The following is a 72,089-nucleotide window of genomic DNA, read 5'->3' as shown; positions in this document are numbered from 1 at the left end:
AATGTTGTGTGATATGTTTCCTTTCCAGGTAATGTTGTGTGATATGTTTCCTTTCCAGGTAATGTTGTGTGATATGTTTCCTTCCCAGGTAATGTTGTGTGATATGTTTCCTTCCCAGGTAATGTTGTGTGATATGTTTCCTTCCCAGGTAATGTTTTGTGGTATGTGTCCTTCCTATCTAATGTTGTGTGATATGTTTCCTTTCCAGGTAATGTTGAGTGATATGTTTCCTTCCCAGGTAATGTTGTGTGATATGTTTCCTTTCCAGGTAATGTTGTGTGATATGTGTCCATCCCATGTAATGTTGTGTGATATGTTTCCTTTCCAGGTAATGTTGTGTGATAAGTTTCCTTTCCTGGTAATGTTGTGTGTTATGTTTCCTTTCCATTTAATGTTGTGTGATATGTTTCCATCCCAGGTAATGTTGTGTGATATGTTTCCTTTCCATTTAATGTTTTGTGATATGTTTCCTTTCCAGGTAATGTTGTGTGATATGTTTCCTTTCCATTAATGTCGTGTGATATGTTTCCTTTCCTGGTAATGTTGTGTGATATGTTTCCTTTCCATTTAATGTTGTGTGATATGTTTCCTTTCCATTTAATGTTGTGTGATATGTTTCCTTTCCATTTAATGTTGTGTGATATGTTTCGTTTCCATTTAATGTTGTGTGATATGTTTCCTTCCCAGGTAATGTCATGTGATATGTTTCCTTTCCATTTAATGTTGTGTTATATGTTTCCTCCCCAGGTAATGTTGTGTCATATGTTTCCTTTCTAGGTAATGCTGTGTGATATGTTTCCTTTCCAGGTAACGTTGTGTGATGTTTCCTTTACAGGTAATATTGTGTGATATGTTTCCTTTCCAGGTAATATTGTGTGATATATTTCCTTTCCAGGTAATATTGTGTGATATGTTTCCTTTCCAGGTAATATTGTGTAATATATTTCCTTTCCAGGTAATATTGTGTGATATGTTTCCTTTCCAGGTAATATTGTGTAATATGTTTCCTTTCCAGGTAATATTGTGTGATATGTTTCCTTTCCAGGTAATGTTGTGTGATATATTTCCTTTCCAGGTAATGTTGTGTGATATGTTTCCTTTCCAGGTAATGTTGTGTTATATGTTTCCTTTCCAGGTAATGTTGTGTGATATGATTCCTTTCCAGGTAATGTTGTGTGATATGTTTCCTTTCCAGGTAATGTTGTGTGATATGATTCCTTTCCAGGTAATATTGTGTGATATGTTTCCTTTCCAGGTAATATTGTGTAATATGTTTCCTTTCCAGGTAATGTTGTGTTATATGTTTCCTTTCCATTTAATGTTTTGTGATATATTTCCTTTCCAGGTAATGTTGTGTGATATGTTTCCTTCCCAGGTAATGTTGAGTGATATGTTTTTCCTTTCCAGGTAATGTTGTTTGATATGTTTCCTTTCCAGGTAATGTTGTGTGATATGTTTCCTTCCCAGGTAATGATGAGTGATATGTTTTTCCTTTCCAGGTAATGTTGTGTAATATGTTTGATTCCCAGGTAATCTTGTGTGATATGTTTCCTTTCCAGGTAATGTTACTTTCCTTTCCATTTAATGTTGTGTAATATGTTTCCTTTCCATTTAATGTTGTGTGATATGTTTCCTTTCCAGGTAATGTTGTGTGATATGTTTCCTTTCCATTTAATGTCGTGTGATATGTTTCCTCCCCAGGTAATGTTGTGTGACATGTTTCCTTTCCATTTAATGTTGTTTGGTATGTTTCCTTTCCAGGTAATGATGTGTGATATGTTTCCTTTCCAGGTAATGTTGTGTTATATGTTTCCTCCCCAGGTAATGTTGTGTGATAGGTTTCCTTTCCAGGTAATGTTGTGTGATATGTTTCCTTTCCAGGTAATGTTGTGTTATATGATTCCTTCCCAGGTATATATATATATATATATATATATATATATATATATATATATATATATATATATATATATATATATATATATATATATATATATATATATAAATAAATATATATATATATATATATATATATATATATTATGAAATTATCCCATATGGGTAGGCCCTTCTGGTGATTGGAATGACGAGATCTAATCAGTATTGTAGAGTACTTCGGTGAAAGCTCGCTTCCATTACCAACAGAGTAAGTTGTCAATAGCATTGTTAATTAACTTCAATAAGCTCGCTATCATTACCAACAAAATGATGAAGTGTAAATGATATTGCTACTTAACTTGAATAGGTTCGCTACAATTATACACCAACAGAATGTGAATAAACTTAATCATAATTTAACATTGTATTGCGTAACCCTAACAACTATGAAACTCACTTAATAGTAATATATTAAAAACAGTGGATCGAAGCTGAAGGCAACACACTAGCTTAGTTATAAGACCTCCAAGCCTCTCTGCAGTACATGAAACCTTATGATTCCCTAGCACAGAGCTTGAGAGTGTCACCTTCCTACACCTTCGCCTTCCAACAGGGTGAGATCAGTGCAGTCCAGCCTTTCACTAGAATGGTTATACCACCTCCAAGACACTCTACAGCACATGACACTTTCTGATTCACTAGCCCTAAGCCAGAGAGTGCCACCTACATACAGGGTCAGATCAGTGCAGTCCAGCCTTTCACTAGCATGTTTATACCACCTCCAAGACACTCTACAGCACATGACACCTGACTCACTAGCCCTAAGCCAGAGAGTGCCACCTACATACAGGGTCAGATCAGTGCAGTCCAGATTACACTAGCATAGTTATAACACATCCGAGCCTCTCTGAAGCACATTACATCATCTGATCCCCTACCACTGAGCCAGCGAGTGCCACATTCCTACACCATCACCTTTCTAAAGTGTCAGATTAGTGCAGTCCAGCCTATCACTAGTATAGTTATAACACCTCCAAGCCTCTCTGCAGCACATGACACCTTTTGATTCCCTATCACAGAGCTTGAGAGTGCCACCTTCCAACGCCTTAACCTCCCTGCAGGGTCATATTAGTGCAGTCCAGCCTTTCAGTAGCATAGGAATAACGCCTCCATGCCTCTCTGCAGTACATGACACCTTCTGATTCCCTAGCACGGAGCCAGTGAGTGCCTCCTTCCTACAGGGTTAGATTAGTGCAGTCCAGCCTTTCACTAGCATAGTTATAACACCTCCAAGCCTCTCTGCAGCACAAAACATCTTCTGACTCCCTAACACTGAGCCAGAGAGTGCCACCCTCCTACAGTTGCACATTCCAACAGGGTCAAATTAGTGCAGTCCAGCCTTTCACTAGCATAGTTATAACACCTCCAAGCCTCTCTGCAGCACAGGACACCTTCTGAGTCCCTAGCACTAAGCCAGAGAGTGCCACCTTCCTATAGGGTCAGATTAGTGCATTCCAACCGTTCACTAGCATAGTTATAACACCTCAGAGCCTCTATGCAGCACATGACAACTGCTGACTCCTTTGCACTGAGCCAGAGAGTGCCACCTTCCTATAAGGACAGATTAGTGCAGTCCAGCTTTTCACTAGCAGAGTTATAACGCCTCCAAGCCTCTCTGCAGCACATGCCACCTTCTGAATCCCTAGCACTGAGCCTTAGAGTGCCACCTTCCTATTGGGTCAGATTAGTGCAGTTCAGCCTTTCACTAGCATAGTTATAACACCTCCAAGCCTCTCTGCAGCACATGACACCTTCTGATTCCCTAGCACTGAGCCAGAGAGTGCCACCTTCCTACATCTGCAACCTCCTACAGGGCCAGATTAGTGCAGTCCAACCTTTCACTAGCATAGTTATAACACCTCCAAGGCTCTCTGAAGCACATGACACCTTTTGATTCCCTAGCACTGAGCCTTACAGTGCCACCTTCCTATAGGGTCAGATTACTGCAGTTCAGCCTTCCACTAGCATAGTTATAACACCTCCAAGTTACTCTATAGCACATGACATCTTCTGATTTCCCTGCACTGAGCCAGAGACTGAAACCTTCCTATAGCTACACCTTTCTACAGGGTCAGAGTAGTGCAGTCCAGGTTTTCACTAGCATAGTTATAACACCTCCAAGCCTTTATGCAGCACATGGCACCTTCTGATTCCCTATCACTGAGCTTGAGAGTTACACCTTCATACACCTTCACCTTCCTACGGGGTCAGATTAGTGCAGTCCAGCCTTTCACTACCATAATTATAACATCTGCAAACCTCTCTGCAGCAAATGAAACCTTCTGATTCCCTATTACTGATACAGTGAGTGCCACCTTCCTACACCTTCACCTTCCAACAGGGTCAGATTAGTCCAGTCCAGGCTATTAGTACCATTGTTAAAACTCTTCCAAGCCTCTCTGCAGCACATGACACCTTCTGATTCCCTAGCACATAGCTTGAGAGTGCCACCTTCTTACACCTTCCCCTTCCAAAAGGGTCAGATTAGTTTAGTTCAACCTTTCACTAGCATACTTATAACACATCCAAGCCTCTAGGCAGTACATGACACCTTCTGATTCCCTAGCACTGAGACAGAGTATGCCACCTTTCTATAGAGTCAGATTACTGCAGTCCAGCCTTTCACCAGCATAGGTATAACACCTCCAAACCTCTTTGCTGCAAATGACACCTTCTGATTCCCTAGCACTGAGCTTGAGAGTGCCAACTTCCTACACTTTCACCTTCCTACAGGGACAAATTAGTGCAGTCCAGCCTTTCACTAGCATAGTTGTAACACCTCCAAGCTCCTCTGCAGCACAAGACACCTTCTGATTTCCCAGCACAGATGCAGAGTGCCACCTTCTAACACCTTCACCTTCTTTAAGGGTCAGATTAGTTCAGTCTAGCCTTTCACTAACATAGTTATTACACCTCCAGGCCTTTCTGCAGCACATGGCACCTCCTGATTCCCTAGCCTTGACCTTGAGAGTGGTGCCCTCCTGCAGGATCAGATTTGTGCAGTCTAGCATTTTACTAGCATAGTTGTAACACCTCCAAGCTCCTCTGCAGCACAAGACACCTTCTGATTTCCTGGCACAGATGCAGAGTGCCACCTTCCAACACCTTCACCTTCTTTAAGGGTCAGATTAGTTCAGTCTAGCCTTTCACTAACATAGTTACTACACCTCCAAGCCTTTCTGCAGCACATGACACCTCTTGATTCCCTAGCCTTGACCTTGAGAGTGGTGCCCTCCTGCAGGATCAGATTTGTGCAGTCCAGCATTTTACTAGCATAGTTATAACACCTCTAAGCTTCTCTGAAGCACATGAAACCTTCTGATTCCTTAGAATTGAGCCAGAGAGTGCCACCTTCCCCTACGCACCTTCCTACAGGGTCTGATTAGTGCAGTCCAGCCTTTCACTAGCATAGTTATAACACCTCCAAGCATCTCTGCAGAACATGACACCTTCTGATTTTCTAGGACTGAGCCGGTGAGTGCCACCTTCCTACACCTTCACCTCCCTACATAATCATGTTACTGGAGTCCAGCATTTCACTAGCATAGTTATAACATCCCCAAGCCTCTCTGCAGCACACGGCACCTTCTGATTCCCTAGCACTGACCTTGAGAGTGCCATCTTCCTACACCTTCTCCTTCCTACAGGGTCAGATTAGTACGGTCCTGCCTTTCACTAGCATCGTTATAACACCTCCAAGCCCCTCTGCAGCACATGGCACCTTCTGATTCCTTAGCACTGAGCCAGCCACCCCTTACAGGGACAAAATAGTGCAGTCCAGCATTTCACTAGCATAGTTATAACACCTCCAAGCCTCTCTGCAGCACATGACACCTTCTGATTCCCTAGCACTGACCTTGAGAGTGCCATCTTCCTACACCTTCTCCTTCCTAAGGGGTCAGATTAGTGCAGTCCAGCGTTTCACTAGCATAGTTATAAAACTTCCAAGCTACTCTGTAGCACATGACACCTTCTGATTCCCTAGCACTGAGATTGACCTTTCTACACCTGCACCTTCCTACAGGGTCAGATTAGTGCAGTCCATCCTTTCACTAATATAGTTCTAACACTTCCAAGCCGCTCTGCAGCACATGACACCTTCTGATTCCCTAGCACTGAACCAAAGAGTGCCACCTTCCTACAGGGACAAAATAGTGCAGTCCAGCCTTTCACTAGCCTAGTTTAAACACCTTTCAAGCCTCTCTGTAGCACATGACACCTTCTGATTCCTTAGCACGTACAGAGCCAGATAGTGCCAACTTACTAGACCTTCACCTTCCTACAACCTCAGAAAAGTGCAGTCCAGCCTTTCACTAGCATAGTTATATCACCTCCAAGCCTCCCTGCCGCACATGACACATTCTAATTTCCTAGCACAGTGCTTGGCAGTGCCACCTTCCTACATCTTCACTTTCGTACAGGGTCAGATTAGTACAGTCCAGCCTCTCAGCAGCATAATTATAACACCTCCAAGTCTCTCTGCAGCACATGACACATTCTGAGTCCCTAGCACTAAGCCAGAGAGTCCCACCTTCCTACACCTTCACCTTCGTCAGATTAGTGCAGTCCAGCCTTTCACTAGCATAGCTGTAACACCTCCAAGCCTCTCTGCAGCATATACGACCTTTTGATTCCCTTTGAGCCAAAGAGTGCCACCTTCCACCTTCCTAGATAGCCAGATTAGTGCAGTCCAGTCGTTCACTATCATAGTTATAACACCTCTAAGCCTCTCTGCAGCACATGACACCTTCAGATTCCCTATCACTGAGCTTGAGAGTGCCACTTTTCTACAGGGTTAGATTAGTGCAGTCCAGCATTTCACTAGCATAGATATAACACCTCCAAGCCTCTCTGCAGCACATGGCACCTTCTGATTCCCTAGCACTGAGCCAGAGACTGCCACTTTCCTACACCTTCACCTTTTTACAGGGTCAGAATAGTGCAGTCTAGCCAATCACTAGCATAGTTATAACACCTCCAAGCCTCATTGCAGCACATGGCACCTTCTTTTTCCTGAGCATTGAGCCAGAGAGTGCCACATTCCTACAGGTCAGATTAGTGCTGTCCAGCCTTTCACTAGCATAGGTATAACACATACAAGCCTCTCTGCAGCACATGACACCTTCTGATTCCCTATGAATGAGCCAGATAGTGCCACCTTTCTACAGTGTCAGATTACTGCAGTCCAGCTGTTGTATAGTCATTACACCTCAGCGGCACCGAAGCACTGAGCAGCTCTTCGGATCAGCAATCCGAGGATACATGTACTGCCAAGGCCCGAGGATCGGACATTCCCTGTCTGGCCTCTTTATAGAATACATCGCAACCCCCGCTCCTTCGTGTGTGTCATTCACTCCTCAACACGTGGCGACGAGGATGGGATTCTGAAGGAATCAAGTGAAATCCCGAGGACGAGAATGAGAGCAATAATTGGAGCGGTGGAGCAGTACTCAGGGGGAGAAGATTTCGAGGCCTATACAGAAAGGTTCGAAGAGTTCCTGGAGGTCAGTAATATCACCGAGGAGAATCGGAAACGGGCGTTGTTCCTGACTGTCTGCGGCCCGACGGTGTATCAATTACTGAGGAACCTGTGCGCCCTGGGGAAACCCTCTGAGAGGACACTGAAGGAATTGATTCGTCTCGCTACTCAGCACTATGCGCCCAAAGTTTCAGTGGTGGTGGAAAGGTTCAAATTCAACTCTGAAAATCAAAGGGAAACCCTGACAATCAGCAATTCAGCAATTACGTGGCAGAACTGAAGAGGAAAGCTTCCAACTGCAGCTTTGGGGCAAACTTAACAGAGCAGCTTCGAGAAAGATTCGTCGGTGGAGTGTCGAGCGAACGGATCCGGCGGAGGCTGTTACGAGAGGGCGACGACTTAACTTGGGACAAAGCGTGCAAACTGGCATTATCGATGGAGGCAGCAACCACGGAGGCGAAGGTGCTGGGAGGGGAGCACAAAGAAGCCCAGGTGAACAGAGTGGAGCCGCCGCGAACGAAGCCCGGGGACCAGAAAGAACCAACGAGCAGGTGGGACAAGGCCAGGCTGCAAAACAAGTACTTGCCTCGTGAGGGGGCACGTAGTAGTGTAGCTTGTAATCGGTGTGGCAGTAGTTACCACAAGGCAACGGAGTGCCCATTTAAGGATAGGGAATGCTTCAGGTGCAGTCGTAAAGGCCACACCAGGCGAATGTAATGTGTCCACGGCGAGGCAGAGTAAATAGCGTGGAGGATGAGGAGCAAGAGATTAGTGATGAGGAAGAGAGGGTGGAGGTGTTTGGTATTTTACAGCTGCCTGGACAACAGCGGAGAACCCGGAAAACCCCACCACTGACTGTAGACGTGAGCGTGCAGGGCACAGAGATACGCACGGAGGTGGACACGGGAGCGAGCAGCACGGTCATCAGCGAGGAGGAGCGGAACAGGCTACGCAGCAAACCAAGACTTGAAGCCTCCAACAGGCGGTTAGTCACATACACAGGTGAGGCACTTCAGGTACGAGGAGTAGCCATGCTGGAGGTCAAGTTTAAAAATCAAGTAGAAACTCTGCCGTTAAAGGTAGTGAAAGGAACAGGGCCCTCGCTCCTGGGTCGTGACTGGCTACTGGTGATTCAGATGTACTGGAAGGAGATGGTAGGCAAACTTGGAGTTGCGGAGAAGAATGGGGATAAACTTACCCAATCCTACACAAGCACAGTGAGGTCTTTTCACAGCCTTTAGGGCACATGCCGATCAAAGCACACCTGCGTCTCAAGAAAGAAGCACGACCGGTGCGGAAGAAAGCGCGACCAGGGCCACACGCCCTTTACCCACTCGTGGACCAGGAGCTGGAGAGGTGGACTAAGGAAGGTATTACCGAGCCCGTGGAGACTGACAACAGCAGTGGCTAGGCGACACTGTTGGTGGTAGTGCCCAAAGCAGATGGCAAAGTAAGGCTGGCGGCTGACTACAGAGTGACGGTAAATCCCCAGTTGGATATAGTTAAGCACCCCTTACCCTCCCCGGAAGAGTTGTTTACAAGGATAAAAGGGAAGAGGTTTGCAAAGCTAGATTTGAGAGATGCTTATCTACAGATGGAGTTAAGTGAGGAATCAAAAGACCTAACAACTGTAGCTACGCATAGAGGATTGTTGAGGATGAAGAGATTGCCCTTTGGTTTAGCTTTCTGTGGGGACATTTTCCAGGCGGCGATGGACAGAATATTAGAAGGAATCCCCTCCTGTGTGGCATACTTAGACGACTTGCTGGTGATGGGCACGAAAACAGAAGACCTTATTGAAACTTTGGACAAAGTGCTGGGGAGACTGAAAGAGAATGAGATTCGGCTCAAAAGGTCAAAGTGTGAATTCAATTTGCAGGAGGTGCACGGAGCTGAAACCCATACCCGAGAAGACCGAAGCAATAAGGAGGATGCCGAACCCGAGTGCTGTACCGACACTCCGGAGCGTATTGGGAGCGGTGGGTACTAGTCCCGGCTGTTGCCACACCTCGCCACTACGTTGTCGCCATTGTATGAGCTACTCAAGAAGGGAGTTAAGTGGCGATGGACCAAGGAATGTGAAGAGACGATGGCAAGGGTAAGACAGACGTTGGCCAGCAACCCAGTATTGGTGATATACGGTCCACAACTACCGGTCAAACTGGTAACAGACGCGAGCGAAGTAGGAGTCGGGGCGGCGCTAATGCAAGTCTTTCCAGGAGACATAGAAAGGCCGGTGGCGTATGCGTCAAGAATACTGACACAAACAGAGCAGAAATATCCCATCGTAGAAAAGGAAGCGGTGGCAGTTTCTTACGGTATTAGGAAATTTCATCAGTATTGCTATGAGAGGAAGTTTACCCTTGTCAGTTATAACAAAGCACTTTCCAGAATATTGAACCCCAGCAGAGATGCCGCCGTTGGGGCAGCGCAGATGCAGCGATACGCCCTTCAACTAGCGGCCTACAGCTACGATGTGGAGGTAAGACCTCTGCCGACATGAGGGTCGCCGACACCTTGTCCAGACTACCGCTCCCGGGCATCGTCGACAAAGGAGCAGAAAGAATAGAAAGGGAAGCCATGACAAGTAACGTGCTATAATGGACGAGGGGCCCTCAGTGACAGCAAGAGAAGTGTCAGCGGCAACGCGGCCTGACAGAGTCCTGGGAAAGGTGCTGGCGGCAGTAAGGTCAGACGGATTGCCGGAGGAGGCAACAGCAGAGGTAAGCAGTTACAAGTCTCGGATGGAGGAACTCTCGACAGAGGGGGATTGCTTAATGTGGGGAGGCAGAGTGGTGATACCGGCGTCCCTGCAAGACAAGATGAAAAAGGATCTGCATGTGGGGCACTCAGGATGCGTGAGGATGAAGCAGCTGGCTCGACGATATGTGTGGCGGCCGGGTCTCGACAAGGAGCTGGAGGAAATGGCGAGAGCGTGTCCAGGATGTGCGGAGAAGCGGGCAGCACCACTACAGTCAGCGGTCCACCCATGGGAGAGAACATGAGGCAGAGGCTCCATGCAGATTTTGCGGGGCCAATTATGGGAACAACGCTTCTCATAGTAGTGGATAGCTACTCAAAGTGGATAGAGGCAGTACCAATGAAATCCACGACGACGGCTCGAACTCTTCATGAACTGAGTGTACTGTTTAGCAGGCTTGGCCTACCCCTACAGCTATGCACAGGCAATGGCCCGCAGTTTACGTCGGAAGAGATGGCATCTTTCGTTAAGCGGAATGGAATCCGGCACATCAGAGTGGCGCCATACCACCCGGCGAGTAACGGACTGGCGGAGAGAGCGGTGAGCACTGTGAAGGAAGGAATAAAGGCAATGATGGGGGGCTGCAAGTCGGGGGAAAGGAGCCTGTTTAAATTTCTGTTAAACTATCGTTCTGCTCCACACAGCATAACACCGGCGGAAATGCTGATGGGCAGGAATATACGCTCAAAACTAGACCTACTTCTGCCCGACGAAGAGACCGCGATGGAGAGCAGGCAAGACCAACAGATGACGGGGAAAAGGGTAAGAACATTCTGAAAAAATGACATAGTTTGGGCAAGAAGCTATGTGGGACCGAAATGGCGGAGAGGGAGAATAATAGCCAAGACGGGACCACTGTCCTACGAAGCAGATGTTGGAGGAAATACCTTGTGGTCCCGCCACGCGGATCAAATAATTTTGGTAAGCAGTGACAGGCCTGCCCAGGACAAAATTAACGGAGAATCCCCATTGTGAGCAGGTGACGACCAAGTGCCCCAGAGAGGTAACAAGCAGGCCACGGACATAGACACCCCAGCCGCCCAAGGGGAGACGGCTGAGCGGCGAGGGGACGATGGGGACACGGAGGCACGCAGCGGGGCAGCGGCGGATATACAGCATCCCCAACTAGTAGACAGAAGACCATCCAGACAACCACGACCGGGAACAGAGGGGAGAGCGTCAACCAAACCGGGAGAGGCGGCAGCAGAACCGCCGACAGGGGCAGGACAAACGCGCCGGCCGGTGGGATCAACAGGACATACACCCGGGGAAAAACAATTTCTGCCGAGACGAGGCGACGATCGGCACGACAAAGGAAGCCGCCTGGCAGATATCAAGCAACTATGTAAATGGTGACGGCAGTAAAGGGGAGTTTTGGTGACGGGAGATGGTGGTGGATATTTGGGGGATAACATAAAACTTTAGTAGGAGGGTGAGGTGTTGTAGAGCCATTACCCTTCAGCGGCCCCGAAGCACTGAGCAGCGCTTCGGAACAGCAATCCGAGGATACATGTACTGCCAAGGCTCGAGGATCGGACATTCCCTGCCTGGCCTCTTTATAGAATGCATCGCAATCCCCGCTCCCTCGTGTGTGCCATTCACTCCTCAACACCAGCATCTCACTAACATAGTTATAACACCTCCAAGCCTCTCTGCTGCATATGACACCTGATTCCCTAACACTGAGCTTGAGAGTGCCACCTTCCTATCCCTTTAACTTTCTACAAGGTCAGAATAGTGCAGTCCTGCCTTTCACTAGCATAGTTATAACACCTCTTAGCCTCTCTGCAGTACACGACACCTTATGATTCCCTAGCACTGAGCCAGAGAGTACCACTTTCTTACAGGTTAGATTATTGCAGTCCAGCCTTCCACTATCATATTTATAACACCTCTAAGCCTCTCTGCAGCACATGACACCTTATGATTCCCTAACACTAAGCCAGAGAGTGCCACCTTCCTAAACCTTCACCTTCCTACAGGGTCAGACTGGTTCAGTCCAGCCTCTCACTGGCATTGTTATAACACCGCCAAGCCTTTCTGCAGCACATGAAACCTTCTGATTCCCTAGCACTGAGCTTGAGAGTGCCATCTTCTTACACCTACTCCTTCCTAAGGTGTCAGATTAATGCAATCCAGCCTTTCACTAGCATAGTTATAACATCTCCAAGCTTCTCTGAAGCACATGACACCTTCTAATTCCCTTGCACTGACCTTGAGAGAGCCACCTTCCTACACCTTCACCTTCCTACAGGGTCAGATTAGTGTAGTCCAGCCTTTCACTAGCAAAGTTGTAACACCTCCAAGACTCTCTGCAGCACATGATACCTTCACCTTCCTACATGAACAGATTAGTGCAGTCCAACCTTTCACTAGCATAGTTAAAACACCTTTAAGCCCTCGCAATGAGCCAGAAAGTGCCACCTTTCTACAGGGTCAGATTAGTGCAGTCCAGATTCTCACTAGCATAGTTATCAAACCTCCAAGCCTCTCTGCAGCACATACAACCTTTTGATTCCCTAGCACTGAGCCAAAGAGTGCCACCTCCCTACAACTTCACCTTCCTAGTGGGCCAGATTAGTGCAGTCCAGTCGTTCACTATCATAGTTATAACACCTCTAAGCCTCTCTGCAGCACACGACACATTTTGATTCCCTAGCACTGAGCCAGAGAGTGCCACCTTCCTACACCTACGTCTTCCTACAGGGTCAGATTAGTGCAGTCCAGCCTTTCACTAGCATTGTTATAGCAACTCCAAGCCTCGCTGCAGCACATGACATCTGATTCCCTAGCACTGAGCCAGATAGTGCGACCTTTCTACAGTGTCAGATTACTGCAATCCAGTCTTTCACTAGCATAGCTATAACAACTCCAAGCCTCTCTGCAGCACATGACTCCTTCTGATTCCATTGAACTCAGCCAGAGAGTGCCACCTTCTTACATCTCCACCTTCCTACATGGTCAGATTAGTGTAGTCCATCCTTTCACTAGCATTTATATAATACCTCCAATCCTCTCTGCTGCATATGACACCTGATTCTCTAATACCTACAGGTCAGATTAGTGCAGTCCAGCCTTTCACTAGCATAGTTATAACACCTCCAAGCCTCTATTCAGCACATGGAACCTTCTGATTCACTAGTGTGGGTAGGCGGTGGCCGAAATGGTAGCGTACTGGGCCCACATTCACCGCGTGATGGACGACGCGGGTTCGAATCCCCACGCTACCACTCGGATTTTTCAGTCACCGCCGAGTGGCTTAAAACTACCCACATGCTGTCCTGAAAACCACCCATCAACCCGGACTCTAGAGGAAGCCGTCCAAACGAATCAAGAACGAGTTCCGGGTGGCAGCATGAGCCACTGCAAGATGGCAACACTGTAAACACTCGCCTGCGCCAGAACGGGCTGGGCCGACTATCAGGCCCCACCTGGAAGAAGCCTTGGGCCCGTATCCTCGACAACTATTAATACTAAACTTGGTATTAACTTTCGACTTTGGTATTAACTTCACTCTCAAAGTGTATCCTCAACAACTATTAGCCTAATACCTACTCTTAACTTTGGTATTAACTTGAGAGTGCTGGCGAGGACTTCTAAACTCTTAATAGTAAAGTTAATAGTGAAACCCAGACCCAGACCCATATCAACATGGCCCCCGGACTTCCTCGTCCAGCCCGCCTCCGCAATTTAGAGTTTGATAGGGCGCTTTGGAACTGTATAACGATGGTGAACTTGTCAAGACATACATATTAGACCGTGCAGGAATGGAGTACGTGACTGATTTGGTGAGAAGAGAGCTACAAGATCCAGTTCAAAGGAGCATTCCTCACCCCGGGGTTGAAAGTGATTTTGACTTAAAGGTATTTGGCTACAGGAAAAATGCTGCAGTGTTCAAGTGATGAGTTAGGGGTAAGCCAGAGTAGTGTAAGCAGGGTGATTGTGGAAACTCTGGCTGCCCTCAGTGCCCTGTAGGTAGTCGGAGGTTTATCCAGTCTCCCCTTGATAGGGTGGAGATCCGTGTAAAGCAAGCAGAATTCTACCAACTTGCCGGTGTTGTGGGAGTGATAGACTGTACCCATGTGAAAATAATGGCACCAAAGGAAAACGATGTAGTTTATGTCAACAGAAAAAAATAAACATAGCTTGAACATACAATTAGTGTTTGATGCCTTGTTATTGATTAAAATGTGAAATATTCGAGTTAAGGAAAACAAAACATGGGAAAAAACTTTTATTTGTAGCAGAAAGGTACACACATGCAAATGAAAAAGATGACATTAAAATTGCATTAAAATGTCATTTAGAATATGATTTATAATTATTGCTGCCGGTTATTCATATTGAGATAATGGTGGTAAGAAAGCTTGTTAGAGACGTCTGCCAGTGTGAGGGAGGAGGAACGAAAGGTCGAGGTGACCACATCGCGAACATCATGACTTATGAGTGAAGTAAAACGAGGTTACTTGGTTTCTGTTTACAAAGTTCCAAGTGGAAAAACAACTTTATTGTGAATTCAGTGTATACTTTTCTGAGTATTGTGTTTACTGAGTGAATTGGTGACCAATCTGTTGCTATTTGTGTCTTGCTTGAAGATATTCATCATTGATTAAAAGCTATGGTATTAATGTGCAATAGTCATCATAACAAAATACGTAGTAATTAATTATATATGTCAACCTAATTATTTTCATGAGATCATGGTATGACCGCTGAAAACATAGCTCTTTTTATCTTGGCTCCATTATAAATTCAGTATATAATTACTCTATTAGTGGAATCTAGTTTTCAGCATCTTTTATTATTATGCCAATATTCTAAGCACTCAGCCTGCAAACATGCTTAGGTTTATGTTGTCAGTTTGGGTCGGACTTATGTGAACACTTTACCAAGTGACCTAAGATTACTCAATGCTCGCAAAGCTATGGTATTAACGTGCAATGGTCATCATACCAAAATACGTAGTAATTAATTATATATGTCAACCTAATTATTTTCATGAGATCATGGTATGACCGCTGAAAACATAGCTTTTTTTATCTTAGCTCCATTACAAATTCAGTATATAATTATTCATATATTCAATAAAGTAGTGGAAACCAGTTTTCAGCATCTTTTATTATTATGCCAATATTCTAAACACTCAGCTTGCAAACACGCTTAGGTTTATGTTGTCAGCTTGGGGCGGACTTAGGTGAACACTTTACCAAGTGACCTAAGATTACTCAATGCTACCCTATAGGTATACTACATCTTTGATTGTGAGTTCATCAGAGAGCACTGGAGAGCAGCATGAGTCTAATTAGGTGCTAATGAATATCCTGCCTGCATCACAGACTACATAAAATGCAAATATGATCAGTGCCTAAAGAGTTATGTAATGATATATATATATATATATATATATATATATATATATATATATATATATATATATATATATATATATATATATATATATATATATATATATATATATATATATATATATATATATATATATATATATATATATATATATATATATATATATATATATATATATATATATATATATATATATATAAAACTGTCTGCCCTAATGTCCTCCCACTTTTGAAGGCCAAATGACGCCCTGATTGTAACAACGCATCTTGTAACACCCATGACTGGGTGCTGGTGCAAATCTCCTCATTTAACACCGAGAAATTAATCTAGGCTCTAGGGAACTCGGAAAATCCAAGTTAGAGAGTGCTGGCTGTGGAGATTGAACCAGTGACCTTCGACATACAAAGCCATGTCTGTCAGTCGAGCCAATAAAGGTAAAGGTAAAGTTGGGGCATACGCTATAGCAGCGCGTGGCCTCGGTGCTCATCTCCGTAACATTGGGCCTTGAGCCTGTGGTGAGAGGGAGCCCATTACCCCGGGACACAGGGCCAGTGTGACATCCGGCTACCACAGTTTCCCAGGTAGTCATTTATCGACCAGCCTGAGAGGGAGGATGATCAACTGGGTGAGCTGCACGCCGACTGCCCAGGCCAGGATTCGAACCCGGGCCCACGTAGAAGCCAGGCATGCTGACCACAAGACCACGGAGGCGTATTGGAGCCCAAGCTCAAGTGAACCCACTCACAATGGCACACAATTTTTTTTCCGGTAAATTTTGTGCTTTGAATGACTTTGCTAATCATTTCTGTCGAAAAACAGCACAAATTATTTTTCACCCCTTCCACCCTAACCTCCTCAGTAATAAAAAAAAAAGTGACAAAATCATAGCCTTGAGGCAGTAATATTCAGCCCCAGCATCAAAAATTATACTGCTGCCCTATGAAAGGCATCTCTTAACTCCGATGAAGTAGGTGGTGACTGGTGGAGCAGCTTCATTGTCATCCCTTGCAGTGGCAGGTGTCATAGGGCCAGCAGATGATGAAACAGTGGCTGGTGTCAGGGGCCAGCAGATATTGAAGCGTTGGCTGTTGCCGGAGCAGCTAATGGTACCTTTTCCACTTGTAATGAAAAATGTGCTGGGATGGTCTCTTGAAATTCCGATATAGTTTGTATCTACTAAGAATATGATTTTAAGTGTAATTAATAAATTGTTTTAATAAGAATATAAAAGTTTTTGCCAAAACATACAGGCCAGTCAATATTTCACTGCTGCTTGACTGTTGCTGCTGTCCTATCCCTAGTACATCATGTCAATGCTGAATGGCTGGTACCCCTTCAAATACATGAGACGAGCAGCCTATGATGTCATACACCAGTTTATCTACCACAGTTAATGTCATAGTTATATAGGCAGGCGCCTGCGTATCTGTGGTGCCACATGTGTGGGGCACTCAGGTGCTGGGGAAAATGTCATTGTTATGGTGTGGAAGTTCCCTGCCTGAACAGTGCAGCTACTCCACCATACAGTGGGGGCCGTTTTTACTCCCTCAGTGGCTGTGCAGCTGAGAGAGTGGTGTACATGAGTGTGAGTGTGTGAGTAAGTGTGTGCCTGTCTTGGCTAAAACCCTTTACTGGGGGAAGACAACCAAGGTATTTAGATAGATTGATAGTCATTGACAGATGAACATTAAAAAAATGTCTATATCAAATATGCATAAATTCTGGAATTTAGAAAGCATAGGTATTTATCCAGAGAAAGATAGACCTCCCAAAGACCCAGTGTTGGACAGTTTTGAGGAAACAGTTCAGTATGTTAATGGCAGGTATGAGGTTGCTCTACCGTGGAAAAATCAAGATGCAAGGTTAAGTTTGCTTGATAATGAGAAATGTGCAAGGAAGAGATTGTCAGTACTCAACCTTAAATTTGAGAAAAACCCTGATCTGAAAGATGAATATGATAAAGTACTCAAGAATTATGAGGAGAGTAATATTATTGTTGAGGTTCCCCTGTCTGAAATTGAGAGTCCTTATCCCACTTACTATATGCCACATAGACCTGTTATTAAAGACTGTGTTTCCACAAAGATTAGGCTTGTGTTTGATGCTTCTGCAGCTGGACCTAATGGTATATCCCTGAATGACTGTTTGGAGTCAGGTCCATCACTAATTCCTGATCTTGTTGGAATATTACTAAGGTTTAGAAGATGGAATGTTGCCTTAACGGCAGATATTTCAAAGGCATTTTTGCAGATTGGTGTTCAACGCTCTGATCAGGATGTTCATCGGTTTTTGTGGCAATGTGGTGATATAGTACGTGTGATGAGGTTTGTGAGAGTGCCTTTGGTAATACCAGCAGTCCATTTTACTGAATGCCACTCTTAAACACCATTTGAATTTTTACCCTGATTCAGTTACAGTAAGAGAGCTTCAGGAAAACTTGTATGTTGATGATTGGCTCTCTGGAGCAGATACTGTTGAAGAAGCCAGTAAAATGCTTAGTAAAGCTCAGGGCATATTATCAGATGCTGGTATGACTTTATCCAAGTGGCACACTAACAGTGATATATTGATTGATCAGCATTATCAATATTTTGAACCTGAGGTGGATGAGGTAACAAAGTTGTTGGGAATGTATTGGAACTCCTCTGAAGATGTGTTTTCATTTAAAGGATTCAGTCTGGGTGATAAATTAGATTTAAGATTCACCAAGAGAAATGTATTGAGTTTAATTGCTAGACTGTTTGACCCACTTGGTTTGATAAGCCCCCTCACTATGTATGCTAAAATACTATTTCAGGAAATTTGGCGTCTTGGACTTAGTTGGGATGAAATCCTACCACATGATTTGCAGTTAAAGTTTCAGCAGTGGCTAACGAACTCCTCCTTGAAATCCCGAGAAGCCGCAGAGCCAGGTGCAATGAACACCCAATAGGTGAAGGTGGCGGCTCATGCCTGGTGTCGCACCTACCCGCCCTAGTCACATCCGCCTGAGTACAAGCACACCACAACATTAGTGGCAATGCTTTAATATAGGCGACCACAAGACAGAGGTCGTCTTTAGCATGGAGACAATTTCCCCGCCCCTTCTATCTTATCATATATCTTGATGTTTAAATAGAGAGAGAGAGAGAGAGAGAGAGAGAGAGAGAGAGAGAGAGAGAGAGAGAGAGAGAGAGAGAGAGAGAGAGAGAGAGAGAGAGAGAGAGAGAGAGAGAGAGAGAGAGAGAGAGAGAGAGAGAGAGAGAGAGAGAGAGAGAGAGAGAGAGAGAGAGAAACGAGAGAATAGCATGTGAAGTTGGACGAAAGCTAATCTTGGGAACGAAGAGGATGAGGAGGAGAAGAGGAAGAGGAGGAGGAGGAGGAGGAGGAGGAGGGAGACGAGTGTGAAGGTGAAAAGAAGTGAAGGAAAGGGGTGGAGGAGATACTAGGAAAAATGAAAATGAGAGGAAGAAGAAGAAGAGGAAGAAGAAAAGATGAAGCAGTAGAGAAAGATGATTAATTATTTTGAGGTAGAAAGAAGAGTGAAGAAGATTGTAAGAGAGGAGAAAGTGAAGAGAAAAGAGGAGGAAAAAGAATGAAATAGAAGAAGCAAAAAAAAAAAAAGGCAGATGTTAAGATTGATAAAAAGATGAAAAGTGCAGCAAAAAGAGGAAGAGGAAAAGATAAAGGAGAAAATATAGTGGTTTTGAGGTAGAAAGACGAGTGATAAAGATGAGAAAAGAGGAAAATGGGAAGAGAAAAGAGGAAGATAAATAAATGAAGTAGAACATGTGGAAAAAATGCAGATGTTAATATTGATAAAAAGAGGAAAAGGAAGGAAAAAGAGGAAGAGGAAAAGATAGAGGATAAAATATAGATGTTTTGAGATAGAAAGAACAGGATAGTGCGAAGGAAAAGAGGAAATGTGAAAAAAAGTGGAAAAAGAAAAGTCGATGTAAAAGAGATAGATAGATATTTTGAGGTGAAAAGAAGAGAGTGATAAAGTTAGAAAGAGGGAAAACACGAGAAAATGAAGAAGAAGAGAGAGAGAGAGAGAGAGAGAGAGAGAGAGAGAGAGAGAGAGAGAGAGAGAGAGAGAGAGAGAGAGAGAGAGAGAGAGAGAGAGAGAGAGAGAGAGAGAGAGAGAGAGAGAGAGAGAGAGAGAGAGAGAGAGAGAGAGAGAAGGGGAGAAGAGAAAATACACACTAAAGGAAAGGAAGACGTGTGAAGGAAGGACGTAATATTGGTCGGTGTGTAGGGGACGAGGAGGAGGAGGAGGAGGAGGTCACCCTTAAAATGAAGGAGAAAGGATAACAGGGACACCAAAAACAGATGTAGGAGGTTAGGTTAGGCTACGCTAGGCTGGGTAAGGTAAGGGTAGATAAGATTAGATAAGGTTAGGAAAGGTTAGGTTAGGTAAGGTTAGGTTAACTTAGGTAAGGTAAGATTAGGTAAGGGGAGGTATGGATTGGTTAGGCTAGGTAAGGTTAGGTAAGGTAAGGAAGAGTCAGGTTAGATTGGGTTAAGCTAGGTTAGCTCAGGGAATGTTAGGTTAGGCAAGGTACGGTAAAGTTAGATAAATAAAGAGAAGAGGGAGGGACAGGAGGAATGGAGGTAAGAGAACCATGAAAGAACGGAAGAAGGAATAGGGGAGAGACCTGTACGTACGGGGTCTTTAGAATCTAACAAAGGAGGGAGGGAAGGTGGGGGAAGGGGGTGGTGATGCTGGCTTGTAGGTTGGTTGGTCGAATGGCTGGTGATCGATGGGCGTGTGTGTGTGTGTGTGTGTGTGTGTGTGTGTGTGTGACGAACTTTTTTAAACTCTCCAAAATACAAAAAACTCCCAAAACGATATCTAGAAGTGCATGAATTCAACCATCCGTATGTATGTATATGTATGTATGTATGTATGTACGTATGTATGAGAGCCAGGTAGAAAATAATAAAAATAATCTCCCCAAAACGGTCTAAAAATATATGAAAATATCCACACGTAACTATATATATATATATATATATATATATATATATATATATATATATATATATATATATATATATATATATATATATATATGTATATATATATATATATATATATATATATATATATATATATATATATATATATATGTGTGTGTATGTATGTATGTATGTATGTATATATGTATATATGTGTGCTAAGTAGTAAGATCTATATACCCCCAAAAAAGCTAAAGGTAAAATCAACAACATACGTCAGACCTAAAGTGCCCCGTTAAAATCGATGAATCTTGTTTCTTTCACGATCATCATCATTTGTACATAACACCTCCTACCTTGCTCTTTAGTTCTCTCTCTCTCTCTCTCTCTCTTCCTCTCCCGCTTCTCCTCTTCCTCCCTTCCCTTTCTCTCCTTCCTGCCCCATACTTACCTTCCCTTTCCTTCGCTTTCCGTCACCCTCTCCCTCCTCTCCTTCCCCTGTCTTAGCCTGATCCCTTCCTCCTTCATTTACTTTCCTCTCCCTTTCGCTTTCCTTCACCCTCTCCCTTTCTCTCCTTTCTCTCCTCACCACAGACTCATCCCCTTAGCTAATTTTCGCCCCATAGTACAATCCTCTTTCTCCCTCTCCCTCTCCTCTCTTTCCTTCTCTTCTCTCTCTCTCTCTTCCCTTCGTCTGTACTCTATGGAATCTAATATCTAGTTTTTTTGTCTTTCTTTGTCTCTTGAGGATTTGCACAAAATTTCAGCTTGGTCGGATAGATGGGAGATGCCCTTTAACGTAAGCAAGTGCCAGGTTCTTCAAGTTGGAACGAGGAATAAGAAGTTCGATTACGAAATGCTCGGCGTTAAACTCAACAGCGTTCAATGCGTCAAGGACTTGGGGATCAAAATCGCGTCAAACCTCAAATTCTCACAGCAATGCATCGATACAGCAAATAAAGCGAACAGAATGTTGGGCTTCATTAAAATAAACTTTTTATTCAAGAATAAAGATGTAATACTCCATCTATACAATAGTTTATTCAGACCCACTTGGAATATGCGAGGTACAGTTTTGGTCTCCCCACAATGCAAAGGATATTGCTAAATTAGAAGGTGTTCAGCGACGGGCAATGAAAATGATCCCTTCCTTGCGCAACAAATCCTACGAAGAAAGGCTTTCTACCCTTAACATGTTCTCTCTTGAGAAACGTCGCCTCCGAGGAAAACTGATCGAATGTTTTAAAATACTTAATGGTTTCACGAATGTAGACAGATCAACATTGTTTATGATCGATGTCACTTTGCGCACGTGGAACAATGGCGTAAGACTCAAATGTAGACAAGTAAATTCAGACTGCACCAAATTTTTCTTCACCAACGTTGTAGTGCGAGAATGGAATAAGCTTCCATCGTCAGTGGTCCAGTGTAACACGATTGACTCCTTCAAAAATAAGCTCGACCGTCACTTCCTTCAACTTAATATCAACTAGAGTAGAAATGCAACGTTTAGGAGCCTTCTGATTAATGTAAAATCACTTAGGTTTAAGGACAGACCACCTAGTCTGGACCATGAGGTCTGTGTGGTTTGATTTTCTATGTAAATCTATCTATGTAAATCTCTCTCTCTCTATATATATATATATATATATATATATATATATATCATTCTCGTTTGCTTATTCTCCTTCTCTCCTTTTTCATTCACCTCCTTATTTAATGCACATAGGTGAAAAAAATCCGAACTTTAAATATCAGATTCAAGGACATGAGCTCAGCGAATTAAAACACGAAAAGATCTTGGTGTCATTATCAGTAACACTCTTAAAATGAGTGATCAATGTTCTGCAGCGAGTAAAAAGCCAATATGATGTTGGGATTAATCTAAAAAAACTTTGATTATAAATCACCCGAACTTATGAAGAGATTATATTTAGCATTAGTAAGAACACACCTAGAACACGCCGTTCAGTTCTGGTCACCGAACTATATCGAAGATCAAGTTTTGCTAGAAAAGATACAGCGACGAGCAACCAAACAAATTCCTGTGCTCCGAAACTTGCTATATGACGAGCGTTTAAAGCGTTGAGATATGTTTTCCTAAAAGCGAAGTATAATAGGGGACTTAATTGAAGTGTTCAAAATCCTTAATGGATTCGACAACATTAACCCAGATAGTATATTTCAGAGAGACACCAACACAAGAACACGCAGCAACGGTATGCAGTTAAAAGGAAATCGATGTAACACATTGGTGCACAGAAGTTATTTTCAATAACAGAGTCGTCGATTATTGGAATAGACTCCCACCGTCAGTAGTTAGCGCAAAGAGTATCAATAGCTTTAAGTCTTCTTTGGATGAGTACTTCAGGGATATAAGATTATACTGACCCTTTTTCGCATGTTTTCAGACAGATTGCAGCAAGACCTCAACCTATATTCATATAATTCTCCCCCAAAACCTAGATAGCAAGTAACGAAAGTCAACAATAGAGTAAAGCAACAGTTAATGTCCGCATGACAGGTGGATTGAGGTGTGGGTGCAGTAAGGTGAGAGGTTACTGGTGCGTGCCTAGTACCGCCGGTAAAACAAGGATTAAGCTTCCACCTGTGCCCCTGAAACTACACCTCACCAATCGTGGGTATTACTGGGGATTCTGGGGCTGCCCTGTGTAGGCCACTCGTCCTCTTCCAGTCTCCCTGTATTTCTATATTCTTATGTTCGTATGCAATGAAGTCATTTTCCCCCACAGCTTAGGTTACCAGTAATGTAAGTTAAGGGTAGAAATTTCCTCTTATTTCTCTCATTACTGTAAAATTTCCATGTCCCTTTCTTCCTTAAAGGTACATGGTGTTCTTCTAACTATTTCTGCCGGCACGTTGCCGGAGGGAGAGGTGGGGAGGAGCCTTCATCTTTATGTCCTATCCTACCACACGTAGATTACTAGTAGTAGTGGTAGTAAACAGACACCCTCGCCATAGACCGATAGGTCTTCTGGTGTCTGTTCTTCTATGTATTTCTATGTATTCCTCCTCCTCCTTCTCCTCTTCCCAATCCTCTTATTCCTTCTCTTTCTTTATTTACTCCCCACGGCCCTATTTTTCCTTACTCCTAATCTTATTTCTTCTCTTATCCTCCTCCTCCTCCTCCTCCTCCTTACTAGGGCTAATACACTACGCTAAAGGCATCTCTCTCTCTCTCTCTCATCATCCACCTTATACAACTGACTCATGACTCATCCCTTTCCTCCTCCCCCTCTCCATTCCTTCTTCCCTTCACTGACTCAAATTCTCCCAAAGTCTATATTTCAATGACTCACAAATATGCATGCATTCTCCTTTAGTCTACGGGGTTGTCATTACTTCAAGCATGCAGAGAGGTGAGTCACACGAGGTCCCTCCTGAGTCGGCTTGTGTATGCAGGGAAGGTGTGTCACACAAGTCTTTCTGAGTCATATAATGCTTGCAGAGAAGAGGTGAGTCACGCTATATTCCTTTTGAGTCATCTTATTTTCGGAGAGAGGAGATGAGTCATGGTAAAGCCTTCCTGAGTGAAAAAGAAGTAGAAAGATAAATGAGAAGGTGGACGGAGGAACGAGAAGAGGAAGAGGAGGAGGAGGAGGAGGAGGAGGAGGAGGAGGAGGGGAGAAGAGAAGAAAGACTATGAAAAAGAAGTAGAAAGATAAATGAGAAGGTGGACGGAGGAAGGGGATGATGATGATGAGGAGGAGGAGGAGGAGGAGGAAGACAGAATAAGGAAGACTGTGATGAATGAGAAATAGAAAGATGAGAATGAAAAGGAGGAGGAGAAGGAACGCCGAAATAACGAAACAGTCCACGACAATCCCAGCAACGTCAACGAGAGGCTTTTCAAACAGGCGAACCGAGACACCGATACGTCTAGGAAGACAGGCCCGGGTATTACACTTTGCTGATTAGCCTGTATAGCAGCAAGAAGACTCCCTGTGCCGTGCTGGTGTCGCTAATAGGCTGCGTCATGGACCATCAGGGGCAGCAGCCCTCCTGAGAGCACGCGAGTAATGGCCTCAAATCTATAAATAGCCGGCGCCGCGTCATTCAAAAGCGTTCCCACGGACCTCGCGTACCCCGGTTTAAAGTCCACCTGCGCCGCATTCCTCGCATTCCTCAGTGACGGGCTGCCTGGACACACTGAGTGACAGACACACACACACACACACACCGCGCTGCCTGCCGCACTGCTCAGAGGCACACATTCATCCCTCCCTGCACTGCGACCTTGAGATGCTCCACACACGCCCTTCTAGCACGCAGAATTCTATAGAAACTGACAGTATTGATGGACAGAGGTTGGATTGTGGTGGTGGGGTGTGTGTGTGTGTGTGTGTGTGTGTGTGTGTGTGTGTGTGTAATTCACCTCTTGGTCTGCTGCGGGTCTCTCTCGAGACCATAGCTGGGCACTATAACAGAAAACCTTATTCCTGATAACTGATAACTGATAATGAAAACCTTATCGGTGATAACCGATATTCGTTAACTGGAGACACAAATATAGCCAATAACCGATAACCGATACCCGATATAAATCCACAATTTGATACTAGCTAGCGATAAGTCCGATAGGTGAAAACGATACTATATTCATATTTCAAATAGAAAACATAGATGAATTCAAATTTTCATTATCTGTATTTTAGAAAACTTACAAAACCCGAAACCACACGTTGACACGTACCTATGGACGGTAATACTAGAACATTTGAGTTGAAAGGTTATTTGGCGTCCCCACTGTCAATATTGATTCAGAATTGCATGCTCAGACCAGCAGATTTGCAGTTCACAAAGCTTTTTAATCAGAAGGCTGAATCAGACATCATTATCTCGTTGTTTCTAGAACGACACTCTGTACGAGTTGTATTTATATGTACCGAGTGTCGTTCTAGAAACAGCGAGGATGGTGGTACTGTATGTCTGATTCAGCCTTCCAGCAACTCTTAATGTGTTAAAAGCTTTGTGAGACTGTACAGGGTTTCACTTACTGGTCTGAACATGCGCAGTTCACGAGAGACCAGTGTTTGTAAACAAAAGCGCCAGCTTTTGACGATGGGACACCAAATAACACAACACCGGGTGCCTTCAATACCATGGCATGCTCACAAACGAATACGGAATATCAAATTTGAGGCAGTGAATCATCATTTTGGGGCAAAGTTAAATGATTTTCTCTTTGATATATTGACTTTGAGTCTAATATAAACATAACTTAGTTTTTAATGTTGATGATCTAAGTATGAAATCTCTTCACACGAAGATATTTCATACCCCGAAGTTTTTACATACAACACCGGGCGCCCGGCCACGCATGCGCATTAGGGAGGAGACGTTTTTTTTTTCTGAGGCGGAAAATAGTGATTATAGCTAGTTGGCTACAAAAGTAACGAAGATACCGATATATATTTAAATAAGTAGCGGATGGCCGATAACCCGATTTTGTTATCAGCGATAAAGTATCGCGATAACTTATCGCGATAACGCCCAGCTATGCTCGAGACAGCCAGCCGTTTCCCTACGGAGGAGCACAGAGCTCGTAGTACCGATCTTTGGGTAGGGCTGAGACCACTCATACACAACACACCGCGACAACGAGGTCACAACTCCTTGCCTGACGTCGCGTACCTACTCACTGCTAGGTGAACAGGGGCTACACGTGAAAGAAGATTAACCCAATTTATCTTCACCCGGCTGGGGAATCGAATCCCGGTCCTTCTGGTTGTAAGGCCGACTTTCTATCAACTGAGCTACCGGGCCGTGTGTGTGTGTGTCATGCGTGCCTGCCTGCCGGCCACACGCTCCTGCTTAGAAATAAGAAAAAGAACAATACGGGAGACACGAGTTCTCTTTTTCGATAATTAAAATCACCCGCGGCGCAGCAACACACAGGTCTGCCAGGTGCCACCGGGGATGTCAGAGACTTGACCGTGTAGTTGGTGGCTCCTGCAGACGGACCCCAGTGCTCTAACGTGGGTGTTTTCAGGCGCTTTCGACTCTCACATCAATTATTCCCGAAGGCCGAGAGGGGGATCGTTACCTTTGCAAACACAACAGCAACTTCGGAACTGTTTAATCGTCTTCATTGAGAGCCATGCATTGTGGAGGGGGGGGGGGGGGGAGGTGACGGGAAGGGGGAGAGAGAGAGAGAGAGAGAGAGAGAGAGAGAGAGAGAGAGAGAGAGAGAGAGAGAGAGAGAGAGAGAGAGAGAGAGAGAGAGAGAGAGAGAGAGAGAGAGAGAGAGAGAGAGAGAGAGAGAGAGAGAATTACACAGAATTACATAGAAAATCAGACCACACAGACCCCATGGTCCAGACTAGGTGGTCTATCCTTAAACCTAAGTGATTTTACATTAATCAGATGGCTCCAAAACGTTGCTTTTCTACTCTAGTTAATATTAATCTCAAGGAAGTGACGGTTGAGCTTGTTTTTGAAGGAGTCAATCGTGTTACACTGGACCACTGATGGTGGGAGCTTATTCCATTCTCGCACTACAACGTTGGTGAAGAATAATTTGTTGAAGTCTGAATTTACTTTTATTAATTTTAGTTTTATGCCATTGTTCCTCGTTCGCAAAGTGTCATCGATCATAAACAATGTTGATCTGTCTACATTCGTGAAACCATTAAGTATTTTAAAACATTCGATCGGTTTTCCTCGGAGGCGACGTTTCTCAAGAGAGAACATGTTAAGGGTCGAAAGTCTTTCTTCGTAGGATTTGTTGCGCAAGGAAGGGATCATTTTTTTTTTTTGCTCGACGCTGAACACCTTCTAGCTTAGCAATGTCCTTTGCATGGTGGGGAGACCAAACTGTACCGCATATTCCAAGTGGGGTCTGACTAAACTATTGTAGAGCGGAAGTATTACATCTTTATTCTTGAATAAGAAGTTTCTTTTAATGAAGCCCAACATTCTGTTTGCTTTATTTGCTGCATCGATGCACTGCTGTGAGAATTTGAGGTTTGACGCGATTTTGACCCCCAGGTCCTTAATTCATTGAGCTCCTGTGAGTTTAACGCCGCGCATTTCGTAATCGAACTTCTTATTTTTTGTTCCTACTTGAAAGACCTGGCACTTGTCTACGTTAAAGGGCATCTCCCATCTATCCGACCAAGCTGAAATTTTGTGCAAAATTCTCTTGGAGGCTTTGCCTTTGCTTGAGAGAGAGAGAGAGAGAGAGAGAGAGAGAGAGAGAGAGAGAGAGAGAGAGAGAGAGAGAGAGAGAGAGAGAGAGAGAGAGAGAGAGAGAGAGAGAGAGAGAGAGAGAGAGAGAGAGAGAGAGAGAGAGAGAGAGAGATTAAAATTCGTGAGGCCTTTTTTGGTTTCTTGAATGTGCATGATACAACTGGTGACGGTTTACTGAACTCATTCCTTGACAAGGTGAATGGGGTTGGGATAGATATATCTGACATGAGAGGACAAGCTTACGATCATGGTGCTAACATGAGTGGAAAGAATAAAGGAGTACAAGCACGTACATTAGAACCGAATCAACGTGCTTTGTATGTACTGCGTGGCTCGTACCTGGAATTTGGTGATTGTAGATGCAGCGAAATCCTCAAATTATGCCATTGAATTTTTGGGCATCATGGACAGAATGTATGTGATATTTAGCTCATCTACATCTCGATGGGCTATTCTTGAAGAATGTTTGCCTATTACAGTTAAAGGTCCATCAGGTAACAGGTGGGAGTCACGAATTGAAGCTGTTAAACCACTCCGATATCATATGAAGGAAATTAACAATGCCTTATCAGTGCTGAGAGAATATGCTCTCGAGAAAAAAGATGGCGTGGCCACAGGAGCACGTGCACTCATGGACAGATTGAACTACTGGACATTTCTATCAGCAGTTTGCTTATGGTATGACATTTTATTTCATATCAATAAGACCAGCAAGCTTATTCAGTCATCAGACATAACAATTGGTGTGTTGCAGGCAGGGGTGACTACTACTATGGCATTCTTTGAACAGTATCGCAATACAGGGTATAATACAGCTGCTGCCTGTGGGGGACCATAACACCCCAGGAAGGACTCCTTCTGGCTGCCAACCTGAGAGGTGTCCTGATAAATCCTCGAACCTCCTCCTTATCAATTTCTGCAACATTCACGGTCTTCGTTCTAATTTTCATTCTGTGGAACACCATCTTTCCTCCTCTAAACCTCATCTTCTTCCTTACTGAAACACAGGTGGCTGAGGCTACTGACAGCAACCTCTACTCTGTTCCTCCTACTATCTCTATCCTAAATTTCATTCCAAAGCTCGATGTTGCGCCTACGTGCGCAACGACATCACTTGCTCTCGTGCCCACGACCTTGACTCTTCTGAATTTTCCACCATCTGGCTAAGACTTCATTGTCATTCTATTACTAAATACATATGTGCTGTTTATCTCTCACCTAACTCTACTAACTATGTAAAATTCTTTGACTATTTGAATTCTAAAGTGGAACACATCTTGACTCACTCTCCCTTCGCTGAAATCTCCATCTTGGGAGATTTCAATGTTCACCACCAATTTTGGCTTTCATCCTCATTCACAAACCAGCCTAGTCAACAAGCTTACAACTTTGCTATCCTCAATGATCAAAAAGCAGTTGGTTCAGCACCCTACCCGTATTCCCGACCGTCTTGAAGATAGGCCCAATATACTAGACCTCTTCCTTGCCTCTAACCCATCTGCTTACTCTGTCAAACTGTTCTCACTTTATTTCTGTATACTGTCCTATCGCTCCTGTGCAGCCTCTGGACCCACCGAAGAGGAGATGCTTCTAGCATTTTGCTTCCGCTCGGTGGGACGACCTGAGGATGTACTTTTTCGATTTCCCGTAAATGACTACTCCTTTCAGGAGAGAGACCCCTCTGTGTGTGCCTATCGCATCACAGGGGTGATTGTCTCTGGATTGGAGGCACACATTCCACGTACTTTCTCTACCCCTCATGCTAAAAAGCCTTGGTTTAATCACGCTTGTTCTCGTGCTATCAAAGATAGAGAGGCAGCTCACAAAAGGTTCCAGAGCCTTCGAACTCCCACTAACTTTGACGTTTACATTTCAGCCCGGAATCGTGCCAAATCTATTCTCCGACTTACCAAATCTTCTTTTATTAATAGAAAATGTCAACACCTTGCTTCTTCTAATTCTTCCCGTGACTTCTGGCATCTAGCCAAAAATATCTCCTCCAATTTCACTTCTTCCTTTTTCACTCCTCTCCTTAACCCTGACGGCAGCACTGCCGTCTCATCTGTCTCTAAGGCTGAACTCTTCGCTCAAACTTTCTGTAAGAACTCCACCCTGGACGATTCTGGGCATATTCCTCCTACTTATCTCCCCTCTGACTCCTTTATGCCTGTTATTAAGATTCTTCAAAATGATGTTTTCTATGCCCTCTCTAGCCTTAACTCTCGGAAGGCTTATGGACCTGATGGAGTGCCTCCTATTGTCCTTAAAAACTGTGCTTCTGTGCTGACACCCTGCCTGGCCAAACTCTTTCGTCTCTGCCTATCAACATCTATCTTTCCTTCCTGCTGGAAGTATGCCTTTGTATAGCCCGTGTCTAAGAAGGGTGACCGTTCCAATCCCTCAGACTACCACCCTATAGCTTTACTTTCCTGTCTATCTAAAGCTTTTGAATCAATCCTTAACCGGAAGATTCAAAAGCACCTTTCCACTTCTAACCTTCTATCTGATCGCCAGTATGGATTCCGCAAGGAGCGTTCTCCTGGCGATCTTCTTGCTCTCTTAACTGACTCTTGGTCATCCTCTCTTAGTCGTTTCGGTGAAACTTTCTCTGTTGCGCTAGACATATCGAAAGCCTTCGATAGAGTCTGGCACCAGTCTTTGCTTTCTAAACTGCCCTCTTTCGGATTCTATCCCTCTCTCTGTTCCTTTATCTCCAGTTTCCTTTCCGGCCGTTCTATCTCTGCGGTGGTAGACGGTCACTGCTCTTCCCCTAAACCTATCAACAGTGGCGTTCCACACGGCTCTGTCCTATCACCCACTCTCTTCCTGTTATTCATCAATGATCTTTCCATAACAAACTGTCCTGTCCACTCATACGCCGAAGACTCCACTCTGCAATATTCAACCTCTGTCAATAGAAGACCATCAACACAGGAAGTACACGACTCCAGACTGGTGGCTGCAGAACGCTTAACCTCAGACCTTGCTATCATTTCCGATTGGGGTAAAAGGAACCTTGTGTCCTTCAATGCCTCAAAAACTCAATTTCTCCACCTATCAACTCGACACAATCTTCCAAACACCTATCCTCTATTCTTCGACAACACTCAGCTGTCACCTTCTTCAACAATAAACATCCTCGGTCTATCCTTAACTCAAAATCTCAACTGGAAACTTCATATCTCCTCTCTTGCTAAATCAGCTTCCTCGAGGTTGGGCGTTCTCTATCGTCTCCGCCAGTTCTTCTTCCCCGCGCGGTTGCTATCCATATACAGGGGCCTTGTTCGCCCTCTTATGGAGTATGCATCTCACGTGTGGGGGGGGGGGGCTCCACTCATACAGCTCTTCTAGACAGAGTTGAGTCTAAGGCTCTTCGTCTCATCAACTCTCTTCCTCCTACTGATAGTCTTCTACCTCTTAAATTCCGTCGCGATGTTGCTTCTCTTTCTATCTTCTATTGATATTTCCAGGCTGACTGCTCTTCTGAACTTGCTAACTGCATGCCTCCCCCCCTCCCGCGGCCCCGCTGCGCACGACTTTTTATTCATGCTCATCCCTACACTGTCGAAACCCCTTATGCAAGAGTTAACCAGCATCTTCACTCTTTCATCCCTCACGCTGGTAAACTCCGGAACAACCTTCCTTCATCTGTATTTCCTCCTGCCTACGACTTGAACTCTTTCAAGAGGAGGGTATCAGGACACCTCTCCTCCCGAAATTGATCTTTCTTTCGGCCACCTCTTAATTCTTTTTTGGGAGCAGCCAGTAGCGGGCTTTTTTTATTATTGTTTTCTTTTTTGTGTGCCCTTGAGCTGCCTCCTTTGTTGTAAAAAAAAAAAAAAGCTACGGTAAGTCGAGCTGGAGTGAGTAGTCCAGTGACAACAGCTACGGTAAGTCGAGCTGGAGTGAGTAGTGCAGTGACAACAGCTACGGTAAGTCGAGCTGGAGTGAGTTGAGGGTTGTGTGCAGCTGCAGTGAGTCGAGCTGAGGTGAGTTGAGTGGTTGGTTGTTTAATAGATCCTGGAAGGCTTGAATCCGCACTCCCAAATCGCGAACCACGTAGACGGGTCCTGAGCAGAAGAATGGTGCTCTGAAGGACGCCGCTGTTGTAGAGGAAGAGTTGCATGTCGTCGTCAGGTATGGTGAAGTCGAGCGGCTAGTTACTAGTGTTGATACGCTGATCCAAGCAACTTTCCAGGTGAAGAGGAACACTACTAATGTTGAGGGCAAACAAATTAAGAGAGTCAGGAGAACTAATAATATTGTCACTGAACAAGTAATTGCTGGTAGGTTCACTAATATTATATTGAATGGAGAGATTATCTGAAGCACGGTCACCATCAAGATATAAAAAAGGCTTGTAGGTCATTTTATCTAAAACATGAAGTGGAAAATTGTGAAGGACATTGTCATTTAAGAGACTAGCGAGATCAAAATTATTTAAGTTGTGGAAAGGAAATACCTCTTGTTCCATTAACAATGGATGATATTTACTGGACACGTCAGTAGAACAGAGCTACTGTATAGATACCTGTTGATCTACTTCTTGTGCTTACTTCTGAGACGCCCCAACACCAGCAGGACGCGTTTTGTCAGTGCCAGCACGAGCGCCCTCACGGCCCGCCTCCTCAGTAGCACTAGGAAGCGGAGCTATGTCACCAGCCGGCTGAGCACCAAGGCCCACTGCGGCAAGTGCAGTGAGGTCCACGGCAGCAGCAGCAGGTGAAGATCCACCACCACCACGTCCACCAGCCCCGGACAGCTCACGACTGGTTGTTCGGGCAGAGTTACTACCAAGGGTCAGGTCAGCAGCACCACTAGATGTCGCACCGCCGACTGAAGCTCCACCCCAGGGTCGATCCCTCTTGTCCTCGATGATGAGTTTGGTGTGCTTGAAGAAGGCTATCTTTCCTTCAGATCTTGCTTGTTTGAAGGCTGGCATTTGACTTTTCTTCACCTCCTGTGAGGCAGGACAGAGATCTTCATTGATAAACACGCCCGAGCCTTTCAATTTCCTTGTATTACGCATCACTGCTTCACGGTCTTGGAATCTTTCAAATCGGGCAATTATTGTTCGTGAGTACGGCGAACCAACAGTGCCGACCCTGTGCGCTCGTTCTAGGTCCATGGGTGGAAGTTCCAACTTGTTTTGCAAGAGGGATGACACTAGGGCAGCAGTCTGTTCCCATGATTCAACGGCTGTTTCGTTAAGGCCGGTGATGCGCAAATCATTACTACGGCTGTAGTCGTCTTGATAGTTGAGACGCTGAACAAGCTCCTTTGCACATCCCTTGAGAACATTGACTGTTGTTTCTTTATCAGAGTTTGACTTGCGTACCGCTTTCAGATCTTCTTTTAAGTCGAGTACTTCAGCTTGAGTAAACTCTAAACTTCTTGTTAGCTCTTGTAGCCTTGACTCCAAACTACTTACTCTTGCCTTAAACTGCTCCACAACAATATAAAGGGCGCTCCGAAAAGCTTGGTTATGTGAGTCCAGTAACAGCTTTATTGCAGTGGAATCCATGGTTGTAGAGTGGCAAAAGTATATCTCACTGGTGCCACTAAGTCCAGGAGTGTGTTGGACAGAATGCTAGAAACTGGCAAAGTCTGCAATCACTTGAAAGGCACTGTAGGTCAGGGGTAAGGAGCTGCTAGGGAGGGACGTCCGTTCGCACCCGCTGCTCAAGAGAGAGAGAGAGAGAGAGAGAGAGAGAGAGAGAGAGAGAGAGAGAGAGAGAATTACAAAGAATTACATAGAAAATCAGACCACATAGACCACATGGTCCAGACTAGGCGGTCTGTCCTTAAACATAAGTGAATCTACACTAATCAGATGGCTCCAACACAATGCTTTTCTACTCTAGTTAATATTGAACTAAGTTCAAGGAAGTGACGATCGAGCTTGTTTTTAAAGGAGTCAGTCGTGTTACATTGGACCACTGACGGTGGGAGCTTATTCCATTCTCGCACTACAACGTTGGTGAAGAAAAATTTGGTGCAGTCTGAATTTACTTGTCTACATTTGAGTTTTATGTCATTGTTCCTCGTTCGCAAAGTGTCATCGATCATAAACAATTTTGTTCTGTCTACATTCGTGAAACCATTAAGTATTTTAAAACATTCGATCAGTTTTCCTCGGAGGCGACGTTTCTCAAGAGAGAACATGTTAAGGGTGGAAACCCTTTCTTCGTAGGATTTGTTGCGCAAGGAAGGGATTATTTTTGTTGCTCGACGCTGAACACCTTCTAATTTAGCAATGTCCTTTGCATGGTGAGGAGACAAAAACTGTACCGCATATTCCAAGTGGGGCCTGACTAAACTATTGTAGAGCGGAAGTATTACATCTTTATTCTTGTATAAAAAGTTTCTTTTAATGAAGCCCAACATTCTGTTCGCTTTATTTGCTGCATTGATGCATTGATGTGAGAATTTGAGGTTTGACGCGATTTTGACCTCTAGGTCCTTAACGCATTGAACGCTTGTGAGTTTAACGCCGCGCATTTCGTAATCGAATTTCTTATTTTTTATTCCAACTTGAAGGACCTGGGCACTTGTCTACGTTAAAGGGCATCTCCCATCTATCCGACCAGGCTGAAATTTTGTGCAAATCCTCTTGGAGGCTTTGCCTGTCTTCGTCAGTGAGAACCGAGTTACCAATCTTTGTGTCGTCTGCAAATTTACTAATGCGATTATTGAGTCCAACATCCATGTCGTTGATGTAAATAATGAAGAGCACTGGGCCAAGAACCGAGCCCTGAGGGACGCCACTAGTGACCGGCGCCCACTCTAAGTTAAATCCGTCAATCACCACTCTTTGTTGTCTGTTGCTCAACCAATTCGCGATCCATTGGTTTACTTGACCGTCAATACCTATTTGTTTTAATTTATAAAGTAATTTATGATGTGGGACTTTATCAAACGCTTTCTGGAAATCAAGATAGACAACGTCCAATGATTTGGTTACGTCATAAACTGAGAAGAGGTCGTTATAAAAGGTCAATAGGTTTGATAGGCAGGATCTTTTGTTACGGAAGCCATGTTGTGACTCCCCAATTAATGAGTGGCTTTCGAGGTAACTCACAATTTTGTCTAATTATGCTCTCAAGTAGCTCACCTACAATTGAAGTTAGACTAATGGGTCGGTAGTTACCTGGTATTTTTTTGTCTCCTTTCTTAAGAATCGGTGTCACGTTAGCCTTTTTCCAATCCGAAGGGAAGATGCCTTGTCGCAAGGACATATTGAAAACGGTTGTGAGGGAGGAGACTATTCGCTCTTTGTTTCTTTAAGCAGTATAGGATATACTTTATCGGGTCCGGGACTTTTATTTGTTTTAAGTGAATGGAGAACTTTAAGGACTTCATCGATAGTTATTTAAAAATTAGGTAATGCATGCTCGAGATTTACATTAGTACTGGTGCTGGTGGTAGTGGGAAGAAGACTGTTAGTATTAAACACCGAGGAAAAGTAACTGTTTAAGAGGTTTGCAATGTGTTGGCTGCCAGTCACTAGTGCACCGTCGCTGTTTGTTAAAGGTCCAGTTCCACTTCTGATCGCCTTTCTGTTGTTTATGTAACTAAAGAAAGATTTCGGATTGTTTTTACAGTTGGCTGCAATATTTTCTTCATATCTACGCTTTGCCTGACATACTAATCTTTTTACTCGTCGCCTGGGATCGTTATAAAGTCTAATGTTTTCGGGCGTGCTTTGTTCTTTCTTTAACCTGTAAAACAATTTTCTCTCCTTGACTGAGTGTTTAATTTCGCTATTAAACCAAGGTGGGCTTTTATTAGTGTTAATTCGCTTCTCGCACAAGGGGACGAATGTGTTCTGCTGAGTGAGTAAGTGATTTTTAAAGCTTAGCCAGGCTTCCTCTACATTGCCGTCATCTGATAGTTGTATTTCTGTTAGTTTTTGTCGGATTTCTACGAAGTTAGCTCTTTTGAAATTGGACACCTTTACTTTATTTTCAGTCACTGATGTTTGAGCTTTAATGTCGACGCGCACTAATTTATGATCGCAAGAACCGAGGTGTTCTACCGTGACATTACTGACTAGGTTATCTTGGGTCGTTATAATAAGGTCGAGTAGCCTCTGTTATTTTGTCGAGTTGGTTCCAGAAACCATTTTGGCTTAGATAATTTTCTTCTAGAAATTCGATCATTCTATGTGACTCGCCTTCTGTACCTGACAGTGTCGCCCAGTCGATATGGGGGAGGTTAAAGTCTCCTAATATCAGTGAGTCGTTGTTATTAAGTGACTGCCTTAAAACGCTGTACATTTCAAGGTCGTCATCGAGTGATTGCCCGGGAGGCCTGTAGGTGACAGATATATTTAAATTTACTTTTGCAATGTTTACTCGCACGCACAAATGTTCACCGTTACTGTCTCTTGGTGTTTTGTCAGTGGGTTGCAAATAGCTTTTGACAAAAAGGGCGACGCCACCGCCTCTACGGTTTACACGATCTTTGTTGAAGAGTCTGTAGCCATCTACGTTGTATTCGGAACTTAAATCAACATTTGTGGTTATAGCAATTATGTCAACATTTTATGTTAGAGAAAGACATCTCAGTTCATCAAATTTGTTTCTTAGGCTACGCGCATTGAGACTAAGGATTTTTAAGTTATCTAGAGGCTTGGTAATAGAGGTGGTGGTACTTGCGGGATGACGATTACGGGTTTGTTGCGATGCATGGCGTCTATTTACACGGACGGGGTAGAGACGTGGCTGAGGGTCGCTTTTTGATCGGGTGTCACGTACTGCGTCGTTGAGGAGCCTTCCGAATCTGGCTGCCCTGCTGGGAGACAGGTGTATTAGTCTAGTAGCCATCCCTATATGTCCTGTGTTAGACCCGAAAATGGTAATTACTCTAAAGTTTTTTTGCAGAAATATGTTGTACAGGCCCCACAAAGTAAAATGAGCTGGGTTGCTACTTGTTCAACCTTGAGCATTTCTCAGAATTCAAGATGGCGGTTGCCGCCATCTTGAATTACAATACTTTTAATTGTCATAATTTATGCATTACATTGTCATGTAATACCACTTTTAGGGGTTTTTTGAGGCTGAGGAATCCATTTCTACAATCCATTTGCTGATTAAAAGTAAAATATATGTGATATGGCAGGAGTAATGAAAAAATAAATAAATTGCCTCCCTTCCGCACTTATTAATTTATGATTTCTTGTGTTGCTTCAGGGTTCTGCATGAGAGAAACGACCTTAGACAACGCCCAGAGGAGACTGTGACCTACTACTATGGCAGCAGCAGATGACAAGTGCCTTTTTAGCCCTTGCAATGGAAAGGGAAAATTACAGACCTTTAAATCAGTGGCAGTCCAGAAAATTATTTCTACAAGCAAAGCGAAATGTGATGACCTCTTTGCAGCTCTTCCCTCAAGTGAAATATTTGCTCACAAATCCTGCTACTGTTCTTACACTTCCAAAACCAGAAATACTGCACAGAAGAAAGGAGGAAGGGGCATTGGGTGATGCTGGATCTTGCAAGCGGATGCTGAAGTCGAGTTGTGGAGACTTTCAGTTCAAGCGAGACTGTATCTTCTGTGGAAGGAGTGCTTGCCAAAAGGACCCCAAAAATCCTGGTAGATGGGTACCAGTTATACAATGCACAACTGTAGATAGAGATGGTGGTATTTCATTTAAGCAGCAGATAGAAAACATTTGTGATGAAAGGCAGGACCAGTGGGCTCAGGATGTAATAAGAATTAGTGGAGTTATTGACCTACATGCTGCTGATGCACAATACCATAAGCATTGTTACAACAGTTTCCGTGTTGTTCCTAAAAAACTCTCTTCTACCACAATGCCACTGGAAGAAGCAATGAAGCCTGTCATCTCAAAAATTGCTCAGAATGTAACAGAGACATGGACCACATCAGAGTTGTATTCAATGTATACCGCTGCATCAGGACATCTGTCTAGAAAACAGTTTGTATCCAATGTCAAAGCGCATTTCGGCGCAGAACTACTTGTTATACACATTGAGGGCTGTGAAAGTGTACTTGGGTTCGAGGCCAGCCTTGGGAGGGTAATGAAAATTGTGAAGGTCAGCAACAGCCAGGGAGGTGATGATCAGGTGGACAAGCTAGTTAGGAGTATTAGGTCCGAGGTCATGGCAATGCCAAGGCCTGGTGATTACAATCTTGGAGACTTTGTTTATCAGAGGTTAGTCCAAAGTACCAGCAAAACACTTCTCAAACTAGTTTCCAACCTTGTATCAGACGGCTTCACAACAAAGCAATCATTAACTTTAGCCCAGTGCATTCAGCAGCACATTGGTGGGGCCAACAGAAATCAGACCACTCTTGGATTGGCAGTGAAACTACACCACAAACATGGAAGTTCAGAGCTCATCAGGACTCTTAATGAGCATGGCATTACATGTACATATGAGGAAGTACTGCGTTTCCGCAAGTCTGTGGCCAACTTTGTATCAGACAACCATGCAGATTACCACAATAAACTTGGCCTGAGTGCAAAGATTGGTCCGATCTTCAGCTGGGCTGACAACTATGACCTGTATATTGCAAGTCCAAATGGCATCAAGACCACACATGCTATGGTCATGGAATTCACGCAACATCCTGCAGGAATCATTGAGACTGGAAATATTGGTGTTATGCAGCTTACAATACCACGTCTCAGAGAGCATGAAGCGTCTTCCTCCAAAATAACAAAACAGGTTATACAGACAGAGCACTACACGGGCCCTTCCAAGGTGAATCCACCTCACCTTCCTACAAAGAACCTGCTTGCAGATGAGTTACAGCTTCAGTCAGCAGCAGTTACATTCAGTCAACAACAAGACGCAGCATGGCTGTCACAAATTCATGGTAGTGATAAGCCAGTCGAGTGGGCAGGATTTAATGCTCAACAAGTCCGACTTGAAGGAAGCTCTGTCCAAAAGCCAAAAACACTAGTGGTATTTGGCCCCATGATCGACTCACCGCCTGCTCACCCAGACACTGTCCTAACTACACTTGTACATCTGGAGAAGTGTCTCACTACTTTTGGCATGCAGTACATTCATGTGACGGTTGACATGCAACTCTACCAGTTAATGTGTTTAGTCCAGTGGAATGACCCTGATCGGTGGTGCAATCTCATACTTCACCCAGGAATGATGCACACTCTCATGAGTTTTTTGGGTTGCATTGGGATGCTAATGAAGGCATCCGGCCTAGAAGTTCTCATCAGTGCAGCTTTTGGCAGTGTTCGCAGTATCGTCACTGGGAAGGCATGGACAAATGCACTACGAGCATACCGTCTTATCATTTCTGTACTGCTGAAGAGCTTTTTTGTGGATGTTCCAAAAACATACCAGGAGCTGTCTGACTACCTAGAAACTGTTAGCGAACACCCAACTGGGAGGCTTTGCCTGTCTTCGTCAGTGAGAACCGAGTTACCAATCTTTGTGTCGTCTGCAAATTTACTAATGCGATTATTGAGTCCAACATCCATGTCGTTGATGTAAATAATGAAGAGCACTGGGCCAAGAACCGAGCCCTGAGGGACGCCACTAGTGACCGGCGCCCACTCTAAGTTAAATCCGTCAATCACCACTCTTTGTTGTCTGTTGCTCAACCAATTCGCGATCCATTGGTTTACTTGACCGTCAATACCTATTTGTTTTAATTTATAAAGTAATTTATGATGTGGGACTTTATCAAACGCTTTCTGGAAATCAAGATAGACAACGTCCAATGATTTGGTTACGTCATAAACTGAGAAGAGGTCGTTATAAAAGGTCAATAGGTTTGATAGGCAGGATCTTTTGTTACGGAAGCCATGTTGTGACTCCCCAATTAATGAGTGGCTTTCGAGGTAACTCACAATTTTGTCTAATTATGCTCTCAAGTAGCTCACCTACAATTGAAGTTAGACTAATGGGTCGGTAGTTACCTGGTATTTTTTTGTCTCCTTTCTTAAGAATCGGTGTCACGTTAGCCTTTTTCCAATCCGAAGGGAAGATGCCTTGTCGCAAGGACATATTGAAAACGGTTGTGAGGGAGGAGACTATTCGCTCTTTGTTTCTTTAAGCAGTATAGGATATACTTTATCGGGTCCGGGACTTTTATTTGTTTTAAGTGAATGGAGAACTTTAAGGACTTCATCGATAGTTATTTAAAAATTAGGTAATGCATGCTCGAGATTTACATTAGTACTGGTGCTGGTGGTAGTGGGAAGAAGACTGTTAGTATTAAACACCGAGGAAAAGTAACTGTTTAAGAGGTTTGCAATGTGTTGGCTGCCAGTCACTAGTGCACCGTCGCTGTTTGTTAAAGGTCCAGTTCCACTTCTGATCGCCTTTCTGTTGTTTATGTAACTAAAGAAAGATTTCGGATTGTTTTTACAGTTGGCTGCAATATTTTCTTCATATCTACGCTTTGCCTGACATACTAATCTTTTTACTCGTCGCCTGGGATCGTTATAAAGTCTAATGTTTTCGGGCGTGCTTTGTTCTTTCTTTAACCTGTAAAACAATTTTCTCTCCTTGACTGAGTGTTTAATTTCGCTATTAAACCTAGGTGGGCTTTTATTAGTGTTAATTCGCTTCTCGCACAAGGGGACGAATGTGTTCTGCTGAGTGAGTAAGTGATTTTTAAAGCTTAGCCAGGCTTCCTCTACATTGCCGTCATCTGATAGTTGTATTTCTGTTAGTTTTTGTCGGATTTCTACGAAGTTAGCTCTTTTGAAATTGGACACCTTTACTTTATTTTCAGTCACTGATGTTTGAGCTTTAATGTCGACGCGCACTAATTTATGATCGCAAGAACCGAGGTGTTCTACCGTGACATTACTGACTAGGTTATCTTGGGTCGTTATAATAAGGTCGAGTAGCCTATGTTATTTTGTCGAGTTGGTTCAGAAACCATTTGGCTTAGATAATTTTCTTCTAGAAATTCGATCATTCTATGTGACTCGCCTTTTGTACCTGACAGTGTCGCCCAGTCGATATGGGGGAGGTTAAAGTCTCCTAATATTAGTGAGTCGTTGTTATTAAGTGACTGCCTTAAAACGCTGTACATTTCAAGGTCGTCATCGAGTGATTGCCCGGGAGGCCTGTAGGTGACAGATATATTTAAATTTACTTTTGCAATGTTTACTCGCACGCACAAATGTTCACCGTTACTGTCTCTTGGTGTTTTGTCAGTGGGTTGCAAATAGCTTTTGACAAAAAGGGCGACGCCACCGCCTCTACGGTTTACACGATCTTTGTTGAAGAGTCTGTAGCCATCTACGTTGTATTCGGAACTTAAATCAACATTTGTGGTTATAGCAATTATGTCAACATTTTATGTTAGAGCAAGACATCTCAGTTCATCAAATTTGTTTCTTAGGCTACGCGCATTGAGACTAAGGATTTTTAAGTTATCTAGAGGCTTGGTAATAGAGGTGGTGGTACTTGCGGGATGACGATTACGGGTTTGTTGCGATGCATGGCGTCTATTTACACGGACGGGGTAGAGAGACGTGGCTGAGGGTCGCTTTTTGATCGGGTGTCACGTACTGCGTCGTTGAGGAGCCTTCCGAATCTGGCTGCCCTGCTGGGAGACAGGTGTATTAGTCTAGTAGCCATCCCTATATGTCCTGTGTTAGACCCGGAAATGGTAATTACTCTAAAGTTTTTTTGCAGAAATATGTTGTACAGGCCCCACAAAGTAAAATGAGCTGGGTTGCTACTTGTTCAACCTTGAGCATTTCTCAGAATTCAAGATGGCGGTTGCCGCCATCTTGAATTTTTGGTACTTTTTTAATTGTCATAATTTATGCATTACATTGTCATGTAATACCACTTTTAGGGGTTTTTTGAGGCTGAGGAATCCATTTCTACAATCCATTTGCTGATTAAAAGTAAAATATATGTGATATGGCAGGAGTAATGAAAAAATAAATAAATTGCCTCCCTTCCGCACTTATTAATTTATGATTTCTTGTGTTGCTTCAGGGTTCTGCATGAGAGAAACGACCTTAGACAACGCCCAGAGGAGACTGTGACCTACTACTATGGCAGCAGCAGATGACAAGTGCCTTTTTAGCCCTTGCAATGGAAAGGGAAAATTACAGACCTTTAAATCAGTGGCAGTCCAGAAAATTATTTCTACAAGCAAAGCGAAATGTGATGACCTCTTTGCAGCTCTTCCCTCAAGTGAAATATTTGCTCACAAATCCTGCTACTGTTCTTACACTTCCAAAACCAGAAATACTGCACAGAAGAAAAGGAAAGGGGCATTGGGTGATGCTGGATCTTGCAAGCGGATGCTGAAGTCGAGTTGTGGAGACTTTCAGTTCAAGCGAGACTGTATCTTCTGTGGGAAGGAGTGCTTGCCAAAGGACCCCAAAAATCCTGGTAGATGGGTACCAGTTATACAATGCACAACTGTAGATAGAGATGGTGGTATTTCATTTAAGCAGCAGATAGAAAACATTTGTGATGAAAGGCAGGACCAGTGGGCTCAGGATGTAACAATAAGAATTAGTGGAGTTATTGACCTACATGCTGCTGATGCACAATACCATAAGCATTGTTACAACAGTTTCCGTGTTGTTCCTAAAAAACTCTCTTCTACCACAATGCCACTGGAAGAAGCAATGAAGCCTGTCATCTCAAAAATTGCTCAGAATGTAACAGAGACATGGACCACATCAGAGTTGTATTCAATGTATACCGCTGCATCAGGACATCTGTCTAGAAAACAGTTTGTATCCAATGTCAAAGCGCATTTCGGCGCAGAACTACTTGTTATACACATTGAGGGCTGTGAAAGTGTACTTGGGTTCGAGGCCAGCCTTGGGAGGGTAATGAAAATTGTGAAGGTCAGCAACAGCCAGGGAGGTGATGATCAGGTGGACAAGCTAGTTAGGAGTATTAGGTCCGAGGTCATGGCAATGCCAAGGCCTGGTGATTACAATCTTGGAGACTTTGTTTATCAGAGGTTAGTCCAAAGTACCAGCAAAACACTTCTCAAACTAGTTTCCAGCCTTGTATCAGACGGCTTCACAACAAAGCAATCATTAACTTTAGCCCAGTGCATTCAGCAGCACATTGGTGGGGCCAACAGAAATCAGACCACTCTTGGATTGGCAGTGAAACTACACCACAAACATGGAAGTTCAGAGCTCATCAGGACTCTTAATGAGCATGGCATTACATGTACATATGAGGAAGTACTGCGTTTCCGCAAGTCTGTGGCCAACTTTGTATCAGACAACCATGCAGATTACCACAATAAACTTGGCCTGAGTGCAAAGATTGGTCCGATCTTCAGCTGGGCTGACAACTATGACCTGTACATTGTAAGTCCAAATGGCATCAAGACCACACATGCTATGGTCATGGAATTCACGCAACATCCTGCAGGAATCATTGAGACTGGAAATATTGGTGTTATGCAGCTAATACCACGTCTCAGAGAGCATGAAGCGTCTTCCTCCAAAATAACAAAACAGGTTATACAGACAGAGCACTACACGGGCCCTTCCAAGGTGAATCCACCTCACCTTCCTACAAAGAACCTGCTTGCAGATGAGTTACAGCTTCAGTCAGCAGCAGTTACATTCAGTCAACAACAAGACGCAGCATGGCTGTCACAAATTCATGGTAGTGATAAGCCAGTCGAGTGGGCAGGATTTAATGCTCAACAAGTCCGACTTGAAGGAAGCTCTGTCCAAAAGCCAAAAACACTAGTGGTATTTGGCCCCATGATCGACTCACCGCCTGCCCACCCAGACACTGTCCTAACTACACTTGTACATCTGGAGAAGTGTCTCACTACTTTTGGCATGCAGTACATTCATGTGACGGTTGACATGCAACTCTACCAGTTAATGTGTTTAGTCCAGTGGAATGACCCTGATCGGTGGTGCAATCTCATACTTCACCCAGGAATGATGCACACTCATGAGTTTTTTGGGTTGCATTGGGATGCTAATGAAGGCATCCGGCCTAGAAGTTCTCATCAGTGCAGCTTTTGGCAGTGTTCGCAGTATCGTCACTGGGAAGGCATGGACAAATGCACTACGAGCATACCGTCTTATCATTTCTGTACTGCTGAAGAGCTTTTTTGTGGATGTTCCAAAAACATACCAGGAGCTGTCTGACTACCTAGAAACTGTTAGCGAACACCCAACTGGGAGGCTTTGGGTTGACTGCCTCATCAAGCCTACACTCTTGGCACTGATGCTCCTTCGTGCAGAGCGAAATGGTGACTTCCTCCTCCAGCAATACTGTCTGAAGAAAATGTTGCCATACTTTGCTGCAGCCAGTCACTACAACTATTTCCGTTACCTCAGCTGGTATACCCGACAGATGGAGAACCTTACCAAAGATGCTAAAGCAGACTTGATGGCAGGAGCACATGTTTGTCGACACACAGATGGCGGGACAGCTGTACCAGCAGATCAATTTGGTGAGCAGACATACATCAAGAGAGGGAAGGGTTCAGGAGGCATGAAGGGCATATCTACAAGCCCTGAGCAGGTCACTGTGTGGGTGAACAGTTTCAGTGTGTGCTCCCATCTTGACATTGCTGTTGAAGATATGTATGAAAGGACAGATTATAAGTAAAACCCACGTGGCGAAAAGACAAATCATTGACAAGTAAACACAAGGAGGAAGGTGAGGCAAGAAGAAAACTGGATGAAGATGATAGAGGAAAAATTGCTGAAGCACTGGGTAAATGCACTCATCCCCTCACTGAGCAACATGCTGGAGTTTACAACATCTGCAATGGGCTAGTTGCTCCTGATACAGTGAATGTGCAAGATGCCCTTGCCATTGGGATGGAACAGTGCAGTCAATTTTCCGCTTCATTAAGCAGTAATTTTCACAAGCCCTTACATAGGCGGATTAAAACAATGGAGGTACTGAAGAAATCAGTCAATTTCGAGGGAAAAGCTATCTATGATCTGGAAACACTGTTCAGCCGTCTCTTAGTTGTGGGACAGCAACGTTATATTAACAATGCAGATATCTTACAGTTTGAGCTTAGTCCAGTTCCTCCAGCTTTGGTTGATGAGTATGGCTGTCTTAGGAAAGGAAACAAGGCTGTGCTTGTCAAATCATTAGGAGTCTTTACCACTGATCTGCCTGCACCAGATGTGGTTTTAGTGGATGCAGGTCAGCTTTTGTTCCATGTTGTCTGGCCTGTCGCTGGTACTACTCTGGACCTGGCTAAGAGCTTCGGTGCTCGCCTTGCTCACTACCCACATGATTCCAGGAAATTGGTTGTGTTTGACCAGTACAATACAGGAGTTCCATGTTCTAAAGACCATGAACGTGCAAGAAGAGGAAGATCCAAAGAAATCCGGCTGACTCCCAACACTCAACTTCCATGTCGAGAAGCAATACTTCACAATGCTCATAACAAAAATATGCTTAACAATATCTTGTGTGGCTACTCTCTTCCAGGCAATATCGAGTTTGTCAACAAGATGAATTGTATTGTCACTCATATGGAGGCAGACGTAACTCTCTGCAGCTACATGCTCAAGGCTGTGGAAGATGATGCACAGACCATCCGAATCCTCAGTGATGACACGGATGTCTTCGTTCTGCTGGTGTACTGGGCATCCAAAAAACAGATTACTGCTAAAATTCAAATGGAAAGATGGAATGGGGATGTCTTGGATATTAATGAAACTGTTCGGAAGTTAGGACCCAGAAAGTGCAGCCAGCTTCTTGGAGTCCATGCCATGTCAGGTTGTGACACTGTGTCCTACCCCTTTGGAAAAGGTAAAATCTCAGCATTGAAGCTCCTACAACTTGATTTACCTGGACTTGATGGTGTACTAGGACAACCAGGTGTCCCAGGCGTTGAAGAACACCACGTCAAGCTCTCTGCAAAGAGTCTGTAAGCGGTTGTTCAGGCTGAAGGCCTTTCTGAAGAAGTCGCTCTCCGCCCACGTCCGTGGTAGAACTCCTGAAACCAAAATGTTAGGGGATTTAGACTTATACTGCTGGATGAGCCTACGGTACTTGTCCAGGATTTCTCAGGCCGGGTCGTGGTGACGTCGTTCGTACCTGTGTGAATAACAAACAGTGAATCATTACTAGCCTGGGGGGAGATATCCTCAAGAGCAGCAGTTATATCGTCGATCTCAGCACCAGGATAGCAATAGTTCCGTCTTCGACGAGGAACTCTGCCGCAGAACTCAACTACCTGCTTTCGAAGCATGGAGTCACCCACCAGGAAGGTGCTCTCCTGCTCGTCCTCCTCCTCCAGAATGGCAAACCTGTTGAAGCAATGAACAGGATAAATTGCTTGTCTGGCTGGTTTGGCTCATTCATTCACGACGGTGAAGCCATCATGGGCGGTGCCACTACCACCCTCCAGCTGCGTGTCGACGGCACCGCTGAGGGCAAGGGGGCGGTGGGAGAAGGGTTTGGCACCACGGCATCGTTTTCCTGGATGAATTCCTGCAAGGAGGCAACAGTGCAAGAAAACTCTTGTTATTTTATTCTGACCTGCTTCCATCTTATCTTCTTGCTCCTGCAGTCTTGTCTCGAGATGCTGCCTGGTGAGACACAGTCGACAGACAACAGAACGCCCTGTAAAAAAGTGAGCTGAGAAGCTACCGTTACAAGTACTGCACTTCTTAGGCGCCATCTTAGCTGAAAGTGATTAATGATTGCCTGAAATGAAAGAGATAAAAACACAGAGTGAAGGGGATCAGGAAAGGTGATGTGAGTGAGAAGGAGTTTAGGAAAGGAGGTAAAGTGAGAGAGAGGAGGAGTAGGAAGGGATGTGAGGTGAATGAAGAGGGGGAAAGAGAGGGGGTGAGTGAGATGTGTGAGATCAAGGAGGGTTAGGAAAGAGGTGAGGTGAGCGAGGGGGGGGGGGGGCTTAGAAATATGTGGAGGTGAGGGAGGGGTAGGAAGGGCTAATCCTCTAGGGGATTTGTAGTGAGGAGGAGCAGAGAGAGGGTGAGGTGAGCGAGGGTGGGGGGGCTTAGGTGAGGTGAGGGAAAGGGGAGTAGGAAGGGTTAATCCTCTAGGGGATTTAAAGAGGAGCAGTTTATAATCCTCAGGGGAATTCAAAGGGTGAGGTGTCGGCAAGCACAACGCAAAAAACACTCGAGAAACACACGAGAAACTCACGCAACCCGACACACCCAAATCACACGTGAACACACTCGGGATCACAACAACACACGAGAAACAGTCAGAAACTCAAGCAAAAGCACGATTCAACACCCCCAAGTCACTAGCAAAAAACACCGGAAACACAACAACACACTCGAAACACTCTGATACCCACGTAGACCACTCGGAAACAGCCAAATCACACGCAAACACACCGGAAACACAACACACTTGAAACACTCTGCAACCCACGTAGAACACTCGGAAACAGCCAAATCACACGCAAAAACACTGGAAACACAACAACACACTCGAAACACTCTGAAACCCACGTAGAACACTCGGAAACAGCCAAATCACACGCAAAAACACCGGAAACACAAATCACAGAGGCAACCACAGGCAGACACACTCACAGAAACCACAAACGAACACACATGAAATGCGTCGGGAAATCACAGGCAACACACAAGGTTCACAAGCAAGAACACACACACACGTGAAAGCAAACGCAAACCCAAGAGCACAACGAAAACACAGGGTTGACAAGGCGGGTAACGCGGGTAAGCGAGGCTGTGGCGACCGCAGCGGGGTGAGGTAACTCCGTCTCTCAGGAGAGGTCGGGGGTGAATGAGATTGTGTGCGCGTGCGCGTGAGCGCTTGTGTGTACTCCTATGTGTACCAGCACGTGTGTGTGTGTGTGTGTGTGTGTGTGTGTGTGGGTGGGTGTGGGTTTGTATGTGTGGGTGGTGGTGGTCAAAGATTGCTCTTTCCCTATAGGGGGGAGCACAGACCTTTGCCTTTGTGTGGGTGTGGGGGGAGTGTGTGTTTAGAATGTTGCTCCCACACTTTGTGATTGCAGTGTTTTGAGCCACACGTGCTCGATTAAAACTTTATAATTATGAAGGTTTATATGTTTAGCGGATATAGACATAGCAATTATGTTAAAAGACTGTCATAAGTAGTAGTTAGTTTAATATGAGTCGCTACACTTATAGTTTCATGAATTAACGATTTACTTCATTAAATCCAGATGGCAAAGGATGAGGACAACAGCTACGCCGCACAGCTGTTGCATCAGATGTATGCATCCTGCAAATAAGGCGTATCTAGCGTTCCTGCAGCCTCTAGTAACTCAGGTCAACAGGGTCAGTAAGTTATTTGAGTCTGACCATTGCAATGTCAGCAAGCTACTGGAGGATCTCATGTCGTTGTACCAGTCTCATGATGCCGCGAACATTCCCCTCTTGGGAATCCATCACAAATTTGTTTTATTGTCTAATGTTCTAGGGTTATATAATTTTGTTAGTTGACTTTAATATTATGTCTCAGGAATGATAATATAACCATTACATTAAAACCTTATGCGTCCCGCTGTGCTCTCGCGGGCATGCGTATAGTAGTTGGTCTTGCAATAAATTTTTATTATGGACAGGTCATAGATCTATTAATTAGGTTCAAGTGATATTGTATAAGGTATCAAGAGATGCTGTATAAAATTATGAACTTCTCATCAAGGAGGAGAAACAGCAAGTAAAGAAATATAAGAGAGGGATAAGGGACGATGTTTTGTGTTTACACACTCACCAGGCGAAGCTGACCACGTGAGCTTACCAATGGACGGGACACCCGACACAGCTTCTCTTTTTATCAATAACTTCTTTTATGAGCATCACACTAATTTAGTGTAGCCCATTCCCCTCGTGATATGGATGTTGTTTCCTTCAGGTTTCGACTACAAAATTAAGGCATGTGCGTCAGCGCGTGGGTCTGTTTCTGCTGAATACAGAATTTACCACAAATGTGCATGATTGTATTACAGTAAGACCTTTTATAACTCGGCATGATAGGGGCTGACACCTTTGCCGAGTTATTTAACATTCCGAGTTATACAAATCCCTCATCCCCCCCCCCCTCCCCTTATTACATATAGTCATTTTTTTTTAAACTACATTACACAGGAGCTGTAAAAGCAGTAACACATACAAATGAAGGGGCTGCTGTAGTCATGTAGTGAAAGCAGACAACGCGTGGGTGTTTGAGGAAGGAGCAGGGCGAATGAGAGTACATGTTTTTAAATGCAGGAATAGCGCGGGCAAGCCTTGACAAGTGTAAACTACGAGATGTGGAGATGGCGCCACTATAAACACTTGCCTACCCCATGACGGGCTGGGGACGACTACCATCAAGGCCCCTCAAGAAAGCCTACCGGCGCTATTGGCGTACACGTTAAAAAAAACAAAAAAAAAAACACGGCAGTATACCAAGATAAATCAGAGAGTGCTGGCGAGTGAGATCAGGTGGCCCAAGTGTGGATACACTTTCTATGAAAATGTGGGTGAGGCATGCCGAGTGTAGACGACAGGATGTGGTTAAAACTCGGAAATATGCCGAGATGCATGATTTTTTTCAATTTTTCTTTCATTATTCGTTTGCATTCGAAATTTATTTTTTTAATGAATATTTTATTGCAAAGCCGAGTTAGATCAAATTCCGAGTTATACAATGCCGAGTTATAAGGGTTTTACTGTATTTGGGTATATAATAATTCTCTCTCTCTCTCTCTCTCTCTCTCTCTCTCTCTCTCTCTCTCTCTCTCTCTCTCTCTCTCACAACAGGTGGAGAATGAGCGCAACCACTTCCCACTGGGTGCCGTTGACTTCGGGGTCAACAAATTCAACCTTGAAGTGGCACGAACTGACATGAACCAACCAACCATCAATGGGATTAAGGCCTGTCGAAAGTATGTAATGCAGTTCCTGCGAGAGCTTCGAAACAGGCTGCCTTCTAATGTGCAACTTCTTCACAGTTTAGATGCTTGGTCTACGGAACGTGTTCTTAGCATCCGGAAGCCACAGCTAATAGAACTGTCATTCCTGAACATATTTTCAGGAAATATTAGTGTCCTTGATGAACAGTGGCAGAGACTAGGAACTGTTAAGTGGCCAAGTGATCTAACTGTAGATGATGAAGATTATTGAGGAGTTCAGTTCTTGGCGCCGCAATTGCTTGGTCATATGGTGCCGAAAATAAAGCAAAATAAATCATAATATAAAACTATAGACACCGGTAGTTAATTAAAAAAATATAAAAGAGAACTCGAGAAAAGGTCAATAAAACCTACAGGAGCACAGCAATCACAGCCTCCCACCTCCGCTGCCACACCCTCTGGAGTGTAGACCGCACGATGGGATACAAGTCCCTAAGTGGAAGAGTGCACTGTGAGAAAGGACGAGCAACAGCGGCCCGCGCCACCTAATCGGCCTCCTCATTACCAGGCACAGATACGTAGGCAGGTACCCAACACAAATTTGCTTAACGACCACGCCTTTTGGCCAGAACCAGCCAGCTAAAATGTTCTGAAACTATAGGGTGGGTGCTCCTAAAATCTTCTACTGCAGACAGGGCTCCTGTGAGTCAGAGTAGACAGTAAAAGTACCGACAGGCAAAGTGAAGATGGTTCCAGGATGGTTCCAGTCTGGATGATTGATTATTGGGGCGTTTGGTCTTGGCGCCGCAACTGCAAGGTCATGTGGCGCCGAATAAAAGATCAAATAAACTGTATTTTAAAACTATAACAAACAGTATTTAATTAAAAACAAGGTAAAAGAAGGACTCAATAAAAGGACAATAAAGCCTACAGGAGGTTGAGGACGCCAGCCTCCTGTAGAAATCCATAAACGTCATGTCCCGGGAAGAGTGCCTTCTCCCCTAGAGAGAGAGAGAGAGAGAGAGAGAGAGAGAGAGAGAGAGAGAGAGAGAGAGAGAGAGAGAGAGAGAGAGAGAGAGAGAGAGAGAGAGAGAGAGAGAGAGAGAGAGTCCCATCTCCGCCCCGACACCGGGGGAGGTACCACTCTCGCTGGTCCCCCAGACTGGGGCACTCGACCAGCAAATGCCGAACAGTCAGGGGGACCAAAAAGTCATCACAATAGGGCTGAACTCCCCGAAACATGAGGAAGCCATGTGTATCTAGTGTGACCCTCCCTAAGGCGGGTCAGGATAGTCTCCCTCTTACGACTTCATATATGGGAATACGACAGGGACGCTGCGCTGCCACACCCTCTGGAGTGCAGTCCGAACGGTGGGATGCAAGTTCCTAAAAGGAAAAGCGCACTATGAGGGAGGGCAAGAAGCATCGGCCCGCGCCACCTCATCGACCTCCTCATTACCATGCACTGAGACGTGGGCACTGGGCAGGTAACCAACAGGTCACCTGATGTCCACGCCTTTTTGCTAAAACTAGCCAGCTAAAAATATCTAAAACGATAGGCTGGGTAGTCCTAAAATCTTCTATTGCGGATAGGGCTGCCTGTGAGTCAGAGTAGACAATGAAAGTATCGACAGGCAAAGTGAAGATGGTGCGAATTGCTAAAAGAATGGCAGATAGTTATGCGGTAAAAATTGAAGCAATAGTAGACAAAGTTCCAGAACGGGGAAAGTCTGGAAAGATAGCTCCAAATTCAACGCCTGCATCGGATTTGGAGCCGTCCGTGTATACTGGTACAGATGTGGCGTGACTAGCTGTGTGGAACAGGAACAGCTGTCGAGCAGTTCCCGCTGAAATGCTTGTTTTGTTGAAGTTGAAGTACCAGCAGAAATGTATATTTGGGAACTCCCACGGTGTGATGGGGGGTACCTGATAAACTGCCATAGGGAAGTATGGTAGCGAGAGGTCCCAAATGACATTCCGGACACGGAAACCAAAGGGGCGAGGTAAGAGAGGTTTATTTATGTATATTATATCTACACTGGTGTCTAAAGCAACGGTGTATGCAGGGTTGTTAGGTTGGCGTTGTAGTCTGTCAGGTGGCACTCCTGCATCAACTAAAAGAGTTGATATGAGGGATGATCTAAAGGCACCTCTTGACAGTCTGACTGCAGCGTGATGGACGGCATCAAGTGTGCGGAAGTGGGTGGTTGTTGCCGATGTGTATACTTCGCAGCCGTAGGACAGTCTCGACTCGATGAGTGCATGGCAGTTGGTCCAGCACCCTACACGTATTCCCGACCGTCTTGGAGACCGGCCCAACATTCTAGACCTCTTCCTTACCTCAAACCCTTCTGCTTATTCTGTCAAACTGTTCTCTCCGTTGGGCTCCTCCGATCACAATCTTATTTCTGCATCTTGTCCTATCGCTCCTGTACACCCTCTGGACCCATCGAAGAGGTGATGCTTCTGGCATTTTGCTTCAGCTCGGTGGGACGACCTGAGGATGTACTTTTCCGATTTCCCGTGGAATGATTATTGCTTCCAGGATAGAGACCCCTCTGTGTGTGCTCAGCGCATCACAGAGGTGATTGTCTCTGGAATGGAGGCATACATTCCTCGTTCTTTCTCTACTCCTCACGCTAAAAAGCCTTGGTTTAATCACGCTTGTTCTCGTGCTGTCAATGATAGAGAGGTAGCTCACAAAAGGTACCAGAGCCTTCAAACTAATGCTAATTATGAACTTTACATTTCTGCCCGAAATCGTGCCAAATCTATTCTCCGACTAACCAAAAATTCTTTCATTAATAGAAAATGCCAAAACCTTGCTCTCTCTAACTCTTCCCGTGACTTCTGGCATCTAGCCAAAAACATCTCCTCCAACTTCACTTCTTCATCTTTCCCTCCACTCCTCAGTCCTGACGGCAACACTGCCGTCTCATCTATCTCTAAGGCTGAACTCTTCTCTCAAACTTTTTCTAAAAACTCCACTCTGGACGATTCTGGGCATATTCCTCCTACTCATCCCCCCTCTGACTCCTTTATGCCTGTTATAAAGATTCTTCAAAATGATGTTTTCTATGCCCTCTCTGGCCTCAATCCTCAGAAGGCTTATGGACCTGATGGAGTGCCTCCTATTGTCCTTAAAAACTGTGCCTCCGTGCTGTCACCCTGCCTGGTCAAACTCTTTCGCCTCTGCCTGTCAACATCTACCTTTCCTTCTTGCTGGAACTATGCCTTCATACAGCCTGTGCCTAAGAAGGGTGACCGCTCCAATCCCTCAAACTACCTTCCTATTGCTTTACTTTCTTGTCTATCTAAAGCTTTTGAATCAATCCTTAACCGGAAGATTCAAAAGCACCTTTCCACTTCTGACCTTCTATCTGATCGCCAGTATGGGTTCCGCAAGGGGCGTTCTACTGTTGATCTCCTAGCCTTCTTAACTGACTCTTGGTCATCCCCTCCTAGCCGTTTCGGTGAAACTTTTGCTATTGCGCTGGACATATCAAAAGCTTTTGATAGGGTCTGGCACAAATCTTTGCTTTCAAAACTACCCTCCTACGGTTTCTATCCTTCTCTCTGTACCTTTATCTCCAGTTTCCTTTCTGACCGTTCTATTTCTGCCGTGGTAGACGGTCACTGTTCTTCCCCTAAATCTATTAACAGTGGTGTCCCACAGGGTTCTGTCCTATCTCCCACTCTTTTTCTGTTGTTCATTGATGATCTTCTTTCCAAAACGAACTGTCCTATCCATTCCTACGCCGATGACTCCACTCTGCATTACTCAACCTCTTTTAATAGAAGACCCACCCTACAGGAACTTAACGACTCAAGGCTGGAGGCTGCAGAACGCTTAGCCTCAGGCCTTACTATTATTTCCGATTGGGGCAAGAAGAACCTGGTGTCCTTTAACGCCTCAAAAACACAGTTTCTCCTCCTATCCACTCGGCACAATCTTCCAAACTATCCCCTATTCTTTGACAACACCCAGCTATCACCTTCCTCAACACTAAACATCCTCGGTCTATCCTTAACTCAAAATCTCAACTGGAAACTTCATATCTCATCTCTTACTAAATCAGCTTCCTCGAGGCTGGGCGTTCTGTACCGTTTCTGCCAGTTCTTCTCCCCTGCACAGTTGCTGTCCATATACAGGGGCCTTGTCCGCCCTCGTATGGAGTATGCATCTCATGTGTGGGGGGGCTCCACTCACACAGCTCTTCTGGACAGAGTGGAGGCTAAGGCTCTTCGTCTCATCAGCTCTCCTCCTCATACTGATAGTCTTCTACCTCTTAAATACCGCCGCAGTGTTGCCTCTCTTTCTATCTTCTATCGATATTTCCACGCTGACTGCTCTTCTGAACTTGCTAACTGCATGCATCCCCCCCTCCCGCGGCCCCGCTGCACTCGACTTTCTACTCATGCTCATCCCTATACTGTCCAAACCCCTTATGCAAGAGTTAACCAGCATCTTCACTCTTTCATCCCTCACGCTGGTAAGCTCTGGAACAATCTTCCTTCATCTGTATTTCCTCCTGCTTACGACTTGAACTCTTTCAAGAGGAGGGTATCAGGACATCTCTCCTCCCGTATTTGATCTTGCTTTCGGCCACCTCTTTTGTCTCTTTTTTAGGAGCAGCAAGTAGCGGGCTTTTTTTTTATTAATTTTTTTTGTGTGTGTGCCCTTGAGCTGCCTCCTTTGTTGTAAAAAAACCCCGACATGGAAGGTGAAAATCGGAAGCCATGTTCCTCCGCTCATCTAGATGCCCTGTCGATGGCATGTTGCATTTTTCGCTCCGCGGTGGACATACGAGACCACGAATACCAGATTGCCAGGTCATCGACATAGAGGGAGGAAGACATCCCCTCAGGGAGCAATGTTCTGATATCATTTATGGCCACGGCAAAGAGGGTGACACTCAGGACGCTACCAAAGTACACTGGTAATATTAGTAAGCTGGATAAACAGTGGCAGAGGCTTGGGACTGCCACCTGGTCTAGAGATATATACAGTTTTAGATGCAGATAAATTTTGGATTTCAGTGCATGACCACACGGATGCCTCAGAAGAGATTTTTTTGACATAGGGAAATTTGCTGTGCCACCGTTAGCAATACCTGTTAGTAATGCTTCAATGGAATGGGTCTTTTAATAAATGAACTAGTAGAAAATAAGCTTAGAAATAGAATACAGGAAAGAAGCTTGGGGAACACCCTGCATGTCCGTGCATTCATGCATGTTGCCATAAGTACTCCCACACAGTAAGTGTTGATTGATGATTGATTATTGGGGCGTTTGGTCTTGGCGCCGGAACTGTAAGGTCATGTGGCGCCGAATTAAAGATTAAATAAATTATATTGTAAAACTATAAAAAAACTAATTAAAAACAAAGTAAAAGAAAGACTCAATAAAAGGACAATAAAACCTACAGGAGATTGAGGACGCCGGAGCCCCTAAACATCATATCCCGGGAGAAGTGCCTTCTCCCCCACCGCCCGAGAGAGAGAGAGAGAGAGAGAGAGAGAGAGAGAGAGAGAGAGAGAGAGAGAGAGAGAGAGAGAGAGAGAGAGAGAGAGAGAGAGAGAGAGAGAGAGAGAGAGAGAGAGAGAGACTCCCATCTCCGCCCCGACGCCGGGGGAGGTACCGCTCTCGCAGGTCCCCCAGACTGAGGCACTCGACCAGCAAGTGCCGAACAGTCAGGGGGACCAAACAGTCGCCACAGTAGGAGTGAACTCCCCGGAACATGAGAAAAGCCATGTGTGTATCTAGTGTGACCCACCCTAAGGCGGGTAAGGACAGTCTCCCTCTTACGACTTCTTATATGGGAATACAACCAGGGACGCACAGCCCTGGTTGTGACTCCCCCCATCTGGAGTGCAGACCGCACGGTGGGATGCAAGTCCCTAAATGGAAGAGCGCACTGTGAGGGAGGGCGAGAAGCAGCGGCCTGCGCCACCTCATCGGCCTCCTCATTACCACGCACTGAGACAGTGGGCAGGTACCCAACAGAAGGTCACCTGATGCCCACGCCTTTTTGCTAGAACTAGCCAGTTAAAAATATCTAAAACAATAGGGTGGGTGCTCCTAAAATCTTCTATTGCGGACAGGGCTGCCTGTGAGTCAGAGTAGACAGTAAAAGTATCGGCAGGCAAAGTGAAGATGGTGCGAATTGCTAAAAGGATGGCAGATAGTTCTGCTGTAAAAAATTAAGCTATGGCAGGTAAAGTTTCGGAACGGGAAGTCTGGAAAGACAGCTCCAAATCCAACGCCAGCATCGGATTTGGAGCCGTTCATGTACTATACTGGTACAGAAGTGGCGTGACTAGCTGTGTGGGACAGGAAAAGCTGTCGAGCAGTTGCCGTCGAGATGCTTGCTTTGTTGAAATTGAAGTACCGGCAGAAATGTGTGTTTGGGAACTCTCACGGTGTGATGAGGGGTACCTGATAAACTGCTATAGGGAAGTATGGTAGTGAGAGGTCCCGAATGACATTCCAGACACGGAAACCAAAGGGGCGAGGTAGGAGAGGTTTGTTTCTGTATATTATATCTACATTGGTGTCTAGGGATGTACCGGTGTATCGGTATCGGTATCGGTGGTATCGGCACATTTTAAGAGTATCGGTATTGGTATCGGTAGATTTTCTGCCGATACTACCGGTACTTGAAAGAGTTTTGTACTTCGCATGTCAATCGTTGCAAATAATTTTGTTCAACAGAAATTGGGTTTTCTAAATTGTTGAAAAAATATTAGAAAAGTGTAATTATCTAGTATCATGATACTACATAGTTTGAAATTTCCCGCGATTTAATTTTCATCACTTTAAACGATAAGATTTATATTACTTTGAATACAAGTATATAATACTTCGTATACAGTACAGCCTTTGGTACCACGGACGCGTTCAATACAGGTTTAGTAGCTTCGGCGCGGGATTGGCGGAACCCCTCCACTCGCCTCATTTGCCTGCATCATTTGCCTGCATCAGTCAGACGGTCGCCCCGCAACGGGGCATGCTGCCAGGGTCTGGGGATTTTTTCAGTCTTCTGCCTAAATGTACGGCAGTAATATTAAGGTAAAGCCAAGGTCTAAATAGATCTTGGGTAATGCTAACCTAGCGGAGTCAACTAGACCTGACGAGGCACCTCCTCCCTCGCCCCTTGTCGAAACTAATGCAGGGGGTTGGGTGTTAACACTTCGGTTAACCATGCACTGCTGCCTCGCCGCGCCGTATAGAGGGGTTGCACGTGACGTCATCAGCAGCGATCAGCTGATCACTTCTCAGCTGCCCCGCAAAGGCCCGCCATTTTGGGATGCACATATTTACCGCAAGAGAACTCCTCAGCTTTTCTCCGCCATGTTACTGTGTTGGTGTTTGTGTTAGTGGCCCATCTATTACTGTGTTGGTGTTAGTGTCCATCTATTACTGTGTGGGTGTGGGTGTTAGTGTCCATCTGTTACTGTGTGGGTGTGGGTATTAGTGGTCCATCTATTATTATGTCGGTGGGTGTGTTAGTGGCCCATCTATTACTATGTGGGTGGGTGTGTTAGTGGCCCATCTATTAATGTGTGGGTGTGGGTGTTAGTGTCCATTTATTAATGTGTGGGTGGGTGTGTTAGTGGCCCATCTATTACTGTGTTGGTGTGTATGTTAGTGTCCATCTAGTACAAAGTTCAGGAGAGGGGCAAAGTATACTGGAGCCAAAGGGTGGGGGCAAAGAGTTCTCTAGAATGGTACAAGTTGAAGGCCAAACCCAAGTGTGAAGCCTTCTACGATGGTAGCCTGGGGGGGGGGGTTGCTCTTCAAAGGCCAGAACTAAATCTTTAGAGGTGAATAGTAGGACATGTAGGTGGGCAAATGGGGGAAGCAAGGTATGCCGTATGTGTTGACGAGACAGTAGAACATATGCTACTATAGTGTCCTAGGTATGATAGGGATAGGCAGAGTTTGGTAGAAAAAATAACACAGGAATTAGGAACAGAAGTATGGAATAGGATGCTAGAGGGGAATGTAGGAAGGGTGATAGAATTATTGCTAGGTCTGAGGACACTGCAGACAGTGACCAGAAGAACAATAGAAAGGGTTAAGGAATTCCTCGAGAGACCTGGACAGTGCGCACTGGATAGGGTGGACTCCTGTAGATGTCCCCATATGTGCCTCTACGGGCTCTTTCAAATGGTTATATTTTATTTTTTGGATTTTCAGGGTGTTGGCCCTGAGGGAGTAAGCCGTTACAAAGGCTGTAGTTGGATCCGAAAGGGACAACTACCAAGACCAAGGCCCAAACAGCCAAAACAAGAGAGCTTTTTTGAAGATTTTCCGTCTGTCTGCAGTATTTTGGTGAGCACTTTAGGTAGGATTTACGAAGAGATGAGTAAGTGTAATGCGGGGAAAACCAGAACAATCGATCATCTTAAATAATTAAGGTATTAACTATGAAGCATGTGATAGTGCGGCGCAGGGCAGACATTCAGACAGACCGACGAACCAATGATGAGTCAGCATCACGTGATTCTGACTCATCGTGAAGGTGCCGAATGATTGTTATTTTTTATTTTTTTTTAATCACGGGGAACGACGGGGAGGAATTTTTCACCTAAGTCACGTGGGAGAGAGAAACAGCTGTCTCTGAACTCCTTCTGAGTTAGCGGAACAGGCCAAGTATCTGTAACTGCAACCACCGGTAGTGTCCTAGTTTAGCCGGCGGCCACGCTAAAGGGGGGAGGAGGAAGCGAGTAGGGAAGGCAGTTGAGAGCCGCCTATCAGACGAGCTCTGGCCTCTTCCTACGCAGGTACGTGTGAAATTAACTCCTACGGACAGTGATTATTTAGTGTGTTACAATGTTATTATTATACCTATATCGGTTAAACTCAGACGAGGTCTGGCCTCTCCCTACGCAGGTCCCCTACTGACTGAGCGGTTACCCCCTTGTTGTGTAGCAAAAGTATGTGAAATTTCCCATTGTTGTGCCGATCTATGATCACCCTCTGGTATCTTAGACCCGCACGAATGTCTCACCCCATGATCAACTCAGTAAACACTTATTAGTGATAGAAGAGAAATTTTCGGTGTCTTTTGTATATTCCATGACCATCCCTGTGAACACATTTTTCTGTAATAATTATGTATCATTGAACCCTGATAGATAGCAATATGTATATATGTATATATATATATATATATATATATGTATATATGTATATGTATATATGTATATGTATATATGTATATGTATATATGTATATGTATATATGTATATGTATATATGTATATGTATATATGTATATGTATATATGTATATGTATATATGTATATGTATATATGTATATGTATATATGTATATGTATATATGTATATATGTATATATATGTATATGTATATATATATATATATATATATATATATATATATATATATATATATATATATATATATATATATATATATATATATATATGTATATATATATATGTATATATATATGTATATATATATATATATATATATATATATATATATATATATATATATACATATATATATATATATATATATATATACATATATATATACATATATATATATATATATATATATATATATATATATATATATATATATATATATATATATATATATATATATATATATATATATATATATATATATATCTATATATATTTGTAATAGTCTGATCAGTGATGAGTGAGCCCTTGTAAGGTGATTATGAGTGATGAGTGATATTTATGATTGTTACTTAACTTCAATAAGCTCGCTACCATTACCAACAGAATGATGAATTGTAAATAATATTGTTACTTAACTTCAATAAGCTCGCTACCATTACCAACAGAATAATGACTTGTCATAATATTGTTACTTAACTTCAATAAGCCCACTACCATTACCAACAGAATGTGAATAAACCTCATAATAATCTAACCTTGTGTTGCGTAACCCTAACAAATAGGAAGCACACTTGATAGTAAGATATTAGACACAAAGGATCGAAGCTGAAGGCAACACACTTGTGGCATAAGCGGTGGGATAACTCATCAGTTTTTGCCTAAGTGCTCACTCATCACAGACCATGTGGAACATAGCGTTGGTAGGTCATAGCCAAATTCCCACACAGTTTGACCATCCTGGAGCGAATGTAAGGATTTTACCGTGCCCCCGGAGGCAAAGCTCGCTCGTTCTTTGACGACCCACGTATGAAGGAAGTGCTCGAGTGGGAACATGATTTGACCATTTTGTGGATCGGAAGCAATGATATCACTAGTAGTACTGACCCAGCAAAAGTTTTCAACCACATTAATGATATTTGTCACGCGATTAAGGAAAACTGCCAGGCTGTAGTGTATGTATGTCAAATTGAACCTAGACTCCAACCCCGAAATCTTTCCCCTGACCAGTATAAGAGAATTCAGTGCGGGATTAATAACCGAATAAAGAAAGACCATAAAAACATTCATTTTAACAACAAGCAATTTGTGGATGAACTATCGGAGGACGGAGTCCATTGGAGCGAAGCCGGTCGAATGAGGATCGAACGTACTTACGTATTTATAACTCTCTCTCTCTCTCTCTCTCTCTCTCTCTCTCTCTCTCTCTGTGTGTGTGTGTGTGTGTGTGTGTGTGTGTGTGTGTGTGTGTGTGTGTGTGTGTGTGTGTGTGTGTTGCGTTGCGTTGCCAATCAGAATGCTAGATATTATAGCACATTATGCTATATTTACCCTATTACCAATAAGGTTGTGACCACAGAGTTATATATCTAGAGCGCGCGAGCCAGACACTCGGGTGCGTCAACCGGAAGTACCTCGGCCGCCATCTTCGGGAGCCCACTCCAGCTAACTCTGTGCTCAAGTCGGCAACTTCAAAGTGGAGGTAAGTGGCAGGTGGTGATGGTGGTGGTGGTGGTGGTGGTGGTTGTGATGATGGTGGTGCTGCTGCTGCTGCTGCTGCTGTAGTGGTGGTGGTGGTGATGGTGGTGGGTGGAGGAGTTGGTTGAGAGAGAGAGAGAGAGAGAGAGAGAGAGAGAGAGAGAGAGAGAGGAGAGAGAGAGTTTATATACTCTCAAAATCGCGTCAAACCTAAAATTCTCACAGCAATGCGTCGATGCATCAAAAAAAGCGAAAAGAATGTTGGGCTTCATTAAAATAAACTTTTTATTCAAGAATAAATATGTAATACTTCCGCTCTACAATAGTTTAGTCAGACCCCACTTGGAATATGCGGTACAGTTTTGGTCTCCCCACCATGCAAAGGATATTGCTAAATTAGAAGGTGTTCAGCGTCGGGTAGCGAAAATGATCCCTTCCTTGCGCAACAAATTCTACGAAGAAAGGCTTTCCACCCTTAAAATGTTCTCTCTTGAGACACGACGCCTCCGAGGAAAACTGATCGAATGTTTTAAAATACTTAATGGTTTCACGAATGTAGACAGATCAACATTGTTTATGATCGATGACACTTTGCGCACGAGGAACAATGGCATAAAACTCAGATGTAGACAAGTAAATTCAGACTGCACCAAATTTTTTATTCACCAACGTTGTAGTGCGAGAATGGAATAAGGTCCCATCAGTGGTCCAGTGTAACACGATTGACTCCTTCAAAAAAAAGCTCGACCGTCACTTTCTTCAACTTAATATCAACTAGAGTAGAAATGCAACGTTTTGGAGCCTTCTGATTAATGTAAAATCACTTAGGTTTAAGGACAGCCCACCTAGTCTGGATCATGGGGTCTGTGTGGTCTGATTTTCTATGTAATTCTATGTAATGCTCTCTCTCTCTCTCTCTCTCTATATATATATATATATATATATATATATATATATATATATATATATATATTTATGAAAACCACCATCACCAGGACAACCACTACCACGTACCACCATCACCACCACCACCACTACTATCAGGTACCACCACCACTATCACGTACCACCATCACAACCACCACCATCACCACCACTATCACGTACCACCATCACCACCACTATCACGTACCACCATCACCACCACTATCACGTACCACCATCACCACCACTATCACGTACCACCATCACCACCACTACCACTATCACGTACCACCATCACCACCACTACCACTATCACGTACCACCATCACCACCACCACCACTATCACGTACCACCATCACCACCACCACCACTATCACGTACCACCATCACCACCACCACCACTATCACGTACCACCATCACTATTCAGAGATGTGAGTTTAACAGAAATACAGAAGATGATTGCAACAAAATTGCGTAATGCCCCAAAAATGAAGTAAAGGGGAAACTAAATCAAGTAGGGTAGTGAGCAAATAGTGATGCTGGGTCAGGGGATACCATAAAATCAGGTAACCTCAGACATTTAGGGTTTTGGCCTTTAAATTCTTGTAAAACTACACTTTGAAACCTGTCCTTACTGTGAAAACTGTTCTATGATCTGTCCACTAGTTTGGTTAGACTCAGGAAAACTGTTGATACCCACATTTTTATTCCAGGTACGGTGTGCAAAAAAATGTAGCAACAAGATATGTGTATTCTCAAAGCATGAACAGAAATTTGTATTAGTAATTAAGAGCCACACCTGTATGTGGGGTTCTTGAAAGGTCTGGACTTCCGAAAATCCCGTAAATTCTCAGCAATAAAAAAAATATAAAATAAAATAACTGAAAATTGAGTTATCAGACTCACAGCCCCTCTAGTTCTTATTATTATTTAAATATCTGACCAATCACATCTCTCATAGGGTAAGCAAAAGCCAGATAAACGTGCTCTTAAGTTTATTGAAAACAACAAAGAAACTCGCTGGAAATTAAGAATAATTAATTAACACCAAGCACACAGCAACCTAGTAGCTATGCTAAAACATCCTAGCAAATGGTTACTTAGCTGTAGCTGGAAGAAGGGGGAAGCCACACCCTGATCTTCCTCGTGGTCCGATAGGCCTGGAGTCCTTCTGTCCTCTTCTCGTTCCCCACTGCAACGCGCCGTGCCCCCCTTACCTCCCAACGGCTCCCCTTGCCTGAGTACACAATCATTCTGGAATTGTGGATACTACAGGCAGGAAAACCCCACGATGGACAGCGTGGCGCGGGAGGCTGGGGAGTGACGTCTACTCGCGGCCGAGTCTGATGATGATTGACTTGAAGGATGGCGGCGGTCCCACAATGCTCAGGCCGGGCTCCGGTATTTTCCCACAGGCCACTCCCTGAATAATGAAATCATGACATCAAGGAAGATAGCAATACAGAATCCCTCTGGGTAGAAACAATAGGTAGGAAGGAGAAGCTTGTCATCGGAGTACTTTACAGACCGCCCAACCTTACCAGGGACAGTAGCCAACCCCTTTTACAAGAAATTAGTAGGGCGTCAAGATATAGGAATGTGTGTGTAATTGGGGATTTCAATTATAGGAACATAGAGTGGGATACTTTATCCGGAGACCAAGAGGCACAGGATTTGTTAGATGTGATACAGGATAGTTTCCTTAAGCAGTTAAATAGAACACCAACGAGGGAAGAAAATATTTTAGATTTGTTGTTAACTAACAGAGAGGACATAATAAGCAACATTGAGGTTGGGGATTCATTAGGTAACAGTGATCATAAGGAAATTAGATTTAATATTAAATGGGAGGATAGAGTCAGCAGTAACAACACATTACTACCTGACTTCAGGAAGGCAGACTACGAGGGGTTAAGAAAACAGCTGCAAAGGCTTAGGGGAGTGATATCAGAAGTAGGTCAGGACCCAGAGCAGGGAGGGGCGTTAATCTCTGGTGAGGTCACTAGTCAGGTCAGTAGCTTGGAGGGTGAGTACAATAGTCTGGTCAGGGAGATTAAACTAGGACAGAAACAGTTTATACCTCACAGGGAAGTCGGGTCAACAGGTAATTACCCGCGATGGATGAAAGACAGGTTAAAAACTGAAATAGGAAGGAAAAGAGGACTATATGTTAAGAGTCAAAAGGGGGAAACTCACCTAAGGGATAGTTACAACGATTTAGCTAGAGCAGTAAAGAAGAACACACGTATGGCAAAACGGAATTTTGAGATTAGAATTGCCAGGGAAGCAAAGACCAATCCAAAGGGCTTCTTCCAGCTTAATAAGACCAAGGCAAAGGCTCTTCGTCTCATCAGCTCTCCTCCTCATACTGATAGTCTTCTACCTCTTAAATTCCGCCGCAATGTTGCCTCTCTTTCTATCTTCTATCGATATTTCCACGCTGACTGCTCTTCTGAACTTGCTAACTGCATGCCTCCCCCCCTCCCGCGGCCCCGCTGCACTCGACTTTCTACTCATGCTCATCCCTATACTGTCCAAACCCCTTATGCAAGAGTTAACCAGCATCTTCACTCTTTCATCCCTCACGCTGGTAAACTCTGGAACAATCTTCCTTCATCTGTATTTCCTCCTGCCTACGACTTGAACTCTTTCAAGAGGAGGGTATCAGGACACCTCTCCTCCCGAAACTGACTTATCTTTCGGCCACCTCTTTGGATTCTTTTTAGGAGCAGCGAGTAGCGGTTTTTTTTTATTTTATTAATGTTTACTTTTTTGTGCCCTTGAGCTGTCTCCTTTGCTGTAAAAAAAAAAAAAAAAAAAAAAAAAAAGGTTAGGGATAAGATAGGGCCGCTTAAGTCAGGCGAATCACTGATTGATAGAGACGAGTAAATGAACGAGGCGTTAAATTTCTTAACTGTATTTACCAAAGAAAGATTAGATGATATACCTCAGGGAGAACAGATCTACAGGGGAGAAGAGGTAGAAGGATTAACCGACATCAACATAAGTAGGGAGCTCGTGATTAGACAGATAGACTTAAAGTCACTAAGGCGCCAGGGCCAGATGAACTTTTCCCCAGGGTAATAAAGGAATGCGAAACTGAAATAAGTGGGCAGTTAACATAAGTATTTAGGAAGTCACTAGACACAGGGGTGGTGCCTGTTTCATGGAGGCAGACACACGTTATTCCAATATTTGAGAAGGGAGACAAATTTTCTATGGAGAACTATAGGCCGATTAGTTTGACGTCAGTTATAGGTAAAATGATTGAGTCAATAATAGCTGATAGTATTAGGGACCATATAGACAGACTTAATTTAATTCACGACTCACAGCATGGGTTTACTAAAGGAAAGTCGTGCCTCACTAATCTTATATCCTTTTACAATAGAGTATACGAGGCAGCTGACAATGATGAGAGCTATGATGTGGTTTATCTTGATTTTAGTAAGGCCTTCGATAAGGTACCTCACCAGAGACTGTTAAATAAAGTCAGGGCTCATGGGATGAGAGGGAAGGTATTTGATTGGATTAAGGCGTGGATTAGCGACAGGAAACAGAGGGTTACCATTAACGGTAAAAAATCCGAATGGGGTAATGTTACCAGTGGGGTTCCTCAAGGTTCAGTTTTAGGCCCGCTTCTATTCATTATCTACATCAATGACATAGACAATGGGATAACTAGTGACATAGGTAAATTTGCAGATGACACCAAAATAGGACGCACTATTAGGACAGGGGAGGATGCTAGAGCACTGCAGGAGGATTTCAACAAACTGTCAGCTTGGTCAGAGAAAAGGCAGATGAATTTTAACATCACCAAGTGTAGCGTACTTAGTGTAGGAACATGCAACCCATTACACGGGTATAGTTTAGACTCCACAGCGATAGGCAGGTCTGAGTGTGAAAGGGATTTGGGAGTGTTAGTGAACTCTGACCTAAAACTAAGGAAGCATTGTATTAGTGCGAGGAATAGGGCTAACAGGGTATTAGGCTTTATTAACAGGACGGTAACCAACAGGAGTGCAGAGGTCATCCTTAGACTCTATTTAGCGTTAGTTAGGTCACACTTAGATTATGCTGTCCAGTTTTGGTGCCCACACTACAGAATGGACATCAACTTGCTAGAATCAGTTCAGAAGAGGATGACCAAGTTGATTCAGGGGCTGAGGAACCTCCCATATCAAAATAGGCTGAAACATCTAAACTTACATTCACTAGAGAGACGAAGAGTGCGGGGAGATCTGATAGAAGTATTCAGATGGGTCAAGGGTTACAACAAAGGCGATATAAGTAAAGTACTGAGAATTAGCCAGCAGGATAGAACCCGCAGTAATGGATTTAAATTAGAAAAGTATAGATTTAGGAGAGATATAGGCAAGCATTGGTTTAGTAATAGGGTGGTGGGGGAATGGAATAGACTCAGCAATCACATAGTTAGTGCAGGGACGATAGCTTGTTTTAAGAGTAGACTGGATAGCTACATGGACGAGGACTACAGGTGGCAGTGAGGTGTGGGTGCAGTAAGGTGGCGGGGTACTGGATGCGTGCCTAGTACCGCCGGTATAACGAGGATCAAGCCTCTACCTGTAACCCCTGTAACTACACCTCACCCACCGTGAGTAGTAGGGGGGATTCTGGAGCTGCACTGTGTAGGCCACCCGGCCTCTTGCAGTTTCCCTATGTTCTTATGTTCTTTAAGAAAACTTTTGTCTTCAGAGAAAAGTTTTTAAACTGTGAATACGCTGCCAACACTGGTAACATGCCCTGCATCTGCACCTACAGAATAGCATGTTCCTGACAGTACTTTCTCACACTTTTCACACACCCTCTCTTACTGTGGTGCATGTCAGTTAACCTCTGCTCAGGTAATTGACGGTTCGCCTGTGAGTGAAAAAACCTCAACATTTACGTTAATACTCAAACTAGAGGGAAAACTCCATAGCGAGGCGCCAGTACCTATTAGAGCGGGCTTGGCGAACTACGCCACATTTATTCACAATATGTAAGTGGTGTTATGTATGTATACATAGTGTAGGTGGGACAGATGTGGAGTAGCGGTAGGTAGGTGTAAAAATGGTGTAACTTATTGTATAAATTCCTGGCTAACTGCCTAATTTTTCTTACATTATCACACCATGCACCATACCATGCTACTTAATTTTTAAGCATGCCGCAAAACTCTCCCGCATCTACGGTCTGAGGCTGAGAATAGTGAGCTTGACTGATCGCACCATGGGATGGCGACGCCTGAACCCATCTAATCTGAACACTTTCGTCACTTGGTTCCTCGACTCATCTGAATCTTAAGATCCCAAGATCATAAGAACATAGGGAAACTGCAAGAGGCCGGGTGGCCTACACAAGGCAACTCCAGAATCCCCCCCACTACTCACGATGGGTGAGGTGTAGTTACAGGGGTTACAGGTAGAGGCTTGATCCTCGTTATACTGGCGGTACTAGGCACGCATCCAGTACCCCGTCACCTTACTACACCCACACCTCACAGCCACTAGTGAATATAAAGTCTCCGAGCCACCTACTTGTCCACTTGATCATCTTAATCTGCCACCAGACGCGACTTAGGTTTGTCCTAAAAACCTCTGCATAACCCTCTAACAACGATCTGAGGTTGAGAATAGTGAGCTTTAACTAACTCTAGACACCTCACTTTCTCCTCATCATACTCACTTTCTCGCAAGCAACCTGCGGCTGCATCTGGCCGATAGTATTGTTTCAACATGTTGATATGGAACCGTTTTGGGTGTCCATCAACCAGGAGAATATAATTAAGGTTATTAACCTTCTGCTGAACCTCGTATGGTCCCGTCCACTGAGCTAACAGCTTGTTACTCGCTGTGGGAAGCAAAACTAGGCACTTTCCTCCTACACTGAGCTTACGCAACTTTGCCTTCCTATCGTAGTAATTTTTCTGTACTTGTTTTCCTTTGAGTAACTCCTCCTTAGCAATGTTACAGGTCTCTCTCAGCCTGTCACCAAGATCTAACACGTACTGGTATGTGGTCTTGACCTCCGGTTCCGGTACATTGTCATCCCATAGCTCTCTCAGTAACTGAAGCGGACCTCTAAACGACCTACCATACATTAGCTCACACGGGGAGAATCTGGTGGAGCTCTGTGGAGCTTCTCTGTACGCGAACAACAAAGGAGCCAGGTACCTAGGCCATTCCTTGGGTTGTTCGGCAGCCATGCGTTTAAGCATTTTCTTAAGTGTGTCGTTAAAACGTTCACACAGTCCATTCCCCATGGGATGGTAGGGCGTGGTATGTAACCCTTTGCACGCTAGCAGACGTAATACTTCCTCCATCATCCCTGAGGTGAACTGAGTACCCCGATCACTCAGTATTTGTCTGGGTATACCTACTCGGCAAAATATAGTCATGAGAGCTTCAGCCACAGTTTGCGTTTCAATATTCTTCAGCGGCACCGCTTCCGCCCAACGCGTGGCAAAATCTACAAGCGTAAGAATATACCGGGAGCCATCGCTGGCTCGGGGCTCTATTGGCCCCACCAAATCTACTGCTACTCTTTCAAAGGGAGAGTCGATAATGGGCAGTGGCTGTAAGGCTGCAGGCTTTACCCTACCCCTATCTATAGTCTTTTGACACACATCGCACGACCTCACGAATCTAGCTACCTCCTGGCCTATCCCTGGCCAATAAAAATGTGCTTGTACGCGACCGAGTGTCTTGGTTCTTCCCTTGTGTCCGCCTAGAGTAGTCCTGTGACCTAACTTCAGAACAGCCCCTCTGTATCTCGCAGGCACAACTAACTGCAATTTCCTTTCACCCGAGGGAGAGATAATCTGCCTATATATCAAGCCACGCTGCTTGATAACACTGACTCGGTTCTCGTTCAGCTGTATGACACTGTTTTCCTGCAAACGTTTGCGAACGCCGTGCAGGGTGTCGTCTCTCTCCACCTCCTTCCTGACGTCCTCGCTGTTAGTTAGATCTCCAAGAGATGTAACCATGAGAGGCCTAACAGTACTCTTACGCTTAGCAGCTGCTCGGGTCACTACTGCTGCACCAATCTGAGGCTCACCTTCTCCTACCCAACCTTTACTCAAATTCAACCGATCATCGTACTGATTAGTGGCTGCGCCGGCCACTAGTCATGGATTCTGCGTCTCATCGTGATACTGGCCTTCCACGGAAGGCACAGGTGGTGTTGAACCCTGATTTCTACCATAATAACCATGCTGCGGGGCACTTTCTTGTCTTACTGCAGCATTTTTGTGCCACTTATTACACTGATACGGTCGCGACCCATAACTTCCAGTCTTCGGACATAATGTTGGTTACTTTTGGCTGAAGGCCACGCGTGGCTAATCGCACCAGGGGTGATGGCGACGCCTGAACCAATCTTTCTAGGGACTTCACTCGGCATGTTATTGCTTTTAACAACAGGCCTTTTCGTCCTACCGCAGGCCTCAAAATAGGAATTAGCCATTTCTTTCATAACTTCTAATTTCCTCACCTTGTCTATTTTGAGCCTCGTGACTAATTCATCTGGGCAGGATTTTACGTACTGCGCACGCAAGATTAGGTCCTTTACACCTTCAACTGTCTCCTCAGCACCGTCTTTCTTGAGCCATTGATCTAAGTACCCCTTGAGGCGAGCAGCAAATTGAATTGCTGTCTCATCATCATTTATGGAGGCAGAGGAGAACTGATTCTTCAAATCATCTACAGACATTCCATAAGCTGCCAATAATGCCTCCTTCATATCTTTATACTCACGAGAGTTATCATCCAATCTATGAATTACCTCCAAAGCTTTACCTTCAAAAAGACTCATGAATTGCACACGCATGGTGACCTCGTCATATTGCATTAAGTTAGCGGCTTCCTCAAAACGCGCTATGAATATCTCAATTTTGTCACCATCTTTGAAATGATTAAGCTTTAGCTTTGGAGAAACTACTTTATTATTCTGAGAGTTACTACCATTCCCATTATTCACCGCTAGCTCGGCCATTTTTACTGCATGGGCCTTCTTTTCTCGTTCTCTCTCAGCTTCTAGTTTCCGTAATTCTAGCTGATGTTGCTCTCGTTCTCGCTCTCTTGCTTTCTCTTGCTCCTTGATTATGTACTCTCTGGCTTCTTTAGCATTGTACCCTAACACTTCCGCTTCCTCTTTCCACTGATATAGACATCTTGCAAAATAATACTTCGAGCCTAACAGCCAATACTTCGCCTATCCTATGGAGTGTGAGGTCAGTTTACTGATCGGGCGCCATTTTATGTGGGGTTCTTGAAAGGTCTGGACTTCCGAAAATCCCGTAAATTCTCAGCAATAAAAAAATATAAAATAAAATAACTGAAAATTGAGTTATCAGACTCACAGCCCCTCTAGTCCTTATTATTATTTAAATATCTGACCAATCACATCTCTCATAGGGTAAGCAAAAGCCAGATAAACGTGCTCTTAAGTTTATTGAAAACAACAAAGAAACTCGCTGGAAATTAAAAATAATTAATTAACACCAAGCACACAGCAACCTAGTAGCTATGCTAAAACATCCTAGCAAATGGTTACTTAGCTGTAGCTGGAAGAAGGGGGAAGCCACACCCTGATCTTCCTCGTGGTCCGTTAGTCCTGGAGTCCTTCTGTCCTCTTCTCGTTCCTCACTGCAACGCGCCGTGCTATCCTTACCTCCCAACGGCTCCCCTCGCCTGAGTACACAATCACTCTGGAATTGTGGATACTACATGCAGGAAAACCCCACGATGGACAGCGTGGCGCGGAAGGCTGGGGAGGGACGTCTACTCGCGGCCTAGTCTGGGCGGATGATGACTTGAAAGATGGCGGCGGTCCCATAATGCTCAGGCCGGGCTCCGCAATCAAGATGCCAGCTCTCGCCATACTGACATCTCGTTTTCTGTGCAACTCTTACGCTAAAACGCCCTAACGGCTATGGATTGTTTATTTATTAATAACTTAACACATGCAATTGGTCATAGTGGGTCATGCATCCCACACATAGCTCAGCGTTGGCAATAATAACGAATCTGATTTGAAATAGCGCGCGTTCCCGCCTTCTAGTTTTTCCCGCCTGACTTGTGACTACTCCCGCTCTCTCAATCAAAATGGCGGGGACCCCCGCGGCATTTTCCCACAGGCCACTCCCTGAGTAATGAAATCATGACACTGTAATATCAAAGCATACTGTGTAGACCAGTCCTTGAGTTAGGGCTGAGGAGGTAAAACTAAAATCTGAAGTCTGACTCCTTTATTTTGAAATAACTGCCACAAAATGGTTGTTGATAATGAAACTGGCTTTATAATGATATCCAAGAACTCAGCTGGAGTCGGAGTCATGGTAACTTTACTGACTCCTGCCTCCTTTCACCCACTATTGCTGTGACTTGACTGCAGGCCTGCCATGAATACCAGCAAATTGTGAAAATGATGATGTACAGTATTGTATTGTGGCTTTTCTTTCTCCTGGTGGATATTAAATTTACATAGTATTATATTGTATTGTGGCTTTTCTTTCTCCTGATGGATATTATATTTACATAGTATTATATTGTATTGTGGCTTTTCTTTCTCCTGATGGATATTAAATTTACATAGTATTATATTGTGTCTCATTGCAATACATACTGCAATGCTGTAGTGCTTTATGTGAATTTTCTGTATTGATTATTTCCTAGTTTATCAGCAATGCATACCCTATATTGTTTAAAGATGTAAATGTCATTGTAGGATGTGTGTATTTTCATTCCTAAAATCCTGTGCATTGTATAGAAATATATACATTCACTTCAAGATATTCATGTATGTATTCCTTGTACTACCATCATAGTATAGTGCCATACTATATTATGCGTTGTAGTACTTATAAGGAATACATACAGATATCCTGCAGTACGTGGATGTATATATTTATATTCAATACAAGATTTTAAAAATCCAGATATACAAATCCTACCTTGGAATTTATAATCTTTAAATAATACAGGACATGCATTGCCGATAAGCTAGGAAATTTTCATATTAATACAGAAATTACCTTGGAAATTACACGAGTAATTCAAGTGTTTTGGTCACGTGAAACACTCGTGTTCACGACACGTAAAACTCGCGTGAAAATTTCTCGTGAATTTCACGTGTCAAAAACACGTGAATTCCATTTTGCGTTTTAGATCAGTTTTTCTCGTGATATTAACCTGTCAAAGTCAGGTGAATATAATCAGATTTATCCAAGTTTTGCCCACTGGGACGGACGTAAAACGAATCTTTATCTCCTTTTTTATTCTTATTTCATCCTTCCACATTCCCTACAAACTTGGGGAACTGTAGGGAAAAATGGGTTACAGAGGTGGGGAGGGGGGCTAGTCGCAAATAGATAGGTATTTGAAGATATTAATTATGGTGTAATCTTTAATATCACTCGGCACTATTATAAATCCTTGGAGCACATATTTCAACTGCTCTAAATCCCATGTGGAGATTACTTCGTGGCTCAAGCAGTCTGTGAGGGTCTGTGTCGTGTCTCAACTTCATTGTAGTGTCATGGTGAAATTTTATCAATAAATTTCTTAAGTAGTACTCAGAATTTCCAGACTTTAATGCCTGATGAGTCATGACACTAATCCTGTTCTCAATTCTTGCCTTAATCACCAGCCAACCAGTGCAACTCTATCAATGACGGTGTTATTCTCTCACCAGGAGGGAGACCTTTTATCATTTGAGAAGCACAATTCTTGGCAAGTTGTAATTCTTTTAAGAGATAGTTTGGCAG

The sequence above is a fragment of the Eriocheir sinensis genome, unplaced genomic scaffold (genome assembly GCF_024679095.1).
Source record: "Eriocheir sinensis breed Jianghai 21 unplaced genomic scaffold, ASM2467909v1 Scaffold4, whole genome shotgun sequence".
Lineage (NCBI taxonomy): Eukaryota > Metazoa > Arthropoda > Malacostraca > Decapoda > Varunidae > Eriocheir > Eriocheir sinensis.
This window is presented reverse-complemented; position numbering follows the sequence as displayed.